We start from the raw sequence: 72,089 nt of genomic DNA on the forward strand, positions 1-72,089 counted from the left end.
ACAAAGATGGCAACTTTAAAGAAATGTTTGATGTGGGAAATGAAATAAATATGGTGTCTTTAGTGGGAAACAAACAAAAAAAGTGGCGACTTAAATATTTAGTGTGGGAAACAAAATAAGTATGGCAGTTTAACAAGGGTTTCGGAATAATAATGTCAATTCAAATGAACATTATGACCTAAGAATAGTGAAATGTCGAAATTAATTCCAAAAAGAAATATATTATCTATCCTTTTAGCTGGAAAACTAAACAATAATGATGGCTATTTCAAGAAATGAAACAACTTACAACCACCTGCTCAACCAAATACAAAATAGATGCAGCAAGCCACTTACTCAAAATGGCCTCTGCACACCACACTCAACCAAGTACAAAATGGCCTCAACAAGCCGCTTACTCAAAATGGCCACTGCACACCACACACAAAACCCAGAATGGCCACTTCCCGGCCCACTGCACATGAAAATCAAAATGGCCGCTTCCTGGCCCAACGCACATGAAAACCAAAATGGCCACTTCCCGGCCCACCGCATAGAAAACTCAAAATGGCCGCTTCTCAGCTCGTCTCACCGGAAACTCAAAATGGCCACTTCTCGGCTGGCCACACAGAAAACTCAAAAACTCCTAGGGAGTGGTCAAAGGACTTTGGCCTGCTCTCACCTCCAAACCTCACTCCTTAGGGGCCCCAACTCTTAACATACAAAAAAAGAGAAAAATTCTCCCTAACGTAAGCCGGTTCTAACCTCCACTTCAGCCCTAGTGACTGAAAGGGCCCTTCCACAGCTGGCAGCCCACTTCCCCCCTGCGGGTCACCGTCCCTGAGAAGTGTATTTTCAGCTACCCCTATGACCCCCTTTAGCTGGGATCCTAGGTCAGGGTAAGCCTACTTCCCCTCTATAACCCCCTTCCCACTGGGGTCCTAGTTCGAGGAGACCATACTCCCCTTGGATTGGGCACCCTCCCCTTCGCTGGCTTCAGAAAAGGGGCACTCCCCTACACGGTGGCCACTTTGTTCAGTGGTCTCCTTATAGGTATTATATCTATATATCTTATATAGATATAATACCTATAAGGAATACCTTATATCTCCTTATAGTATTTTCTCCCACCCCCAAGGTCCTAGTTCCTCCAGTCTATCTCTGAGGAACAGCCCTCCAGCTGGTTTGAGCTAGGGGTCGGAGCTCTACCCCTCACTGGGCAAGTCCACCCCACTAACCCCCCTCGAGTACCCTATGACCCCCCAATGGGATCCTAGTTCGGGATACCGAGTGTGTCCCCCTCTATGACCCCCCAACGGGATCCTAGTTCGAGGGGTACAACTTGGACCAAGGGCTCAAACCACCCCTAGGAGCCTCCAATCACCGGAGGAACGGAAGCCTGAGCGGGTAAGGGTGGCTATAGGTGGGTACTCCCCGTTTCCCCTACTCCCAGGGGTCCATAGGGGTACACGCACTCCACGACAACACTCACTTCCCTCTGTTCCCAGCCGACCCCTCCGCAGGAGTCCGGAATCATGGTACTGGGAGGACTGCACTTGCTTCGGGGGTCTGTACTCACAGCCCCCCTCTCATTCACTCACCTGCACTTCGCACCCGGTATTACCTTTAACCCCACTCATGTTACTCTGAGGCAATGTGAGCCCCGCTCCCTCTTGGAGGACTCTCACCTTTTGGGGCGCTGTCTTCCCTGCAGCCTTGGTGTAGGCGCAATTCCTTCTGCAGTCTGACATAGTCCAATCTCTGGCAGCCAAAAAGGTGGCTGGATGCATCTCCCAGGTCCTGGGCTACCCCAGACTGTTTCAGGGCATGGCCTATCCCGGACATTCTCCCAGAAAGATGTTGTGAATATGAACGAGGCCAAACCTTCTCTGGAGAAAGAGGTTCTCGTTTATTAAAATAGTTGCAAGGAACAGAGTACCCAGCATAAGCCCAAGCACCCACACAGCGAGCCAAAACCAGAACAGTGCGCTACCCTCAGGTGCACTGGGTTCTCCCCAGAAAACAAGTTTCCAAAAAGAAGAACCCTGACCCAACCAAACTCCCCCCATTTATAGCCCCCTTCGAGTCCAGGATTGGTCCATTTTGGATCCGCATGGTGATTGGTCCATTTCCAGGCTTCTCGTTGGTCTTTAATGCCGTTCATTCTGGACCACTCATTTCTGCAGGGCTTTGAATGATTGGTCAGATCTTCCATCCAATCCCTCTTCGACCTCGCCTTGCCCCCGCCAGACCACCCTTCCACCAAATCCTGGACCCTTCTCCTAGAACATAATAACCCCCCCCCAACTCTTAACATAATGCAATTATTATAACATAATTAATACAATATAATTGAACTATACCCTAACTGAACATAACTTAACTTTTACTTAAAACAGTAGCCGTGCCTACTGGTCCAGAAATGGCTAAAGGAAAGAAAATGATGTCACCGTGAATAATTGCAAAACCAAAGAAAACCCAGGAAGAAAATATTAAATGAATGATTGTCACAGTTTTGGAGACAGAAAAACAAACAAACTTTGTGCTCATGCAGCAACAGCCAGTGTTTATTGAAGGGCAGCCCTTTTTATAGGGGCTTCAACCTTCCTACTCATACTGAGTTGATTGGACAAAGGTTTCAACTCCACCCAGCTTACTGGCCAATGATGTGGGTGCATCCCTGGCTTAAAGGAATTGGCTGGGGTCCCCATGTTTGAGCTTGAATTCAGCCAATCACTTTCATACTTGGGGACTTCTGTACTTCAATAAGCTAAGGAGCTAGCTGGTTGAGTAAGTGACTGTCAAGGCTGAATTGCTTGTGTAGGTGTATACCAGCTATAGCTGTCACAAATTATAATTAAGGTTTGCAAAGAGAATTATTGAGAAAATTAAAAGAGGAGGGATTGAAATGAGTAAGATGAATGTGTCTTTATAAACAGACCATGTAAATTGGCTTGTAGATAGGGCCAGGAACTTACAGATAAGGAAGTAACAGAAGAAAGAAACTATCAGTTCTAAAAAATTTTACTAATTGACATGGACTGATGCTCAACCAAGGCTGTGTTAAATTCCTGAACTTAGAGAAAAAGAACAGAGACATAATGAAATTATGGATAGTGTTTTGTAACAAAATTTAAAAAAGGGGGGGGTGCATATTAGAAGGGGTCACAGAGTAGGCAATTCAGGGTGTCTCTACCTTCCAAGTACCTCAGCCAATGGGGAAAGGAAGATGGTGATGTGCCTGAGAACTTCCGATAATAAAGGAGTTGCTTTCCCCAACAATTTTAAAGACTCCAGGGGAAATGCCCCATGGCCTCTCCCTTTATTTGAATAAAGTTACAGGACTCCTATGTCTTCTCCTTGGACATAAACTCTGGTATTTTGAAATTTTCCACACAGTTTCCTCTTTAAGATTATGTGACTATGAAATCTTCTGAAGCTCTTTTATGGTTACAAGAAATGTACTTTTAAATGTCTGCATGAACAGGCTTACGTAAAAACATATTGATTTCTATAAACTTGCTAGCAATTGTCAGTAATGCCAAAGAATACAGCACTTTTGAAATATTTTAATATGGTTGACTTCTTTTCTCAGAGCACTGTTAATGTTCAACTATTTTTTAATGTTAAATATGTAATAATTAATCATAATTTGTATTAATTTTCAGCTTTGTGAATAGTAAAATTTTCATGCTTCCTACAGTCTGTGTATTTCTCTCGAGCCTAATTCAAATGCAAAATATGTATGTTAGCTGTAGTTTGAGCTCCAGAATATAGCAACCTTCTTTCAGTTAATGCCAAAACTAAAACTTAGAGAACTAGATGGTTGGCACTTTCCAGACTCTGAAGTGAGCCCACCAAAAGAGCAGATTCTAAAATAATAACTACAGCACAAATATAAATGTATAATCATGGCTATTTCTGATGTACTTTATTGATTGAAATGAATATTTCAGGTAGAGTTTACAACATTATAAACAGAGACAAGAGCGACAAAAAGAACAAAGCATCACACAGTCTTTAGACTGTCTAAAGACCTTTAGAACTGAAGTTCCAGTTGGTAGATAAAAGAAAGTGAATGTTTCATCATGTGTTTGGATAACACCATGATAGTCTTGCCAGACTCTTAGTGGGCATGAACAAGGGCAAAGCAAAGAGCAAAGGAGAGTATTTCCAGCAATGGACTGATCCTTATTACATGCCAGAGTGGTCTTGTGGGGCTTGTTAACCTGTGCCTGACCTTTTCTAATAATTTCTCCTGACAGCAACAAGGATGTCAGCTTGTCTGTGTCAGCCTGAATCAATTGGGGGCTGCACTTGGTGGCACAGGCAGAGTCTATGCACGCATAAAGGTGTGGGAAATGAAGGTCTGTACTTACAGGTCTGTACCTACAAAAGGGATTTAGTACCCCAAAAACATATGAGGGGCTGGCACATCCCCCCATCTGGCAGCCCCTGAGTCTCCCCAGGAAAAGCTGGGTGAGGTAGCAAGTGACATTGGAACTCCCTGTGGAGGGGCAGAGGTTCCCTCCTACCATGCTATCTGGCCTGGGTCAGGATAAAGGAGATGTGCTGCTTTACAGGGGCACTGTGGGGAGGCTGATAAGTCTTCTCTAGTTCCTGGCCAACTTGAGAACCAGCCATACCTTAAGGTGAGGTGACTTTTGCTTTGATCCCCAATTAAGCAAAGGAATTAGGTTCTAGACATATCTGAAAGTGATATTAAAACACAAATGAGATTAGATGTTTGGATTCAAAGTGATAACTCACTTATTTTTTCATGAAGGAAGGATAGAAAGGAAATAGAAAAATAGGAAATTTCCAAGAATAATGATGAAAACCACAGGAAAGAGATTACCAGGGGTCCAGCACTGGCTTATAGAGTGCATGGGGAATATCTTCATTGGGCATGATGGGTCTTTCCCTGGTGGAGCTCCTCTGAGAGCTGGCCAGCAATCCAGCAAGGGAGCTGAGCCAGGCAGCCAGACCAGCAGAGGGATGCGGCAGGGGTGGAGGGAGGAGGAGGGGAAGGACAAATGGCTTTGTGGGAGCAGCCAGAACAGTGAAGGACAGCAAAGACAGCAAAGACTCCATCCGTTTGATAAGTTTTTAGACATGGGGGCAGGTTGGCCACATCCATCATAACTTTATTTGCTCCCTTGAGGTTGGCTGGTTCATTGGTGTTCAGAAGAAGTTCGCCTGATGTTTCAAAGCTTATTACTTACTCTGCTGATGTACCAAGTACAAGCCCTTCTAATGACTTGAAACAGGATGCCTCATTTTCTAAAATAAAGCAGTTTCTAAAGTTTTTGTTAGAGGCAGTTGAACAGTTCAACTTTCAAACCTTAATTTTCTAAGAGGCAATTGAGAAACATTCCTTACTTTTTACTCATTCCCTATACCAGGGGAGACCTGGAGCAAAGCAAGAATGAGTGTGAGGCTCTGCAAGTGAGGACTGGGGTGCCAGGGCCCAGTGGTGCCCTGCCCTTTCACTTGCCAGTGAAAGCAGGAGCTTGAGGAGGAGTAGATAGATGTGATAGGTGCAGGTCAACAACCCCTGTTGCAGCTGGTCTTGATTAAAACTTCAGCTTTTATGACCACAGGGCCATTTTGAAAGATGAAGGATGGGTAGTTGGTCCAACATGACTATGACAAAACAGCTTCTCATGTCTGTCAAGTCTGGGCAAGCTAGTGAGAAGAGTTTTGAACTAGAAACAGCAAGTGATGATCCACCATGTAAGAGATAAAATGATGTTTTGCTTCAGCCATAAGAATGTATACTTATGTCTTTTAGGCAAAGATGTGGCTAGCATGAGCCTAGGCTGCTTGAGTGTGGGGTGGGGTGGGGTAGGAAAAGGGGAGTTAACCAGTGCTTGGTACTTAGAGGTATAGAAAGTGGGGGGAGAAGGGAGGTATCAGCTTGAGCACTGTGGGCATTCAGAAAGAATGTGAGAAATGTGAGTTCCTGATACCCAGCCAATGCGATAATGGGACAGGGAGAACAGCGGTTGAGGAAGGGTATAAAAGTTTGTGCATTTTAGAGAGATGTATGCCTCCTCAGTGAGATGCACCTGACTCAGATGACTTGTTATCAGTAAGTAAGTGATGCTTTGATGACTTTGTTCTCTTTCAACTTGTTATAGATGGATAGTGAGATGATTGGCTCTCACAATTGAGGGATGAATACTGTGTGAATATTATAAGAAGCTTTATTGATGTATAGTTATATTATTGTAGTTTAGATGTCCTCTGTTCTCCCCATAGTTCCCTTTCCTCCTCTCCCCCTCTGTATTGTTGCCATCAGGCAGCCTGGGTTGTCTAGAACAGGTAGAAAGAAGGTGGGCACATGTGCCCCTTCCATGGGGCAGTTGGGAATGGAAAAGCTTGTTTCTAAGGGGCATGACAACACATGACCCTCCAATCAAATGACAAGAAAGCAGTCTCCACCAATAAACGGCAAAGAAGAGTTGACTGACAGACCCAGGGGAGGGGCCAGGGTTCGCTGATGCAATCCCCCAGGGGTGTAAAACACTGAGCATCCATCTTGAAGATGAACCAGCCACGTGGTAGGCAGCCATGAAGGCAGTTCCCAGCGCTGCAATTTTTTCTTTATTTAGTCCTTTTGTTGTATTTTTGTTAAGGTTTAATAAACTTTTTAAAATTTTTAAAGTAAGCAGTTGTCTCTCACAAACTTTATCAGCAAGAGAGTATTCCTCACAAGCATCAAGAGAGAAAGTTGTGATCTGGACTGAGGTGCAAAGGGCTTGTGCCAGTAAAACAGGGCAGAAGGGGGCCCAGCTCACAGGAACAAGGATGTGCAAAGACCACTTTGTGCATTATGGTGAAAGTTACCACACTTTAGAAAGTTACCACCTTTTACACAGGATCATCATAACTGCGTGCATCTCTACATGCATGGAACAGATAGTCATTATAGACTTTACCTGACAACCACGGCTTTTCAAATACAAAGGATGAGAATGTTGAGATGCAGCTCACTAGGTCCTAGGATTTTTGGATATTCAAAATTAAAGCTCATCTGCAAAAACTGGAGTTTGTTAATTTGCAGGGATAACAGGCTTTTGCAAGGCTATTCTTGACATAATCCCAGAAATGGGTTTACCCATGTGTAGAAGGTTATGTTGTGGATTTTTTGTCTAGATAAAAAATCAATATGAGAAGAAAAGTGAGAACACAAGGCTCTGTTAACTTCACACGTGAAATTTCTCTTGTAGGATGCTTATTTGCTTGTTAAAATTACAGTTGTGGGTGCAGACTGCTGGATACTAGAGATGAAATGGTAACTTCAACTCGGCTGCTCCTTGGTAGCATAAGACAATCAGTGTAAGGAAGTGACAAGCATTGTTTTGTCCCTTTGTAGAAAAATGCAGCTAACAGTGAGTGCTATGAGTTTGAAAAAAAGCTTTGGAAGTTACATGCAGGGGAAAGAGTCTGTCTGAGATTCTAGGATGCAGTGCTTTAACCAAAGGTGATACACAATAATCCCTATATTTGAAGTTATGTGTAAGGGTGAAAGAAATTAATAATGGAAGAATTGTATTCCCTCTTTAGGAATGCTGACTCTATACTTAAGCAACAGAGGTGAAAAGGCAAGATGGAGAAATTCCTAATTGTCTTAGTCTCTAAACTACCAAATATTTTGGCATAAAAGAAAACTGGTTCTGGAATCTAAAAATCAAGGAGACTCTGTATACATAGTGGTCCACACACATATAATAAAGAACCCCACTAAGGCATGCTGTGGTGTGTTAAGTTGGTATGTCCTGTTCCCCCCTGTTTTGTAATGGTTCTGCCCTGGTTCTCCTCCCCTCCCGGTTTCTGTCAGTCTTCCTAGCTCCTCCCCAGTTACCCTGACAGCGAATGTATCCTCTCCTGAACCCCTCCCCAGTCTCCCTGGAGACCAATGTATCTTCTTCCAAACTCCACCCCAGTTGCCTGCCAGTCACTCTGCACCCCCACCTTTTTCTCTGGAACATTCTAGCTAGGGCATTGAGTGATTGGTTCAGGGGCTGGGGCCCCTCCCTTAGTTGGTCACTATTGGTATTTCTTCTACGTCAATCCCTTGTACCCCACTCCCCCCTGGATTCCCATTTGTTCCTGAACGGTTCCCACCCCTACCTCCCACACCCTTTATAACCTGATGTAATACCTCCCCCTGTCCTCTTCAGTTCCTGGCCTTCCCTGGATTTACAATAAATCCAGACTAGCCACCACTGAAGAGTGCTCTCTTCTTCCTGGGGGCTGAAGCTTTAACGCAGCCATATCCTCACTCAAGGTGGCACTGCTACTATAATGTAGGGTGCTGACCTTAGGTGCTGTGCCTGACATCAGTGTCAGGGGAGTGCCCCCCTTGGCTGCAAGCAGTGCTGGGCTGCTTGCTGGGACGTCTCTAACTGATGCCGCTTCAGTTCTGGTGCCCAACGTGAGGCCTGAGAGCAGCTCCTGGCATCGCCTCACCTGAGCACATCACCTGAGGGCGTCTACAGACCCTGCGGACAGGACTCACGGAAGTCTCACTGGCCACCGAACTACACCCAGTGGGAGCAGACCCAGTTCTAATGGGTGGCGCTTCTGGGGGACTGGGAATGGCAGTTCCTCGTGCCCAGGGAGTCCTTCCCACCGCAGGACCCCTTGCTCTGGATTTCTTTTGGCCCCCTTCGGATTTGTAAGTGCTTTTTCTTTTCTGCCTTGTCCTTTTAGTCCTTTTTATCCTTTTGCACTGTGGGTGGTGTCAAAGGTTTTTTTCTCTCTCTCTCTTTTGCTGCGCAGCTTTATACTACTGACAGGGGCCGGTGTGGGGCTCTTCCTTATTTTCTTTGCAATTTTTCTGGAACGGGGGGTGGTTTGGGTTGCAGCATTTAAGATCTTTCATCATGGGTGCTAGACTTTCTGCAACCCAAAAGAGACCTTATACCCAGGTTTTGGGAATCCTTGCGGGGGGAAGTCTTAAAGTTCAAAAAAGGGAGTTACATAAGTTGATTAAATGGCCATATTCTCAATTTCCTGAAGTTTCCCCTGAACAAATACATGAGCCTGATTTTTGGCATGGTGTAAATGTTAAATTACAAAATTCAGTTAAGTCAGGGGACTCCTTGTTAACAAAAATAATTTATTTGGTTTCTCAAATTAGATTCATAATAAAATCAAGTTCAAAATTGGGAAGACAGCCTTCGTTCTCTAGTTTGTGCCCCAGTTCTACCTCTACCCCTGCTCCTAGCCCTTTTCCCTCCCTTGTCTGTCCTAAAGCTGGGATTTTGAGGGGGACAGCTCACTCTAGCCAGGTGCAGGGAGTCCACCATTCCCCTGGCTCCCCTCAAAGCTCTCAATCCCCCTGCCCTAGGGGTCCTGGCCAGACTCTTAGGGATCCGTTTCCTTCCCCCTCTTTCCCAGTTCACAAGCCCCCCGTTAGGAAACCCTTGGTTCATTTCTGTCTCCCTCCACAAGATGGCTCCCATGGAGTCCAAGATGGAGGGAGCCACATGGCTAAGGCAGGAAAAATCCCTTCTTCTCCCCACAATCCCTTTCAGTCTAGGAACAACCCCTTCCTGTCCCCAGACTTCTCTCAATTTCCCTCCGCTTCTCCTTTCTTGTCAGCCCCTCCCATTTCTCCTCCCCCACCTTCTTATGAAGCTCTGCACCCTGTCTCCTCCCTAGGGGTGGAGACTTTAACATCTGATGTCTCCACCCAGTTCTCCAGCTGCTCCCCTTCCTCCCACTCTTCCGGTTCCCACACTCCCCCTTCGGGTTCCCACACTTTGGTGTCTTGGGGGGGAGGGGGGTGCACGGAGGGACCCGGGAACTGGGGCCAGTTTCTATTCCATTTGTGGCTCTGGTCACATACCACCCAGAGAGGGAGGGGAGAGCCCAGGCCCAGTGGGTCCCCTTTCCCCACCACCAGATGAAAGAGCTATGCAAGGCCCAAAAGGACTTCTCCCGGGAGAGTGAATACTTCCGGGGGATCCTGAGGGCCACATTGTTGGAATTGGAGGTCACCCCCTTCGATCTCTGACACCTTTTTTCATGCCTCCTCAACCCCACAGAATTTGTGATGTGGGAGACAGCATAGAGAAAGGAGGCGGTGGGGATCCTTCCATCCCTGTGGGACGACCCCCGCACAGGACACGATACAGACAGCGAGGCCATCTCCATTGACCACCTGTGTGGGAGGGGGAACTAGGCAGATGCTCCCTCCCAGGCCAGAGCTGTCCCTCAGGAGGTGTTAAGGGAAAATGCAAAGGCAGCTGAAAGGGCCTTCTTGGGGCTGCGGAAGGCCGCCCCTCAAATTACATATTCTAAGATTTTTCAAGGTGCAGAGCAACCATTTATTGAGTTTGTGGAGCGACTTCGCAGATCAATCAAAGGTGCAGGTGCAGAGTGAGTATGCCAGAATGGAAATTTTGAAAGAGGTGGCATCTGCAAATGCCAACTCCGCCTGCAGGGATGCCATTCTCAGCCTACCACTGGACCCTCCTCCCACTCCGCGCCTAGTGCTGGAAGTCTGTGCTCGAAAGGTCTCATTGCCATCAAGGGACTCCAATCGAAGGGGCAAGCCACCATCTTGCCATGTTGCTGCTGCTGGTTCTGCGGCCATGGACATTGCGTCTGCGGAGCAACGCACTCCCTCATTAGGCCACCCACATCATCCTAACACTCCAGGACCGGCCCAGAAAAGGACTTCCCCATGCCACCTGTGTGGGAAGGTGGGGCGCTGAATGCCCGACTGTCCCTTGAGAAGGGAGTTCTGTGAATATAAAAAGGGGCAAGGGCTTTGGGCGAATCCTCCACCCCAAAACTAAGATCAGAGCGCAGTCCCCCCCTGCGCTATGACAAAAATAAGGTGGGTTTAGTTCTATCTAGTGGGGAGGGGAAAACAGGAGAACCACCTGTTGCCACGACTGACTTAGACTATTACAGACCGGACTTGTCGTGTTTATTATGCCTCCGATCTATGCCTGTACTAACTACCTCCTCCAAAACCGTACATTTCAGGTTGCAGCTGACGGAACCTCTCCACCTAAAGGACTCCAACTTCCATCTGGTGACCGTGTGTCCGGAGTGTCCAGGTAACTGGGGACGGATCAGCTGTAAGTATGCAGTTGTCGGAGACATAAAGTTTACCCCACTTGAGATAAACATTGTCCCAGGTCTCTTAACATCGGACCCGGGGCAGTTCTCTATGGGGCTGTACTGTGTCTGCTCCCCCCCTTCCCGCCCAAGGGCCAAATTATTGCGCAAGCTATTCCTGTGCCTGAGTTGACTGGGTTTCAGGACTGCCTTCCACACCATCTCAAAACACACATCCTAGAGTAGCCTGGGCTCAGGTTCTAGGGCAGGAGAAGCCCAGAATAATGCGCCAGCTCTCGAGGGGGGAAGACAGAAACCTCTTAAGGGTCTATTGGATACAGGTGCAGATGCGATGATCGTTTCTTCTCGGGAATGGCCATCACATTGGGAATTGCAGGACGTGTCGGGTCACATCTGAGGTGTTGGGGGTTTACAATTGGCGAGACAATCAAAAAGCACCATGCAAACTAAGGGGCCGGATGGGCAATAGGCATCTATACGCCCATTCGCTTTGGACTACACGGAACCCCTGTGGGGGAGAGACCTCCTTGCCCAGTGGGGAACCTGAATTGACTTTCTAGTGGCTCCCTAGGTTTTTCGGGCAGTGGTCACTGAGGGGCGCCCTATCTGGAAACTGAATTGCAAATCGGATAAACCAATACAGGTAGTGCAGTGGCCACTCAACAAGCAAAAATTAAAGGTGCTCAACAAGCTCGTCAAGGAGCAGTTACTCAAAGGCAACCTGGTAGAGACCATGTCAGAGTGGAACTCCCCAGTGTTTGTCATCAAGAAACCAAATAAAGAGAAGTGGCGGCTCCTTCATGACTTCCGCCAAATGAACAGCATTGTAGATATGGGTCTTCTCCAACCAGGGATGCCGTCCCCAACGATGCTCCCCCAAGATTGGAAGTTGGCTGTAATAGGCATAAAAGATTGTTTTTTCCAAATTTCTCTTCACCCTGATGATGCTCCATGTTTTGCCTTCGCGGTTCCTGCCATCAACTGTGGAGCCCCAAGTAAGCACTACCATTGGCGTGTTCTTCGGCAGGGAATGAAGAACAGCCCTGTGATTTGCCAATGGTATGTCGCTTCCTTGCTGTCCCCAATACGTACAGCTGCCAAGGATGCCATCATTTACCATTACACGGATGACATCTTCATTTGTGCTCCGACCAACGACATACTTACCCATGTGCTTGACCTGACAATCAATGCATTGGTTGCTACAGGGTTCGAGCTTCAACAGGACAAAATTCAGCGGATGCCACCTTGGAAGTACCTGGGTCTGGAGATAACTAGGTGGACCATTGTTCCGCAAAAATTGGCTATCAGAACTAACATTAAGAACTTGGTGGATGTCCACCAGCTGTGTGGATCTTTGGATTGGGTAAGGTCTTGGCTAGGAATACCAACTGATGACCTAATTCCCCTTTTCAATTTATTGAAAGGGGGAGAAGAGCTCAGTTCTCCTAGGTCACTTACCCCAGAGGCACAGGCAGCACCGGAGAAAATCCAAGGATCCATTTCGGCCAGGCAGGCCCACAGATACCAACTGGGCCTGCCGTTCAGGTTTGTAATTTTGGGAAAGTTGCCACACCTCCATGGGGTGATTTTTCAATGGGACAATTCTATCAAGGGCAAGGACCAAGGCTCAGGGGACCCTCTCTTGATCATAGAGTGGGTCTTCCTGAGCCATCATAGGTCCAAAAGAATGACACAGCCATCAGAGCTGGTGGCAGAACTGATCCGAAACGCAAGATCATGGATCAGGGAGCTGGTTGGTTGTGACTTTGACTGCATTCACATCCCTATTAAATTGGAATTGCGCCAATTCAAAAACAGAGCTTTTGATGAACTGCTTGAAATTAATGAGATGTTACAGTTTGTTCTGGACAGTTAGGCCGGCCAAATGGCTGTTGATCGGCCGGCCCATAAATTGTTTAATTAAGATGTTCAATTCTCCTTGTCATCAAAAATAATTTGGAATCGGACCCCTTTGGAAGCGCTGACTGTGTTTACTGACGCGTCTGGAGCATCCCACAAGTCTGTTATGACTTGGAAGGATCCTCAGACTCAGTGGTGGGAGGCTGATGTTGTCAAGGTGGAGGGATCACTTCAGGTATCTGAGTTGGACGCAGTTGTCAGGGCTTTCGAGAGGTTCTCTGAACCATTCAATTTGGTAACAGATTCGGCTTATGTCGCAGGTGTAGTGTCCAGGGCGGAAAATGCAGTTCTACAAGAGGTGTCTAACATCCCTCTGTTTAATTTGCTCTCAAAGTTGGTCACTCTGGTCTCCCACCAAGAACCATTTTTTGTGATGCATGTCAGGTCACACACTGACCTGCCGGGGTTCATTGCGGAGGGCAATTGTAGAGCCGACGCCCTTGCCGCTCCTGTCCAAATGGCCCCACTTCCTGATCTGTTCGGTCAGGCGAAGATCAGCCACCAGCAATTCCATCAGAATGCCCCTGCCCTTGTTGGCAGTTCCAACTTACTTGAGAACAGGCCAAGGCGATTGTGGCTACATGTCCCTAGTGCCAGTCCCACCAGCTCCCATCACTCAGCTCCGGAGCTAACCCCAGAGGCCTTTCCAGTTGTGAGGTGTGGCAAATGGACGTAACGCACATCCTGTCTTTTGGCCGGTTGAGCTATATACATGTTTCTGTGGACTCTTTCTCCGGTGCTGTTTATGCTTCTGCCCACACACGTGAAAGGGCAGTTGACACAGAAAGGCATATTTTACAGGCTTCGCTGTCCTGGGCATCCCCAAAGTCATCAAAACCGATAACGGCCCAGCGTATAAGTCCAGGGAACTGAGAAGTTTCCTGCAGCAATGGGGAATAGAGCACAAGACTGGCATCCCTTATTCCCCGACAGGCCAAGCCATGGTGGAGAGGACCCACCAGAGTCTAAAGAGGGTTTTAGAGCAACAACACACAGCTGTGAAGGTCGAGTCCCCCCATGTCTGTCTCGCAAAGGCAATCTTTACAATCAATTTTTTAAATTGTTCCTTTGAGAACCTGAACCCTCCTATAGTGCAATGCTTCGGACAACATGGACAGCTGCAGCCAAAGGCCAGGCTTCTGGTCCTAGTTAAGGACCTGGAGACCTGGAAGACGGAAGGGCCATTTGACCTAGTCACCTGGGGGAGGGGATACACTTGCGTGTCCACTCCCTCAGGGCTGAAATGGGTTCCATCTAAATGGGTCAGGCCCTTCCTCCAAAGAAGGTACCCAAGGTTGGAAATGTGGCACAGGTTGAGGAGGCTTGCTGGAGGAGGAGGCGAAAGCCCTTTACCCTAGACTTTGACCTCCTCTAAGCATCCCCTCAGGGCAGAACCAAAGTTTTGAGTTTATCTCCTTATTTCTTTATTGTTTCAGTGACCCTCACCCAGATGGCCTGGTTTCCAACCAACATCCTCTTGCTGGTGACAGCATTTGGGTCCCTCGTTCCATCTTCGGATTCCTGGATCATCCCTCAGCCAGAAGCCAACGTCTGGTGGACTCTTCCCAAAGTTCTCAACCAAGAACATATATGCCTTAACACCGTATCAGCAGAGGACCCAATGTCGTCATGCTTTGTGGGGATCCCTTTCCATCCAAATGATATTCCTGCCTGTCTTGCCACCTCTTTCACCCCTTTAACTTCAAAGAGGGCCGCCAGTCCATTTGGCTTTCACCCTGGGGTGGCTTGGAGGAATGGGGTCAAAGGGCTGGTCCCTTTAGATACTAACCCCTATGAATTCGAACTACTTGGCTCCGCCAATGCCTCCCTTTGTTTTCAGTTCCTTCCACTCTTCACCCCAGCCCCCACAGGTAACAGCTTCCAGGTGGTGCGGCAGTTTAAAAAGGAGTATTCCACTGACCAGTGGTGCAGATCTGTCACCAAATTAAATGTACTGTCCACACCTGGACGCAAACCCTTGGCTTTACCCCGGGGTGTGTTTTTAATTTGCGGAGACTGAGCATGGGCAGGCATCCCCTTTCACCTTATTGGAGGTCCCTGCACCATCGGATGGTTGATGCTGTTTACGCCCAATGTAACCCAAATTAATAAGTGGAAAGCGAAAAATGTCACACTTAATTTGGCCTGCTCTAAAAGAGATCTTAAAGATCTCGACCTGGAGTGTGACTCTGAAATTATTCATTGGTCAAAGCCAAAAGGGGTTGCGATCACCATATTTTTGCCCTGGGTATCCATAGCCAAGGCTCTAGGTGAATTGGCCCACCTAGAGTGTTGGGTAGCTAAACAAGCCAACCTTACATCAGCCGCACTATGGGACCTCCTATCGGACAAGGAAATAACAAGGAAGGTGACTTTCCAAAATAGAGAGGCCATGGACTTTGTTCTTCTGCTCCATAACCACCAGTGCGAGGAGTTCGAGGGCCTCTGCTGCCTCAATCTATCGTCAAAGGCTGAGGACGCCAGGACAGCTATCAACAAAATGCGAGACATGGTCCATGACATTAAGAAGGAGATGTCAGACTGGCTGGGGGACATCTTTTCAGGATGGGGCCTTTTGGGTTGGATGGGGTCAATTTTAAAGACCGTACTTTTAGTTCTTCACATCTTATTTGTAGTTTTGGTTGTGTGCTCAATTATTTGGAGGTTGATCAAGAGGTTACTGAGTAGGATTGTTCCTACTCTGGACATTAACCAGGTGGTGGCCTCTGAGGATGGACAGTCAGAGGAAGCAGAAGCCCTGTAGGAAGATCAGTGGGCTTCTGCCCCTCTAAGCCACCCCTGGTTTGGAGACTTATATCTGGACTCTGAGCACAATAACCAAGATCAGTTCACTTCTTTTTAGGCAGTTCATTAATTTTCTTTTTCTTTTTTAAACAAAAAAGGGGGAGATGTTGTGGTGTGTTAAGTTGGTATGTCCTGTTCCCCCCTGTTTTGTAATGGTTCTGCCCTGGTTCTCCTCCCCTCCCGGTTTCTGTCAGTCTTCCTAGCTCCTCCCCAGTTACCCTGACAGCGAATATATCCTCTCCTGAACCCCTCCCCAGTCTCCCTGGAGACCAATGTATCTTCTTCCAAACCCCACCCCGGTTGCCTGCCAGTCACTCTGCACCCCCACCTTTTTCTCTGGAACATTCTAGCTAGGGCATTGAGTGATTGGTTCAGGGGCTGGGGCCCTTCCCTTAGTTGGTCACTATTGGTATTTCTTCTACGTCAATCCCTTGTACCCCACTCCCCCCTGGATTCCCATTTGTTCCTGAACGGTTCCCACCCCTACCTCCCACACCCTTTATAACCTGATGTAATACCTCCCCCTGTCCTCTTCAGTTCCTGGCCTTCCCTGGATTTACAATAAACCCAGACTAGCCACCACTGAAGAGTGCTCTCTTCTTCCTGGGGGCTGAAGCTTTAATGCAGCCATATCCTCACTCAAGGCGGCACTGCTACTATAATGTAGGGTGCTGACCTTAGGCGCTGTGCCTGACATCAAAGTCAGGATAGTGCCCCCCTTGGCTGCAAGCAGTGCTGGGCTGCTTTCCGGGACATCTCTAGCTGATGCCGCTTCAAAGGCAAAATTAGTGGTAAAAAATCCTGCTTAAATTGTTACCTTGGGAAACTTCATTAATGACTGTCAATGTAATGTAATGTAATATAATACAATCCTATTGTGCACAATTACACTGCAGTTAATAGCCCTTAATTTAAAGCCTCCACCGGAGGCCAATATATTGCCATTTAACTACTGGCACTTTACTCAGAGGATATTTTTACTGGCTAGTTAAAGTTGAAATTGGGAAGGCTTTTTTGGTCATTAGACTAATGAACTGCTTTTAGATTGCAGGGTTCTGGTTGTTATTTTTTTATCCAGAGATATTACATAGAATATTGATTTTAAAGGTTTGCATTATAATTACCAGACAACTGACCTTTTCTTAATATTGAAAGAGCTGGTGAGATTTTCACTTTTGAAGAGAACCTCCTTATTTCATCCTCCCTCTTACCCTGATTTTGATTCACATCTCTGACTGGATGAAATGGATCCTTCCTGGTAGAACTAAATGGAAAGAAATGTTTAGAAGATTATGTAATGCACTCCAGCTGCTGACAGCTGTTTGCTTTGTTTGAGCTAGCGTAGAAGAAACTTAGAGCAAAATTGCCTCAACTGTGCAGAACTAAAGATTTCCCCGCACATTTTGCTCTCAGCAGACAATGTAAGAGCAGCATCTTAACACATTTATGAAAAGAGCTTTATTTGGCTTCATTTTTATTATTGTGAAATTTGGATTTTTATGAGTCTAAACCCTAAAGTAGAAAGTGTTTCCACTTTCAAGGGCCTTCTATTTCTGTCCACAAAACAGCAACATCAGGATTGTCAGATTTTATGATCAGAGTAAAACAATACAAAAAATACATCCAGAGGAAGTCAAAAAGTAATCCACTGTCTTAAAAGAGTTATCTGATGGTCTGCTGAGACAGAAGAAACTCTCAGCATTTCTGTCAATGACTGGTCTGATTCTGGAAAGCTCTCAAGGACTCAAACACAGAGGGTCATCTTTGCAGGATTTAATATTTTTTAGCCAAGAAGCCTAGACTAGTTGCAGAGAGAGGGCAGAAGACTGTGATTGCCATAGACACAGGCACATCTGAAATTATTTTTTACCAATTATTGTTATTATAGAGAAGTATCTGTGGTTTCCCAATGGGACTATTTATTGATCTCTTTAACATACATAAAGCTCAGCTCATTTGCAAGAAGGTGAGACTTTGACTTTTTTACATGCACATTTAAAAAAAAATCACTCTAAAATGGTAGCATTCCAAAGAATCCCAAACACTACTGTGCAAAGCACAATTTAATGATTAGGGCCTTTTTACAGGGTTTGTAATTGCTAAAGTATAGTGTCCCATGAACTCCCCCCCCCCCCCCCCCCCCCCGCCAATTCCCAAGGGCATTGTACCATAGAGATTATTTCTCCTGTTAGGAAAGACAACACTCCCCCATGAACCTCTGCGGTTGCGCTGGTTAGATGGTGGAGAAAGGGTGCCCGGCAAGCTTACCAGCCCAGCCCGCAGTGGAAGGGCGCTTGCCGAACTCAAAGTCCAGTCCGCGCCTTGGTGGGTCCACAGACGCCTCTCGAACACAATCACGAACCACACAAAGAATGAAGGGAGGACTCCAAAGGAAGGGTAGAAGCTCAGCTGGTTTATTGACCAGTAACAGAACAGGGGTAGGAAGTGAAGGGGAGGGAACCTTCGGAGACAAGGAAAATCTGAAGGGAGCAAGTTTATAAATGCAGGGGGTGGGTATGGGTGGTGACATACAAGAACCAATTGAAACGAAGCAAGGGTGGAGTCACTTTTGGATGACAAGTAGATCCAACAAATGAAACGAACTTAGGGGAGGGGCCCCTGTCCTCTGACCAACCACCCAGCACCCTGGAAAGAAGTTTCTAGAGATATGGGATGGGTCACCAGGTGAAGGGCAGGGAGCTCGGGGCGGAGAAAACCTAGATACATTAGAGTAACTATGGAAACAGGGGAAGGATCAGGAGACTGGCATATAACAAACTAGGGTGGGGGATTTCCAGACCGAACCACAGACCAAGGAATGGGGAGGAAACTGGGGTAAACCAAAAACAAGACACCACAAACCTCTGTCTCACTGATCCCTATATTTCACAACCTCCCCTGGTTTCTCCTTTCTCTATTTCCACATTGGTTGGGCGCCCCTGGGGGCTGCCCCCTCTCTCCTGGAGATCAATCCCCTTTGCCCTGCCCTTAGCTCCGCCCCCAATCCCTTCCCCTTCTTAAGCCGTCCAGCCCACGTGCTCTTCCTGTTTTGCCTGGGTTTCTTTCAGCCTCTGATATAAACCTCTGCTGGAATATACCCTCAAGCGAGCCTTCTGCCTCTCTCGCTGAGCCAGCTGTGGTGAGTGTTGTGTTGTGGATCTGATTGCATTGCCTGAATGTTAACCCAACCTGCTTTTCTACAGGAGAGGTTTGTGGGGCAAGAAGGTGAGAGTTTGACTTTTTTACATGCACATTAAAAAAAAAATCACTCCGAAATGGTAGCATTCCAAAGAATCCCAAACACTACTGCGCAAGGCACAATTTAATGATTAGGGCCTTTTTACAAGATTTATAATTGCTAAAGCATTGTAATTTTTTCCCCCCCAAAAAAGCCTGTTCTGGTAACAGTTCTCTATTATGGCTGAGTATCAGTTTACTTATTTTTACAGAGAATTTGTTCATGGTGTTTTAGGCAAGCTAGTGAGTGATGACTGGCAGCACCTGAAGGAAGAACTAGATAAAGGCAGGTCATGCCAAACCGCTGGCACTACAAAGGTCAGAAGTAAGGGATTAGAGATGGCATGACAGATGGTGATGAACGTGATTTTTTAACCTGACCAGCCCACAAGGGTTTGCCACTGCTGAGATGTCTCTACAGACAGTGTTAGAGAAAGTTATTCCTGTGACATACCCCACCTATAGAAAGTGGGAGTAGTTTCAATCCAACATACTCTTTGAATGCAGGTCTCATACAATTCCAAGCAGAACATTTTTCCTGAGAGAGGACAGCAACTTGCTCTTTTATCATGGTCAGATAAAAATGGTAAGCCTAGTAGGAGAACTATTGCAGTCACCCAAGCAGGCAAAAAACCTTTGTTTACACATCTCCTTCACAAAATTTGGAGTGGGGATTCAAACAAACACCTCTTACTTTCTAGTCAAATACATTAATAATATGGCTGCAGGGTATGTAAGGGTTTTGCCAGCCTCAGCTGTTGAAACTGTTTTGCTTTCTGTAAAACACTTGTATAGTAATGGCAGCAAGGACACATCCAAGTAGAGCCAAAAAGATAAAATTCTCTAATTAGAAAATGTAGCCCTTGTTTCTCGGCAGACTTGCTATATACTGTACATAATTCACTAGAAAATGTAAACAGTTTGGGATTTAAACACCGCTAAGATCTTACCCACATGGTCCACTCTCCTCTTTACCCTCTGACTTCAGCTTCTTCGTTTCTCTTTTCCACCCTTCCCCTGACCCACAGAGTGCTTTGGGAGAATGGGCCAGTACAACAAGCATGGGGTGGCCTTGTTGCCTTCTTCAATTCTACTTTCAAGATAATCAAACATTGAAAGTTTGAGACTAGAGGCAAGACCTAGGTCTGGTGTGAGACTTTTGCAGGCCAAGGTGTCTCCCTCAGCCAGGTCTGGAAGACAAGGACCTGTGCAGGAAGTGCTGGATCAGGTGGCTTGTCTCTAGTGAACTTAGGCTGTCCCTGGGTGTGAAGCTAGGCTGAAATTTAAAATGTACCCATCAGAACTGGACTAGTTTCACTTGACTTCAGCTACTTAAAATAGCTGTTTCCTCCTCTCCTGGACAATAGCAATAGGCATTTCCAGAAGATAATTTGATCCATCTAAAATGTTGCCATTCGCTCCACCAAACACAGAAGTAGCTTACAAGTTTAGTTTGCTGAATTTAGGTGAATTACCTCTCAAGTGCTGAAGTATGCCTCCATCTCTTTTGAGGCACCTAGGACCTCTGGACCTAAGTCTGGATAAAGCTATCCCCCTGTAATACCACAAAATTGTATTTATTCAGTAATAGCTCTGAGCTATTACTCACAAGATGTGAAAGACCAAGGCAGAAGAGGAATTTCAACTTGCCTCTCCCAAACTCCAGTAGAATGCTCATCACCTCTATACTCTAAACAACTCCACCATCATCTGCCAAACACAAGTGAGCAAGTTAAAAGGTCCTGCCCAAAAGGTCCTGCAAGTAAACCAGGCAAATGACCAACATCTGACTCTGGCTGGGGTAGGTAGGTACAACTCTGAAGACTGCTTTCATTTTCTCTGCTCAACAGCAAAACACAGATTCTTTAAGGGGGCTCACTGGACTAAGAAAAGAATTAGAGAGCCCAGAGGAACATCTGGGTTCAAGATGAAAAGGCTTTACTGTGTGTCTCAGTTTTGGATTTTGATACTTCACACACTAACTAGATATACAGAACTTCTGTAGATCCAGCCCTCAGCACATGCTAAATCAATGACATGTACATATTTTGTGTACATAAATAAATATTCTTCTATTGTTACAGTGTAGACAGACATGTACATTAAGCTTTAAAATAATTGTAAAATAATGTAATAATGTAACTGTAAAATAAGTGTAAAATAATTCCTATAAATAAGGTATTGGCACACCTCATATGACATGCTTTTTTTATATGTAGTTAATGAGTTCTTATATATACCCCTCCACAAAGACTGTAATCAATCTTACTGTTCACAGTTAATTTAGTAATAGCAGCTTTTAATGTCAATAAAGTTCAATTACAAACATAAAGAATTCTGAATCAGATCAGATGCAGTTGTTTTACATCATCACAAATTTACCTGCATACTTGTGCTCAATCTGTAGCTATGTTGCTCTTGGTAACAAGGTAATTAATGAGAACTATAAAATCTAATGGACAACACTGATCCCCACAATCCCTGTTTGTTTTGAATACAATTGAAGAGAAGTAGCAGCACAATACAGAGAATACTTACCTTGTAAAAAACACAGAATACCTGCTAAAAAAAGGGAATTGTTACTTGGCTATTGTATAGCTGGAACAGGGAAAGACACAAAAGAATTTATATCAGTCAAGACATAGATGGGCATTAAATAACCAGAGCATGAAAATTTCAGTCTAAAAGACAAGCTGTACCTACATGAAGAAAATGAATGCAAGATTTTAAACTGTGCTCTGTGTCTCTTCTCAGAAGGGAAGAAAGCCATAATGCTCCTAGACTTTTTTTCAAAACATGTCCAGTAATGAAACTCTCATTAGGCAGTACAAAGCTTGCAGAATTGCTTGCTTCACTTAGGAGTATATATAAGTAAACAGACACTGGCACAGCCTCAAAACTCATAGAACAAAGGCATAGTAGTCATAATGCTAAAGCAGGAGAATGTAAATAATTGTATCCTATTTTCTGGCAGTACAGCAGTAGTTTGAAAGGATATGCAATACTGAAGGTCTGTAACTTGACCAATAAGAACAAAAGGTTGTACTCTCCAGTTGTATTCCACTTAACAGATGCTCTATGCACATTTTTCTTCCAGATAGGTTTTCCAGGAAGAAAAAAATAATCTTTGGTTTGACAGGCAATTGAGCCTACTGTTTCTTTTTATAATACCCTTGTTTAGGAGCCTTCTGTACACACAAAATAAAGGATTAGGCATACAGTCTCTGCCAGTCCTGCAACATGCTTACTAAGGAAGTTGTCAGACTCCACAACTACAAAGAACTATCATCACCTGTTGTTAGAAGCTCTGTTAGCATATGATTAGGAAAGTTCTAGAAGATACTCAAAAACCCTTTTGAGTGATAATATCCAAGGGTAGCTTAAGACAACGACCAGCAAACAGATAGCATCAGTAATGGCTGACTGGTTGTTGCATTAAAATACCAATGGATGATCACATTACATAGCCTTCTCCAGAGCTTGTGGTGTTAGACTGACACCTGTGAGAAAGCTCTTACAGATAGGACAGTTGCCTTCTGTGTACAGTAAACATATACATATTTAAAGCTCCTTTTGCCTTCTATGGCAATTTCCACAACTCGTTTGACTCATTCATCTTCCAGATAAGATTATTTCTCACACACCTCAACTTCCAGTTGTAATACAATCTTAGTGAAGCAACATTCACAGTTGTGATTAGGTTTATTAGGTCTGTATTTCTTTGTATGTATCTGACATAACTTCTTTCAAGTTTTGGCACTTTCAATTTACCTTTACACTGTGTGATTAGCCTTGCAGCTGAAATACTCCATATATATTTAACAGATGTTAGACTAAGTTCTGTAATCTTGTTGACTTTATAATTTATTCAAATTTCCTTACCTCTTCTTCAGTTTTACAGAAAATAATTTTCTGTTCTGGGGTTCTTCTGGTCTGAGAGTTCTCCAATAACTTGGAAAGAGGATTTTTATAATGTCTCTCAGGAGGGATGGAGAAGTAACACAGATCCCTGTGTTAAAATTCTTGTAAGTATCTCTGCAAATACTACAAAGGAACTGTACAACTGGAAGTTGTAGATCTTGAGGGAATGGTTCCTCATCTTAGCTTCCTCATCTCTTTCAATAAACTCATCTTTTTCAATAAACTGGCCTGTTTTGCAGCTGCTGGTCATAAATTTACATATCTTATATAGAAGAGGGAAACAAGCATCTGCAAGAAGTATAACAACTGTATTCGGCACATAGCTATCCAGTATCCTATCCATCCTGTTTGGCTAGGAGACAAACTGAGAATTTGTTTATAGATTACCTGCCCAGTATGTGGTCTATATATCCAATTTCTGTGCACCCCACCATGGGTCACTTATACCACCTTACTGACATTCCTCAGCAGGGGGAGGGATGGGACACGACAACTGTTCTTCTATTATAATAATTTAAAATATTTACACACTGCACAGCCACTCTATATTACACACGCACAAATACTTACTGGTATACTAATGAATCACACCTACAACATTTTGCAAAGATCGATACATTGTGGGGTTTCCAAGCATGAAAAAACCATAATCTGTAGCCTCCTAGAATACAGACAACTGGAGGGCCTGTGGAGAGAAAAAAAAAAAAAAGGTGTTCCCTCTTAAGTTTAAGCTCTCTCCAGAGACCATTCACTAACTTCAAAAGATACATGTTTGGCATTAACTAAAGGTCTCTTGGGAAAACAGTTTAAAAAAATGTGTTAAACCAAGTAGTACTTAGTTACTACTTGGTAACCAAGACAAAAGAGAGCACTGCGTAACACATAGTTACTGAGGTACACACTTATATATTTAATGCGTGAAAAATAAAGTGCTTTTTTCAGGTCTCCATGCAGGGACACTATAGAACTTTTCAACAACTATAAAACAAATAGATACATAGAATACTGAATCAAACATACAGTGAACATCCTATCTGATTGATGCTGCAAGACAAAACATTCCTTCATATACATGGTATATACAAATATATTCCTCTTTACTCAATATATTATGACAATATGTATTTCAAAATTTTGTTAGAGTCTAAAAAAAATCATACAAATATGGAACAAGGATCAAGCGTAGAAGTCCAAGACTGACAAAGAATTTGCTATCCCTGCCCACACCATCATCTCCACTCCTGGGAAAGATATGCCAGTGCTCTTTGCTGGGGTGCAGTGCCTCCACATCCTGCAAGGCACTGTGAGCAGCAGCTGTGAAGTTGTCATCACCAGTGGTGAGTAGATCAAATAAACATGAGTAAAAATATATGTCCTTCACAAGCATCTTCTCATGGCATTTGGTGGTGGCTGTTTCCAGTGTGTACCCTGATCGGGGATGAGATGCAGCACCCCAGGGAAGCAGCTTTCCCATCACAGGCAATGGCAAGTAGCCACTCTGATCAATACGTTCACTGGAAGGGCAGCCATTCAGACACAGCTGCAGATCCTGGCTCTCCTCAAAGGTCATGACCAACTCCTGGGGCATGCGAATGGCCAGGGTCAGGTAGTGCCCAAGCTGGCGGATATACACTGTGGTTCCGATGTACCTTGCATGCATCTCAATATATTTGCCACTGACTTTCTCCACAATGTGCAAACTCCTGGTGTTCTCATCTCCTCCACTTGTTGTACCATCAACAAAAGCTGCAGGCAAGTCATCAGTCATTGCTTGATATACTTTCTGATCTGTACAGTCTTGGTATGATTTGAAGATTATAGTTATCTGTGGGGGAAGGGGAAAAAAAAGGGCAAATTTAGTGGAAAGAAATCATCATCTCAATCCCTTTTCCATTTTTTAACTGAATATGTCTGGAACTGCCCACTACCTTAAAACCTGACAGTTGTCCACAACTCTTGCCTAAGGAAAGCAGCCTGTACACATGCTTAAAGCAGTATTTTACTGGATGGCAAATGTTAGATTTGTTTTTTTGTTGGTCTGGAAGTAAGACTATTAGCACATGGCAACAGCCTCGAGGTCAGGAAAGGAAAACACTTTGTATTTAATTAAGCGTAACAACTACCTCCTGCCTCACACTTCATTAACACTTTGGAATACATCCTGCAATGACAGAGAAGCATAAGGACTGAGTAATTCCCACAGTGCTGGCAACTATGGCAAAACCAGAATGAGACCATGCAAAATCAGAGAAAGGTATAATCAGGACCAAGAACAACAACTAGTCAAATAACAGCTTAGGGATCCTGAATACATTAGTCCTAGGAAATGGGAGATTTGACATTTGAGCCCACTGTTCTAGAAAATGTGCCCACAAGAGAAACAATGCAAGACTGAAAGACACCCAAAGATGTGTCTTTGAAGAGTGAGTGACGTTCAGCTTCAAAATCATTAGCATGAAGCAATTAATTATTTTTTTTTAAGATTAGAACTAGCCTTTTAAACCTTCCTATTTATTGGAGTAGGTCACAACAAAAGAAAAAGCAGGTCCTCCAGTCCTGCTTGAAGGGAATAACTAGGCTATATGGCAGACCAAGTTTGGAGTATCTAGCAGCTTTCTTGAAACAAAAATTAGAATTAGAATTCACATCCAAGTATTACAAACAGATATGCTACTCCCTTTAGAGGAAGAATGACTAGAGGGGAATGACTTCTTGAAAAGCTCAAAAGACATTTTGCACCAAGAATAGATATTTTAATAATTATTTTCATCATTGATTGATTATATCAAATGATTTACAGTCTATGATTTAAGTAGTCTGCCATGAGACTCACATTACTTCAAAACATATCAGAAGGGATTTTTAAACTAAGGTTAAATTTAAAATCTGTTCCACAGCACCCTCATATTTTAATTTCAATTAACCATCACACTTCTGCACAACTTTTATTTCTGTCTCTCTGTTTTAAAGTAAGAGCAAGAGGTTAAATCAAGAGCCAGTCACAATTTGAATAAAACCTCTGCCCTCATTAGCCTCACCTCTCTACACCACTTGTATAAGACACAAGTCTTCCCACCTCCCTCCTTCCATTGCAACAACTTCTTCTTCGGAGTATGCAGACGTATCCTAAGCAATTTATTTTCATTTATTTTTCATTTATTTTCAATATTTGGTTCATCTCAGGTGGTTGATGCTTTGTCAGTGTTTGTCTCACAGCATGGACACTACTTACTATTTTGACTTCATATATTCTCACTAGTGCTGATTGGATTTTTCCAATGGTTCTTCCTTGCATTAATCAATTGTACAGTATAAGATGTATCAGCTATATACCTTGAGACCATCTGTAGTCAAGTAATTTGGTAAAGTGATGATTGTGAACCATAGCTGAGCTGGAATGCTTACGCCCAAAATCCAGAAAACACACAAGTGCCCCTCTTGCTGTAAAGATTATCTCACAGCTTTGTTCTTAGTAAAGTAAGCTCAGTAACCTACAGAAGAGAAACTTGAGGTCTCTCAAATGATTAATATTTCTACATATAATCCAGGCCATAATGCAGTAAAAGGCCTTTTATTTTGTGTAACACAGTTTGAATGAAAGAGACTTCAATCTCAGCCTGCTCAGACAAAGAAGCATTGCTGTTTCCTTGAGCACATTTGCATTGTTCTGCCAGAAAAGAATAATTTACAAACCTACAGAAGTAAAGCTCTAAGTCTCCTTAGCCTGGAGCCAAAAAGAAGTCTCATTGTTTTAATGAGATACTGAACTGGCTGTTTGATTAAATATTTAAGTAAGGCACCTGGCAAAATTTATCAGGAAGCAGCTATCAAATTGCTCTCTCCAGAACTCCCTCATTTAAAAGTATGAAATGCACACAATTTCAGAACACAGAGAAGGAACAAGAAGCCTTCATCCTAATTTAAGATTAGCAATAACAATGGATGCTGAATGACAGCTGAAATACTATTATATGAATAAAGGCCTCCATGTCCATTGCAAGGACTCTCTAAACAGAGACTCAACAGAGACCATTAAGATTTTCCAAGGACATAATTGTATTTAAACATTGCAGCTCAAGACACTGATTTTTAATATTCTACTGTCTATTGGGTGGCATCCATCTAATCCATAGGCCAGATCAGTAAAACCAGAGTGCTGCATGGGCTTTGCCTTATCACACATTCCTATCTCAGTATCATGCCCTGGTACTGATAGATACTTCAGAACCTGTTGCAAAGGGAGATGAAGCAAAATAACCTTGGGAATTTAGAGAGAAAGCTCTGCAATGAATCAGAGAGCATTAAAAAGTGAGAATCTACCTACAGTACTTTTCATATTCTGTCTGGTTCCCAAGAACACCTTCACAAAGCTGCTTATGCAGTACTGTTTACAGACTAGATTAGCTGCCCTTTCTAAACTTAGGATGGAAAAATCGAAATGCCAAAATCTTCACATGAAGAAAGATCTTTGAAACTATCAGTGTATCAACCTTGTTCTTTGGGCACATACAGAGGTCTTCTGCAGTGAGGCACCCTAAAAGATGAAAGTAAAGGTTTCCAGAGGCTTATCTGAGGATACAATAAACAAACATCAGCTATAGTAAGATTAAACCGAAGAAATCCCACACATAAAATTTACACATTTCACTTTGGACTTCATCCTCCCACTCCTACTGATGCCAGTACTGATGAGTACACTGCTCAAAAAGCTTTCTTAAATTCCACTGCACATACAAAACCTTTCATAGATGGTGTTACTGAGCTGTAAAACTACCATTTCTAGAGAAGACCCTACTGCATTTGTAGAAGGTTTAAGGCTTGCATGCCTTAAACAAAACCAACACTTTCAACTCTTGAGTTCTTGTACTTATCTTCCTGTGGGAATCAGACATGGAAGGGTTTGCTCTGCAGCCTTAGAAGCTTAGATTGATGAAAAAATACAATACACAGATACTAAGCAGAAAAATCATAAACTTGTATTTCCACAGTTGTAGGTGAGAATATGCCTTAAGTAAGTGAGAAACTGTACTGGTAAGATGGTGAAGGGTTTATAATGTAGGGGTGTGGTTGTATGGAATAAGCTAAGAGTTTAGAAGTTATAATAGAAGCATATGTGTGCCTGTGAGTTAGAAGACCATTAGATGAAAGTATCCACAGTGCAGCAGAAGTAAGTAAAGGTGATAGGTAAGAAAAGTAAAATAAATCCTGTGGCAACTGTCTATTGGTTTAGAAAGTTATATATTGACTTGTAACGAAGAAACTTGTGACTACTTTGTGCTACAGCCGACTGCCTGCTCCTCTAAAATCTCACGGCCTCTGAGACTGATGAGCAATAAATTGTTCCTAGACTGATGGTAGTCCCATCCCTACATTTCTAGTGGCAACAGTGATATCTTCCCTAGTGTCACAATTCAATTACAATGACGAAGGTATCACTATGTTGTTATTTTACTATGCATTTCACAGAATTCTAGAGTTGTTTGGGTAGAAAAAGATCTCTAACATCATTAACTTCATTATAACACTGCCAAGCTTGGGGAGGAGTGAGTGAAAAAGTGCCTAGTGGAAAAGGACCTAGGGATGCTGGTTGTTCAGCTGGCTGAATGAGTCAGAGTGGGCCTAGGGAGCCAAGAAGACCAAGGACATCCTGCCTTGGGTGCCAAAGTGCAGCCATATGGACCAGGGCAGGACTGTACCTGGTACTCAACACTGCTAAGGTGACACCTCAAAAGCTATGTTGAGTTTTGCACCTCTCATAACCGGAAAGACATTGAGGCGCTGGAGCAAGTCCAGAGGAGGGAAAAAGAGCTGGGAAGGATCTGAAGCACAAGCCTGATGAATAGAGGCTGAGGGCACTGGGGCTGTTCAGCCTGGAGAAAAGGAAGCTCAAGGGAGACCTCACTGCTCTCTACAAGTCTCTGGAAAGAGGTTGTAGCCAGGTAAGAGTCAGTCTCTCCTTTCAAATACCAAGTGACAAGATGAGAAGAAATGGCCTTAAGCTGTGCTGTGAAGATTTAGATTGAATATTAGAGAAAATTTCTTCACTGAAAGAGTTGTCAAGCACTGGAGCAGGCTTCTAAACCTCTTGAGTCATTATTTTTAAGGCCTGTTTTAAAGGCATGCAGACCTTTAAAAAAGATCACATTTAGCGGTGGAATAGACAGTTTGCAACTGGACTCAATGATCTTAAAGGTATTTTCCAACCTAAAAGATTCTATTGCAGCCTCCAATGAAACTGTAGTATAAAGCTACTTCTATGTAATAAGACAAATTAATCTCTGCCTTAAGCAAAATGTCCATAAAGATGAAAAGAATAATGATGTGACAAGTTACCTGATTCTTCTACTTCTTAAAACATTTAGAACATTTATCTTCCAATTACCTTTTAGTTATTTTTCTATTACACTGTGCTCACTCTGCAATAATTTCCTGCAAAAATGAAACCACGCTACAAAAGAGATATTTAAAGTTTTTTGACTCTGGGTAAAAGAACATTTATCTCCAAAATTCCTTTACCCTGCTGATAGCACCAATTCCCAGGTTCCATGGTTTATACCCAAGAAATCACTACAGTGAAAAGCTCTGTAGTTTTTTTCCTTCTCTGTGTGCTTAAATTCACTCTCTCACCCTCAAGCTATCTATTATAAAACACCTGGACAGGAAAACCCTCATTTCCAATTAATGCAAACAAGAAGACACCTCCAAACAAGAAAGAAAGCTTTCCATTGGCAAGCCTAAGCATCCCTGCCTCAGTTCCTATTCAGGGACAATTACTTTAGTGATATCCAGAATACCTGTCACAGGTGCAAAAGGCTATAAAGACTTTGTACTCCTCCAAATAAAGCACACAATAAATAAAAATTTAAAAACCTCAACGTACTATTTCATGCACTATACAATACCCTTCCCTACATGCTCCCTGTAATAGACATTTATTCTCAGGGAATTCAAAACTCCTTCCAAGACAGGGAAGCTCTTTATCTACAGCTGCAGAAATCACACATGAATAATGCCAGTGACCTACTCAAAACACGTGCAGGAAGTCCATCAGAAAAAAAAAGAAAAGAAAGAAGAGCCTAAACTTAAACTCAGTTTCCCAGTTATCTGCTGATGATCTTCCTTTTCCATCTGAAAGTCCCTAGGATCCTATGCCAAGGGGCATAAGCACATCAGGCAAGCTCAAAAAACTGGAGTTTCAAAGTTTCAGCTAGACCACAGAACATAAAATAGCTCTGCTCATGGTGAAAGACATATGTTACTATGAGTAACACAAATGTGCAAAAGATCTACAAACAAATTGTCAAGAGCATTTTTGTAAGTACACAACTCTCACAAGATGTGCTCTTCCAATTAAGGGATTCAATGGAAATTTTTCCTGCTTTTCGTACTTTCATGACAGATGCAAGTTGATGGGTAGGGGAGAGACAACATGTGTTTATTCCTCACATTCTTACTTGAAGTGTCCTCCTGGCATTCTCTTATCCTTTATGAACTTACCGGATAGTCCTCAGGCTGCTAGGGTTCCCATAGCCTCTTAGGTTTTGGAGAGAGAAGAAAACTTCACATATAAAGTTGCCTTCATTGTCAACTCCCTCAAAGATTGGTACAGCAGAAAGCTAGGATAAAAGTGAAAAGTAACTCCCTACAAGGGCAAGGGCAAGTTTGCACCTTTCAAAAGGACAACGGGCTGAAGATTAACCATTCTGTTTCTATGGCTTCTTAAACCACTTCCCTGAAAAATGCATTCAGGAAAAATTAAATCTTCTACTCTTGTTGTACTTCCTTTCATTAGACCTCTTTAGACAGGACTAATTAAGTTAGTATTGGCTTGGGCTTCTGTACAATTTAAGCTCAGCATATACCTTTGTTTTTATTTCCCATTAAACATCTATTTCAAATACATGCAATTTAAAAACAGCCAAACTAACAAAAAGGAATAGTCTGAAAACTTTTCATATGGTGAAGGTAGGTGACCTATTGGATGCTCTCAGGTAGGGATTACTCTATGTAGATAAATGTCAATGAAGTGTAGCTCTTTAGAGCTACCCGGTGGCCAAAATAATTTAAGTACATCCAACAGCAGATAGTCAACCACAGTTAAAATGGAATACTTGCAGAGGAAAATGTTACTGGAGTGAATGAAGCAGTGGTAGTGTAGCTTAACAGGCCTTTTCTATTTCATTATAGTAGTCTGCTCCTACTAGAAATAACAGAGTCAAGAGCATGTACTACAGATATTAAAGCTTATCTTCTAAGTCACTTGTACATTCAAACAACTTTCCTTGCCTACAACAGGTGTGGTAAATTCTGTTATCTGTCAAAAAAAAGGAAAAATATTCAAGGACTAGGCAACTGTGGTGGTTTTCAGCTTTATTGCTTTTAGTTCTGTGCTGCAACATGTTTGTAATGTCCTGTTCCATGTACCCCTACATTATTCCCTAGCTGGTTTCACCCTACATTGTACCAACCATCTCTATCAATCACCCTTGCTCCTGCCTCTTTTTCCAGACACTTTGATGTCAATCCCTGTAATCCTGCCCCTACACCTGTCAATCTTGGTAATCCTCGCCCCTTTGTCTAGATTCTTCCATGTCAATTATGTAATTTTCCTCCTCTTACTAGTCGGTTACATCTGCTCTCCTCCCCTCTCCTATTCCATTGGTTATATGATAATTTAGTCCCTCTTATGCCCCTCCCCACTTGTTAACTACTGGTTGTTAGGCTGACTCCTCCCCACAGTCAGCTCCCCTTTATAAGTTAATGTATCTGCATACTCCTTGCTCCTCTGTGTTGTCTGCCTGCTGGTTTGCTTCTTTGTAACCATCTGCGGTCTCCTCTCCGGGAAGGAATAAAAACAACTTGGAAACTGCAGCCAGAGAATCCCTCTCTTTCTCCTTAACCACTCCCGCTCGACGAGGACTCCTTCGGTCACCTGCTCGGCCAGGTCACGAGAAGGGGTTCCTACCAGTGGCCAAACTGCTACCTTCGGCCCTCGCCTGTGGCTCAAGGTGGGGAGCGGCCACTTGGAGGCACATGCCGAGGAAGGGGGTTGAAGCTAGCTAGCAACCAGCATCACCCCCTCTCCCGAGATCAGGGGTGCAGCATCATGCAACATGTAAGATATATCAGCATTAGAAATATTTCTAGTATTGTAAATAACAGATCTTGTTTTATTTGATTGCTTCTGCACACTTAGCTGCACTTGGGCAAATGACAGGGATTACCGGAAGGAAAAAAATACCCAAATCAAAGAAAAAGAAAAAAAAACCCTCTTATCGAGAATAAATAAAGACAGAAGGCACACTTTTTAAAATCATACTTTTCCTCAGTATGTGCATATATTTATTCCTGGTGTTCTCCTCTTTATCTCTTTGAAAAGACATATATGTTCTAGCATAATGTGCTACCATAATCAATAATTTTCAGAATGGGGCTAAACTTATGATCACCTATCTACTACAACCACACCCTAGCCATCCATACAATTTGCACACAAGAATCTCAACTTTTTCCTCTACTACTATCAGAAACAAGGAAATGAAGAAAATTCAGGGAGAGTTTAGTAAAACTGAGCATAAAAGCTTACTGCAGATTATGAAATGCAGCTTTTTCTTCCACTTTAAAAAAAGCCACTGGAGGAGACTGCAGGAGATATAAGTCTCTTTTGCAAAGCACACTCATATTACTCTCATTGCTTATTTTATACACCTTCAGAACTCATTCACAATGAAGAGTGGTTTTGAAACTGGTATAACTTAAGAAAGTGTAATTCTGAACTTTGGTCCAATCTCTGTTCATTCATCCAAGCATTGCCATTACTTCAATACTTCAGAACCCAGGCCAAACTTAATAGTAAAACTGATTTTTCTATATTAATACTACTGCCCAGCCAACTCCACAGACAATGCTCTACCCTACTGTGACAGACAATTCCTGCTTCTGAGTCCAGTAATTAACAAAACCTACTTCTAGGTTCAACAATACAGTGAAAATTCTCTAGTGTAATTGTCTTGAGGCTGTGTACACATAGCCTGATACAGCTTGACAATACAAGAGCTATGCTACCACAATTTTTAAAAAAGCCCTTTCCCTGCAAAAGAGATATGTGACAATATCAGCTTCAAATGCATGATTAAGTAATTGATGGACACACTTGCTACCCACATCCAGCAGGAAGAAACAAGGACTCCTCTTAAGTTAAAGAAATAGCATCAGTTATTAAATACTAGCGGATGTATTCCTACTCAAGACTCCTCAAAGTATCTGAGAGGCATATAATCCTAAATTTTGCCTGTCTCAACAAGGGTTTAATATTCTTGGCACAATTTTAGGGCCACTGCTTGTTTAGTAAAGCTGAGGTACTAAGTCCTTATCACAAACATTTAGCTTGCTACCTCCTTCAGTCCTTTTGTTTTGGCTCTGAATCATCAGTGTTTTGGTAACCTGTTTTGTTTTAGCTCTGAAGTTTAGAAAATTAATAAAAAGCAGACACATATATTCTTTCCATCTTTAAATTCCCCTCCAACCCAAAGCATTGTATGATTTTTTTAAACTTCTAGTTAGTGCAGAGGCAGTCACAGACGTAAAATAATCAATAACTGTTTAAAGTGTTACATCAGTATCATTACAGGCTTGTGTGGTGATACGCACAGATTTTCTTGTCTTAAGAAGGAGCAGAGGGAAGGAAAAAACCTGTTTTGTTTGCTCACTAAAGAAGATGCTAAGAGTTTTACTTTTTTATTTACTACTACATAGAAGATTCTGAAGCTAATACACTTCTTCACTCTTAAGAGCTAAATGACTTACTTAAGTGTCTTGGCCTTTTACTTCTGCATGCATGCACAGTGCACAAAAATAATCTGTACCTTGTTTGTAGCAGTAGCGCTGGATCCTGGGACTACAGGCACATTGGTCACTTGCACTGATAAGTATTTATTGTCTATGAGGGGCCAAGCGCCTTCCACTTTGCATGTCTGGAAGTGATCTTTAAAAGTCCTCAGATGAGGATCCCCAAACAAACCACAAAACAGGTAAGTAGGAGGAGGTGTCTTCTCTCCCCCCTGACGTTCTCTCGCTTCTGTGTGGCCACTGTAATTGCAGAGATCATGGGTCATTTCAGAGTTGGTGGAGGACGTAGGTCCATTTTTCGTACAGTTTCTCTGGTTCATGAGATCACCAATCCCAAGCACTGCAGAATGGTAGACTAGGTTTCCACGGCATACTTTGGAATTGCGATAGGTACACACAGAGTATGCCCGCAGGGCCTTGCAGAATTCCAAATCAAAGTCCTCAAGAGCTGTGTTTAGATGTGAGGTAAAGGATACAAAATCAGTGGTGCACTTCTGGATTCCACAAGATGTGTGCAGCTCACAGTCACCTAAGCATGAAATAGACAGCAGAAAGACATAAAGCAAACCTCCTCTATGGCAATACCCCTTTCCACTCCCACAAGTACCTTAAAAAAGAAACTTAAAAGTGCTCACCCATTAGGGAAACATTGCATTTTGGAAAAAAAAAAGGTTGAAAGATAGAAAGATAACAACAGAGACTATCTCAGATGACAGGACTCGTGATGTCTTAATCCATTACTTCATATTGTCCAGACGAAAATTAAGAGCACTAAGTCCTGCAAAGTACAAGCCAAACATTTCTTTCTAGATACCAAGATGATGATGCAGTTCTGTGTTCAAGTCAATAAGAAAGTCTCCATTTAGTCTTTAAGTGCTTTACACAATTCACTGAATTTTTATATAGAATTCTGCCCCTCCGAAGAATGTGGTAAAGGCAACAAAAAAACGTTGTTTAGACGTTAGACATCAAATGTCTAAAAATGTTTAGACAAAAACGAGACTGAATAAAACAAAAACCAAGTTCTCTTTCAGAAACTGGGGGGGGGGGGGGGAAGAATGAGTAGGTAAGCGGACAAGCAGTTTGCTTTATTTCCCTGGCACTGCCATAGCTAAAGCTTCACTGCTCATTTTTTGGGGACTAAAGCGGGAAAAAACCCAGCTGTCTGAAGTGCAAATTTTCAGCTAACCCACCTATACATTGCAGTTCCTGTTCTTTTCAGAGCACAATTCAGTAATAAGACAGGGGGGAGAGAAACTCTCTGCCCACAAAAGCTTGAAGTAATTATCAGATGTATACAACTCCTACGTAGTTCAGTTTACATGAACAAACCAGACAGATTTTATCTGATTACCTGATTTCCATAAAAAAGCAGTTAACATCCTTGCAAGCAAATCGAAGTTTTACAGTTTTCTCCTCCACAGTTCTCACACGTATGATCTGAAATCCTTCCAGATTCTCATGGCAGTTAACAACAGCTTTCTGAAGGTAACTTTTACCAAAGAACTTACTAGGGGCAAAAATTAAATGAACAAGACACACTAAGGGCAACAGAACCCCACTTTTCGCACAGGTTAAAACCAGGAGGACCCTAATCTAGGAGAGATCACATTTCCTGCCATCCAAAGAGAAAGTGGACCTTCATAAAGAATAGGTGCACAGCTTCATGCAACAGCTGTTCAAGCCTGCAAAACTATCTACTAAAATTCATCTGTGGGAACATTTAACTGAAATTTTCCACTGTCATAAAGCAGGTTTGGAATGAGAGACACAGAGACACATAGAAAAGTTAAAAAAAAAAGGGAAAACAAAACGCATGAGAAACTCCTGAGCCATGTGAAGTAGAAAATAGCCTGAATAACAACATTTTTCATTTTTAAATAGCTGTTTTCGGCAATGCACCCAGTGATAAGAGGATATCAGCAATTTCTTTACCTGCCCCTTAGCTGACCTTCCTGAGTCAGTATTCTGGTGACTTACTCTGAATACCTAAACCATGAATTTATAAGAGCACTGTTTTGCCAGTGATGCATAGCTAACACAAATTTGTCAAAATCCCAAGACAACGCGAAGCTGAATGAGGAATCCCCCACCTATAGCTAAGTATGACCATGACTCGTGTAGGTAAGCTAAAAATTTCTTTGTGCAAGCCATACATACCTCTACAGAATACGGGAAAAAAACCCGAATAATCAACTTCTGTGTTTTCAGATACACAAAAAAGACCCACACCAAGCAAAATGACAGACGGAATACTGGGTTTAGAGCCAGACTTTCAAAGCATCAAAACTTTTATTTCCCTTTAGTTGTATTCATAATTTTTTAATCACAAATAAATCAGGCTAGCTGAGCAAGTCTGTTAAGTTATCAAGCAGTCCAATAAACCACAGAATGACAGAATTTTTAGGGCTGGAAGGGTCCTCTGGGGATCATCTAGTCCAACCCCCCTGCCAAGGCAGGATCACTTGGACCAGGTGACACAGGAACGTGTCCAGGTAGGGTTTGAATGTCGCGAGAGAGGGAAACTCCATGACCTCCCTGCCAGCCTGTTCCAGTGCTCTACTACCCTTGATGCAAAGAAGTTCTTCCTAATGTTGAGGTAAAGCTTTTTGTATTTCAGTTTACAGCCATTGTTCCTCTTCCTGTCGCTCGGTACCAATGAAGAAATCTGGCACCATCCTCTCGGATGGAGATATTTATACTGCACTAACGAGATCCCCTCTCAGTCGTCTCTCCTCTGGACTACACAGGCCCAGCTCGCGAATCCTTCCTTCATGAAAGGCTCTACCGGAAGGGAAAGGACCCGCTAGCTCCTCGCCTCTCCGCGCACACGGCTGCGCCCCTGTCCCTCCCAGCCCCACACTACCGGTACCTGCGCCCAGCAGCAGCAGCCCCAGTGTGGCGAGCAGCCGCCACAGAGCGGCGAGCGGCGCCTCAGCCCTGGGGGCGCGGGAGGGCACAGCGCTCCCCATGCCCGGCCATGCAGATTCCTGGGCTGGCGGAAGGACGGCGCCACGGCATGAGGCGGCGGAGGCGCGGGCGGGCGGACGACGTTTTCCACGGTGCTTCGCCGCCGCCGCCGCCGCCGCCGCCGCCGCCGCCGCCGCCGCCGCCGCCTCCGCCTCCGCCTCCGCCTCCGCCTCCGCCTCCGCCTCCGCCTCCGCCTCCGCCTCCGCCTCCGCCTCTTCCCGCGGCGAGACAGCAACCACAGCAGCGGGGCGTGACGCGACGCGCACAAATAGACCCCCGATGGGGGCGGGGGAGGGGGGGGAGCGGTGGCGGCGCCTGCGCCGCCTTCTATTGGCTACCTGAGCTGTCCGTCACGGCTGGACCCGGCGCCCGACGCCCCCTGGCGGCAACGACACGCCCACTGCGCGTCCCGCCGCCGCTGCCGTGTCACTAACGGTCGAGTGCGTGCGCACAACGAGCCGCATCCCTGAGGCGGGACGGGTCGCGAGAGGCCGCCAGGGGGCATTGCCGGGACAAGGCAGGGAACAGCGCCGGGATAGGAAAGGAAACACCCCAGGATGGGGTGGGGAACACCACCAGGAAGAAGAGAGGGCGCCCCGCCGGAATAGGTTAGGAACACCGCTGGGATAAGAAAGAGGGCACCGGCAGGATAGGGCAGGGACACCTCAGGGATGGGACGGGGAAAACCTCCGGCGCAGACAGGAGACATGGCCGGAGAGGGCAAATGCTGGGTGCACTGCTGGGAACAGGGCAGAGGGTACCAGTGGAACAGAGAAGATGGCACCACAGGGACAAGGGTGGGTGACAGAACACCGAGACAGAGCAGGGGACATCGCCGAGGTGAGAATTAGGAAAAGAATCTGGAGGAGAAGATAAATGCCATCATGTCAGGATATTTTTTGAGCATCCAAAGGTAAATTTCTCTTTGAATATTTCATTAAGAAACTAACAGGAGGAACTACAGCACATCTCAGGTGTAAGTAAAAATACTGCTTTCAGGCTGTTTGTTTTTTCAATCTGTTTCTCCTTTCTAGCAAACATATTTCATACTGCTAAGACTAGACTGGCTGCGGCAAATTGGTCGAGGTTCAGTGAGGCCAGGTGCTGGGTCCTGCCATTGAGTTACAATGCCTGGAGTGCTACTGGCTGGGGCAGTGGCTGGAAGGCTGCATGGGGAAAAGGGCGTGGGCATTCTGGCTGGCAGAGCTGAACATCAGCCAGCATGGACCCAGGAGGCCAAGAAGGCCAATGGCATCCTGGTTTGGGTCAGCAAGAGTGTGGCCAGCAGGACTGTCCCCTCACAGCTGGTGAGGTCACACTTCAAATCTTTTGTTTAGTTTTTGCACTGCTCATATCCAGAAAGACATTGAAGTGCTGGAGGGAATCCAGAGGAGAGAAACAGACTGTGGGGAAGGGTCTGAATCAGAAGTCCTCTGAGAAGCGGCTGAGGGACCTGGGGGTGTTCAGCCTGCAGGAAAGGAAGATGACTTTCTTGCCCTTTACAACTCACTGAGAGGAGGTTGTAGCCAGGTGGGGATGGGTCTCCTGCTATATCTCAAATGAAAGGACAACTGAAAATGGTGTTTAGTTGCATCAAGGAGCCAGCACTGGTGATTCTGTGATATGGTTCTTCGGGAAAAGCATGGACAATGTATAAAATAAGAAAACCACAAATACAAATCAGACAAACTGATTCCCTTGAATTTCTCTTTATTAGAAAATTTCTGGAAAATAAATATCCAAAAAATTAACTGTTCATTTTATCAACCATGTCTGAAAAATACCAAACCAACCAACCAACCAAAATCCCCCAACCCCAAAAATCTGGGCTTCAATAGCCATTAAAACTAAGGTAAATTGCCACAACCTAGAAAGAAGCCCTTTGGCTTCTTCTGTAGGTCACATAGTATTCATTAATCTAGCTGGGGCTTTGAGAACTATCATCTATGGTTTCTTTTTTCTTCAATGTTCTTAGAGAAATATTTCTGCTGTTCACCTCTACTAAGAGACAACAGTCTTCCTTTTAATTTCATACTGCTCATAGAAAAATTTAATTTTTATAATGTAGTTACAGCTACTTGCATTCCTTGAAGCTGTCTTTGACTGTGACACTGTCACAACAAGGGTACATGTACATGCTTCTTTTGGAGGCTCATAGAGGCTCACCCTGTCTGTTCTCCCTCTGTTCCAGAAGTCAAGTAGCTGTATTAGTGCAGTTGACTTCCTGTCTATCTTCTGTCTCAGAGGGGTTTATCCTACAAGATCCATGCCACAGCAATACCCCTGGCCACAGGCTTTGTTTGGATTCTGGCCAGATCTAAGCAGAGGCAGAATCTTCTCATGCTGAACTACATTGTATATAAAGTTCTACAGCCTTAGATGTTCATGATCCTGGTCTTACCACTTCGCTCTATAAATAGCTTACCTAAGAAAATACTTCATTACAGGTCCTATGGCATATTTCTTTTCTCTTAGGATTGAATATTGTTACACTGCTATGGACTTTTTTTACCGGAGCAAAAAGTACAAAGAAAACAAGGTAATTGACAGCATGATATATATATAATTATGTTCCCTTAACTAATGCAAATTCATTCTACAAGCATAGCTATTGATTTCTGTAACCAGATTATGTTATCCTATATCATGCTGGTTTATGTAAATCAGAACTAAAACTGAGTGCTTTTACCTATATCAAGAAATTTTTCTCATGATATATAATAGTCCTAAAGATTTTTAAAGTATTCAAACACCCAGCTAATGCAGTAAAAATTCCCTAGGAGTAGGAGGATAGATAGCTTGTAAGGGGTTTTAGAAGCTTACGCAAATCTCTGTCTTCCTTGTCTGAAACTGCCTGAAAAGTGTTAAGGGCCATATTTTAAAAAAAATTTATCAGAGTACACAAATCAACAAATACATTGTGGATCTCATTGTGGATCTCTCGCACAAAGGATCTCTTGGATTACTCCAAAGTAATAACAGGTATAAATATACCTGAAGAGTTGTTACACTGTATGTGGGGTTGATGTATGTTCATCTGCTTGTTGCGTGAGAAAGTAGTGGTGGCCTGAAAGAAATAAATTGTCCTCTTGAATTGGGGGTTTCTTTCCCTTTCTCAAAGTTACACTTGGAATTGTAGCTTTCCTTAGCAGGGCCTTGCAGTGAGTTTTCCCTGAATGTGTGGCTCCACTGCCTATCCAAACCCTACAGTTTCTTTCCCTGCCTTTTTGCAACTGGGGGATCTGTGAGGCATGCCTGCATATTTTCCCCCAGTCACTATCATGACCCATTGCCAAAATCCTCCTGGATCCTAAGGTGGACATCTGCTAATAGCTTCAAATATCACAATTCAATACCCTATTCAGTTTAAAAGTTTCATTGATTATACAATATTTGCAACCGCGGTACTTATATACAATTACCAATTTCACTTAAAAGCTTACTACACATTGGTACAAATGTACTGACCATATATAAAGATACAAATATCACTTTCAGTTCACACAATCAAATTTATTACAGGTTATAAAGTAATGCCTACACACATATATATACAAAGAGACAAACATCAATTGAACTATCTAAATATCCACAAAGCAATAACTAAACTATCAGAATGAATCATATGAGACTCTGTAGTAGTTTGAATTTATTTTATTGATTCCTTGTTAAGTAGTTACTTCTGCTGTACCCTCACGTTCTCCCTGAGTTGGTTTATCCTTGGGTTTTACCCTCGCTCAGAGCTGTCCCTCATGCCATTCCCTGCCTCTTGTTCCAGCTCTTTCCCTGCCTGTCAAGGCAACCCAGCCCTTGATTCCCGAACCATCTCTGCCACTTAAACCTTGGGCCAATCCCTGTATGCAACACCACTTTGAAATTCTCCTTGAAGCCTCATTGGCCCATGTGACCCATCCCCTCCACCACCCTACCCCAACTGGCCCTAGACGCTCGTTCCTCCTCTGAGGATTCCCTATTGGTTAGCTGTTTGTATCCACCCTCTGACACAAAACCCCTTGGAAATACAGCTTGGGGCTTTTTATCTTCTCCTTTCGCCTGGATTAAATGCTTCTTGTGGAACCTCAAGACGGGGAGCCTCTTCCTTTCTCCTATGCCTGGTCTCTGTTGTGGCTTTTGTCTGGCACTTTAGAGCAAGTGGCTCTAAATGTTCTGCCTCTGGTATATCCTCATACTGAGGCAGTTCCCATTCCTGGCGCCGGAGTTCTAAGAGCTAGCCCAGGTTCCAGCAGCCACCTCAAGTCTCCATTTTTTTAAATGTAGGAAAAAAGCCCATTCTTCATTCACACAACACATTTTTATACTGTTTTTACAGACCTTGTGTGCATTAGCTTTATTAGGTTAATAGCTTTCTTGACAATTACTGTACTGGTTAGTAAAAGGTATTTTACTTGTCCATCAAGTCTCTCTATTTTTAAATTGTTTACATATTTTCTTCATTAACTCTTTGGGATAGACTTAATGCAGGTGCTAGTTGTTTTTTCACCCAGGAATAGATTGTTATTGAACTATTCACCCAGGAATAGATTGTTAATGAACTATTCATACCAAGATTATTTTCGCATGGGAACTTGCAAAGTACTAGGTGCGCTTAGAAGAAATGACAGGCCAGCCATCGATCTAGCAGAGCAGGCCTGATTTTATGAGGCTTTTCTTCATAATTTTTCTACCTGACTTCAACACTAAACTGTACAACTCTACACAGCTTTACATAGAACTCCATATGTATATAAGCATAACAATTTACGGTATATAAATATATTGACATCTGTGTAAATGTAACAGTTTACATGGTGAGCTTGTATATAAATATGCAAATATTAAAGTACCTAAATTTCTGTATACTGTAACTAAGTAAGTATAATGGTATATAATTTGAAATACAACTCTTGACATATAGAAACATAAGTATATATAGACAGAAACAGAGATGAATATAGACATGGAGAGAACAAGATATAGACAGAACCCAGCTGGCGCATTTCCCCATGATTCCCCTCAGTTGCTTTCTCTTGTCCAGAACAGTCCTTCTGGAAACAGAGCAGACAGAGATTTAGGAAGCAAAGGAAATACTGAGTCATCTCCACCATGCCCTTAGCCTCACCAAAGTCTCAGCACACATGCAGTTCTCCCAATCCCTTCAGACCCTCCAAGCCCATCCGCCCCCACAGTGCTGCCATCCCCCTCAGTGTCCCCAGTGCCCTGAGCCCCACAACCCCTCTCAGCCCATGCCATTTCTTCTCAGTCCCTGCCATCACCATCAGCTCTCCTAGACCCCGCAGTTTCACTGCTTCCTCTCAGCCCCCACAGCCATACCATGCTCTCAGTGCCACCATCACCACCCACAGCAGCACCATGCCTTCAGTGGTGCTGTCCCCTGTGACAACCTCGTTATCCTTAGCTGTACTGGCCTTTAGCAGCTCCCTGTGGCTTGAGCCCAGATACTCCCCAGGGGGTCAGTGCCTGGTGCCTCTGGTGGTTCCTTCCACTCCTGTCACATATGGGCAGCAGGGATCTGGGGCTGAAACTGCTGCTTAGCCCGGCCCGCCTGCCAGCCGAGACCCCAGCATAAGAGGGGACAGAGGCAGCAGCGTGGGGAAAGAGGTAAAAAATCAGCATATAACTCTACAAATATCAATACCTAAATATCTGTAGACATAGAACTCTAGAAATACAGGCCTTTAGAATTATAACTTCACCTTTCAGAGTCCTGATGTGACGTGTACATCAGATGGGGTTGTACTCTGCCACAGATTGCTACATAGCATATAGCTCACATGCTGTCAACTTTCTGGAAAATGGCTTCTGTTGTGGGTCTTTGCTGGTGCAGGATAGCCAGCAGCTCCTGCAGGAGACACAGGATGCAGGGACTTGTCTGAGGAGCTGCATTCAAACAGCAATGACCCTCAGGTGTCTCTGAGTCCTCTGAGAATTCCCTTCCACAATGTGCAGAAACATCCAGGTGCTCATGCCTCCAGTTGGAGGGGGGAGGAAGTGCATGGTTTTAGTGGTAGTACAAAACTGGGGACTATCACTGCTAAACCATGAAAGTCAGAAGAGAAATGGATTAATGAATGCACTGAAAAGCCTCTGATGTTCTTTTACTGCAGAAAGAAAAGCTATTCATAGCCGAAGTCTACATCTTATGTCCATATGTGTACATCTTATGTACACAATTAGTAAGGAGAAGAATTTCAGAGTTGTATTGTGTTACACAAATCTGTTGTGCTGTTTGGCAGCCCCACACTGTCTCAAGGACTCACCTACCTGGAAAATTCCCTGGCTTCCAGACACACAACAGGACTACCTCTATCCAGGGTCTGAAATCTTGTGATTTACCTGCTGCCTTCTCCTCTCACCTGCGGCACTGCCATCAGTTTGTTCTTTTCAGTAGCACTTTATTTTGACATCTAGAATTTAATAACAAAGAAAAATTCCATACAAAACTGCACTTTATACCAACAGTGCATCCCTCTTTTGCTCCTTGCAAATGTCTACTGTAAAAATGGAAGTTGTGATCTCAGAAGTTTACTCACCTTCTGTGGGCTGGATTTTAGAGTCCAGCAAATAATTTTAAATGTGCTGCCATCCAGCACATATCCATCATGGATGGGACAGAGCTTTAAAAGCAATCTACTGAGGGATCTGATGCTGCAGATTCCCACAAGCCAAAGGGAATCTTCTTTTTGCAAAGGCACCAGGAGTCCAATGCTGGACAGGATTGGGGAAGATGAAACAGAAAAGCCTTAAAATATGATTGCCTGGCAAAAGATTTTGAGAATATGGAAACTGTAAGTGAAATTGAAATGAAAGCAAGCTTTGAGATACCAAGCCTTAGTTATTGAACAACTGGAAAACAATGGTATGGCTGGCTGAAGGTAGTCCCCTTTTGATTAAACAATACTTTCTGCTTGCAGACAGGTCCAAGGCTCATAGCAGACCCTACTAGCTTGGCAGAAGGGGTCCAAAGAGTAGTTTTTACGGTTTAAAATGTAACAGAGTATGGTATTGTAATGATTCTTATAGGCTGTATGTAGATGCTATAGGATTTGTATATTGTACTACATTGATTAGTGAAAATTAGAATATTCAGTAGAGAAGAAGATTTATTGTACTGTAATGGGAACTTCACTCTTTTGCTCTCTTTTGTCCGCTCTTATTCCTTTCTTTCATCCTCTCTTTTCCTCTTGCTGTCCCTTATACACTCTCTCTCTTTCGGGCTCCTCTTTGGAGCTACTCTTTTGGGCCTGCTGCGAGCTGCAGCTGGCAGCTCCAAGCAGGGCCCCTTCACCCACACCCTTTGCAATAAACCACAAGTTCCAAGACCTGGCTTCAGACATCTCTTGTCTCTGTCTGTCCCGACCGTCCGACCCACCCTTTCTCCTACAGACAGGGAACTTATTTTTGAGAAAGTCTGGCTTTTGAGACTGTAGGAAAAATGGTCAAAGTGGGGAGAATGGGCAGATACACCTACAGGTGAATCCACATTCTGATGGCTGCTTCAAGGACACCCCCTGCCATGCACAGGACACAGGCGCTTAGAGGATGTGTCCCTGAGGTGTTGACAACACAAAAGCTATTCAATTGTCAAGCTATGCAAACACATATGAGATGAATGTCTCCCTAGCCTCTACACTTGTCATGGGGACACTCAAGCTTTAGGCATCCAAAATTCATAATTCATGAAAAAAAAAGGGAAAAGACAAGCAAGAAACCTGCTGCACATGCCAAACAAGAAACCTGCTCTTGCTGTGGTATATCTCCAATAAATATCTGTGGCCTGTGAAAATGTCTGAGTTTTCCTGGGCAAATCCGTGAGCCCCAGAGATCTACCTGTAATGAACAGAAGGAAGGAAGAAAGTTTGGAAGCATCTTTCACCCTCCCATCACTTTTAAGCCAGTTTTTCTCTCCCTCATAAAAGGACAATACCGAGGAGCAATGTACCTGAGGAACCGAGAAGCTGTTCCTCTGGTGCTGTGCTACAGACAGATTCAGAAGCATCACTTCACATGGATATCCACAAAGTGACCAAAAGTCACTGCATTTGTGCCCCTAAAATATCAGAGGATCCACACAGAAGAGACTTGCATGGTACCTGTTTGCTCTATTGACCCACTTCTGTCCAGCACAGCTTTTCATGACAAAGAATAATAACAAGGGGCAGCTCCCTGTCACCATGCAACTGAGGGACCCCTCTGGCCTCAAGACTCAGGGCACTATAGGCACCCACTTTGTAAACAACTACTTCTGCTCTCATGGCAGCCAACCACCAAAATCCGTGCTGACTTCAGTGGGAGTAGCAGCAGTTCCCATACCTTATGCCTGGGACAAGTGACAGAATCACAGAATTAACTAGGTTGGAAAAGACCTTTAAGATCATGTAGTCCTACCTTGTATTGCACTAAATAGTTAATTTAGTAGTTCTTTTTACTGGGTATTTGGTAACTTGCAATGGTCTGTCCCATTTCCCCCCAAAAGCCCTGGTGGTAATGGTTTGTCCCAGGTTTACTTTTCCCCTCGCCCCTTTGTACCCCATTGGCTGTGGTCCTCTTCCTCCGCCCCCCATTCCCCTGGGTTTAAAAGTCTCCCACTATGAGGCATTCACCCTCTTTTTCCCCTGGGACACTGCTCTCTTCCCTATCACGGACCCCCTGGAGTAATTCCACAATAAAGCTGTGGGATTTTTTAGCCCAGAGGAGAAGAGCACCTCACGTCTTTTACTTTTGTCCTTGTAAAGGCTGCAAGGGGCCAAAGCTGGATCGGACCCAAGTGCCCCAGGAGAGATCAGCAATTTACACTACCTAACACCTCCTCATCAACTAAAACATGGCACTGAATGCCACGTAAAATCTTTTTTTAAACGGTGACTCCACCACCTCCCTGGGCAGATGATTCTAGTGCACAATCACTCTTTCAGTGAAGAATTTTTTTCTAATGTCTAATCTAAACTTCCCTTGGCACAGTTTAAGACTGTGCCCTCTCGTTCTGTCAGTTGTTTCCTGGGAGAAGATCCCCACCTGACTATAACCACCTCCCAGGTAGTTGTAGAGAGTGATAAGGTCACCCCTGAGTCTCCTGTTTTCCAGGCTAAACAACCCTACCATCCTCAGCCATTCTTCAGAGGGCTTGTGTTCCAAGACCTTCACCAGCCTTGTTGCCCTCCTCTGGACATGTTTGAGTATCTCAACATCCTTCCTAAACTGAGGGGCCCAGAACTGGATACAGTACTCAAGGTACTGCCTCGCCAGTGCTGAGTACAGAGGAAGAATTACTTCTGTGGTCTTGATACAGACCAGGATGCCATTGGCCTTTTTGGCTACCTGGCACACTGCTAGCTTATATTCACTTGGCTGTTGACCAGTACCCCCAGGTCCCTTCCTACCTGGGCACAGTCCACCCTCTCTGTCCCCAGCCTGTAGCATTGCAGGGGTGTTGCAGTGGCAGGACTTGGCAGCTGAACTTGTTAAACTTCATGTTATTGGACTCAGCCTATCTATCCAGCCTGTCCAGGTTGCTTTGCAGAGCCCTCCTACCCTCCAACATGATTGACACATGCTCCCCCCAGCTTGGTGTCACCAGCAAATTTATTGATGGAATCAATAAATTCAATCCCCTCATCCAGATCATCAGTGAAGATATTAAACAGGACTGGCTCCAGTACTTACCCCTGGGGGACCCCAACTGTGACTGGCCATGAAGTAGATGCAGCTCCGTTCACCCCCACTCTCTGAGCCTGGCCATCTAGCCAGTTCTTAACCCAGCAAAGAGTGCACCTGCCCAAGCTGTGGGCTGCCATCTTTTCCAGGAGTGTGCTGTGGGAGACAGTGTCAAAAGCTTTCCTGAAGTCCAGATAGACAACATCCACAGCCTTTCCTGCATCCACCAGGTAGATCACCTACTCATAAAAGGAGACCAGGTTGGCCAAGCATGACCTACTCCTCCTAAACCCATGCTGGCTGGGTCGGATACCCTCACCATCCTGTGGGTGCCATGTGATGGCACTCAAGATGACATGTTCCATAACCTTGCCAGGTACTGAGGTCAGGTTCACTGGCCTGAAGTTTCCTGAATCCTCCTTCTGGCCCTTCTTGTGGATGGGCAGCACATTGGCCATCTTCCAGTCATCACCTCCCCAGTGAGCTGGGGCTGATGGTAAATGATGGAGAGTAGCTTTGCAAGCTCATCTGCCAGCTCCCTCATCATCCTAGGATGGATCCCATCTCATGGTCCCATAGATTTATGAGGATCTAAGTGGTTCAGCAGGTCTGTGATTGCTTCCTCCTGGGTAATAGGCAGGCTGTTCTGCTCCCTGACACCATCTCCCAGCCCAGGAGGACAGTTGTCCTGAGGACAACCTGTCTTTCTGTTGAAAACTGAGGCAAAGAAGGTGTTCAGTACCTCTGCTTTTTCCTCATCTTTAGTTACTAAATTTCCTCCCACATCTAATAGAGAATAGAGGTTGTCTTTACCCTTCCTTTTTCTATTATTATATATATAAAAATATTTTTATTGTCCACAGAAGTTGCCAGTTTGAGTTCTAACTGTGCTTTTGCCTCTCTAATTTTTTTTCCTACATGCCCTAGCAACCCCCTAAATATTTCCTGAGATATCTGACTCTCCTTCCAAAGGTGATACACCCTCTTTTCTTTCCTTAGCTCCTTCAAGAGCTCCTTGCCCATCCAGGCTGATCGTTTTCCTCTTCAACTCATCTTTTGACACATAGGGACAGTCTGTTCCTGTGCCTTCAAGATTTCAGTTTTGAATCACACCCATCCTTCTGGGACTCCTTTGTTCTTAAGGGCTGCTTCCCAAGGAACTCTCCAAATAAGTCTCTTGAATAGGCCTATGTCTACCTTCCAGAAGTCCAGTGTGTCAGTTTTATTGGTGTCCCTCCTTGTTTCACCAAATATTGAAATGATCACTGTGCCCTAGATGGCCTCCAACCACCACATCTCCTATCAGCCCATCTCTGTTTGCAAACAGCAGGGCTAATGTAGTCCCTCCCCTGGTAGACTCACAAGCTGTGACAAGAAGTTGCTCTCCACACACTCTAAGAACCTCCCAGACTGTCTCTTCTCTGCTGTGTTGAGTTCCCAGCAGATGTCTGGTAGGTTAAAATCACCTACATGAACAAGGGACAGTGATTTTGAAACATCCTCCAGCTGCTTGTAGAATCAATTATCCACCTCTTCTTCCTGGCTGGGTGGTCTATAACAGACTCCCACCAGGATGTTAGCCTTATTAGCCTTCCCCCTGATTCTTACCAATAGGGACTTGAATTTATTGTCGTTAGTTTCAATTTCATGGTGTCAAGAACGTCCTTATATTATAGTCACCCAACCACCTCTTTTCTCTCTCCTGTTTCTGTGCTGCAAGAGCTTGTAGCCATCCATTGCAGCACTCCAGTTATGTGTGTTGTCTGGCCACGTTTCTATGATGATGTACCATGCTGTACCATGGCTTCCAATTCCTCTTGTTTGTTACCCATGCTGTCTGCATTAGTGTACATGCACTTCAACTGGGCTGCTAGTTTTACCTGTGACTCTGGCTTACCACCCTTGGGCTTGTTTCTGGAGAGCCTAGTTGCATCCCCTTCCCCCTACAAACCTAGTTTAAGGCCCTCTTAATGAGTTTTGCCAATTCGTGGGCTAGAATCCCCTTGACCTAACAGATAGATGGAGCCCATCTGGCTCTAGCAGGCCAGGTGCCCTGAAAGTTGCCTCATGATCAAAAAACCCAAAATTCTGCCGATGACACCAGCCTTTAAGCCACTTGCTGATAACGTGGGTTCTCCTGTTCCTTTCATCATATGTCTCTTGTCACTGAAGGGACTGAGCAGAGCACCACCTGTGCTCCTGCCCCATCAACCCATTGACCTAGAGCCCTGAAGTCTCTTTTAATTGCCCTGGTGCTCTGTTTTTCAATCTTATCACTGCCAGCCTGGAGTATCAGCTGTGGGTAATAATCAGAGGATTGACTCAGCCCAGGGAGTCTCCTGGTAACATGCATTACCCAGGCCCCAGGGAGGGTGCAGACCTCCCTGGGGGATGGGTTCAATTGACATACAGGCCCCTCTGTTCCCCTCAAAGGGGAGTCACCTACTACGAGTACCCTTCTTTTCTTTCTAATGCTAGAGGCAGTGATCCATTTGACAAATGTGTAATTTGGAGGTTCTTGAGGCAGATAATTTTCTTCAATGTCATCTGGCTGACCCTGGATTGAGGGCCCTCTGGATTCAGGGTCTAGGAAGGTGATGGGGGATTGGGAGGAATTTTCATTACCTCCCTGAGGAGGGAGCCATTTCCACTCCCCTTCATTAACTAGGTCTCCTTCTACTGCCTGATGGTAGGAGGCATGGGAGTCCTCTGACGCATGGTGGGCTTCTCTCATGGATGATGGAAGATGGAAGGGTGAAACTCCAGTCCATTTCCCTTTCATTGTCCCTAATACTCCTTAGTCTTTCTACTTCCTCCTTAAGCTCAGCCACCAGACAGAGATCATTCACCTGTTCACACTGCAGGCATGTGTCTTTTCCACCATCCCCTGGTACTGCTCATAGGCTCAAACATACCGTAGAGGACGGGGTCTGGACAATGCATCCTTCTTGGAGTGTTCTGTTTGTCCTGTTTTACTAGCTATAGCTTTTGATCATTTGGAGACCATTGTGAAGAAAAAAAACAACAACAAAAACCAAACAAACCAACTGACCAAACAAAAAACACCAACCAAAATCAAGCTAAATAAAATAAAAATGCCACTAGCGGGAAGATGCCTGCATTTCTGCTTGCTTGCCCTGCCTGTGTGACTAAACTGCCAAGCAAATTGTTGTGCCATGCCCTTAGAACTGTGCCATGCCCCTGTTGACCCGCTCCTGTTATCTGTGTTCTCTAGAGCCTTCTTTTAATTGCACTTCTGATGGCTGGAGGAAGCCTTGCCCTGCACCTGAATGGCTAGAGAGAACATCCCACTCAGCTTTAGTGTCATCCCACCTGCTTTAGTGTCAGAAACTTCTACAGTCAGGGCTTGGTGGCAGAAACCTTTAAGATAGAGGCAGGAGAGATAAGCTGCATCCCCTCTGAAGTTCACAGTGAGTCCCCCATTGACCCCTCCTTCCCACAGCCAATTGTCTGACTGCTTGGCTGGGACTGGTTTCAGTGGCCTCCTTCTGTGTTGTGGAATAAGGACTTCACAATTAATATTGTAAAGCAGGTATGTTTTATTCCAGCTGAGATGCATGAGGGATATTTCCACTATACATGAATACCTAGTCAAGACAGGTTTCAGGTTCAAGTATACATTGATCCCCAAGCCCACAGCTCCCTACCCCACCCATTCCCATCCCATTCTCTGCCTCCTTGTGCTTCATTTTATAATTAGTCTTCTGTGGCCCCATGCCCCCTGAGGGTTGTCGCAGGGGTTCTTCTGATGAAATAAGTCTTCCTCAGGTATTTGCTACTTGACCATGTCTCTGGGCAAGTGCAGCAGATGTTTGCCTAACTCCCAGGTCAGTTAGTTATGGCCAAAACCAGGAGCCCAGTTCTTGCTAGTTGGGTTCTGCTTTGTGGATTTTAACAATACCTAAGTCTTGCTTTACTGAGCTTAGACAATATATTTTTATCGCTTTTACCTAGCAACTAAATTCCTATGTGTTCTCTTACAAATTGTTTCTACCTAACAAATTACATTCCTGTTACAAGCTGTATTCTGTACTTCTGCAAACTTGGTAAATAAGCTATATATTTCTGCTTCTCTCCACCCAGGACATTATGCTTCTAAAATTCTGAATAATCATAAACATACATGTTTCCCATATCACTTAATGTATAGTTTAGGAGAAAACCCTATGGAATTAATGTTTCCTCTAACAAAAAAATGAGGCCCCAACAATCACTCTCTGCCAATGAGAAAATGAATACTAGTGGATGAAAGTGAAAAAAACCCAACCATTTATTGACAAAGTGTCAAAATGGTACAGGGAAAAAAAATTAACTAATGGTGGATGCTGAATTGTCAGAACCTTACCCCCCACCCCCGCCCCAACCTCCTTTCCCCAAATGCACACACAGCCACACTGAAACAAAGAAAAAAAAAAACACCCCAAAATACCAGGGAAAGAAAAAAAACCAATGGCCAAGCACATCGCAAGGAGGAGGGGGAAATAAATGGTGACAGGTTTTGTCTCAGGAAGGAAAAAATAATCAAAAGTTTTACACACCAGTTAAGGAAAAAATCAGACAGGAAACCTGGTGGATCTCTGTTGTTGGTCTCCTCTTCACAGCCACCAGATGAAGCTGGTGGTTTTAGGGTCTTTTCTTTCAGTGGGTCAGCTTTTCCGAGGTCTGGGGCCAGGATGGAGTTGCTGCTTGTGTCCCCTGTAGTCCCCTGCTTATCCCATCAATAGTCTTCTTGACCTCAGACCAAACTGAACAGTTTAGGAAAAAAACAAAGGCTGCCAAAGGATTGTTGTCACAGTCTCCAAGGCCAGGGAAAGGGAAAAAAATTATTTTGCCTAAGCTAACAAAAAACTAAGCTAGCTAAGCAACAAAGAGAGCCCAGTCCACCCATACTATGGACGCCTTTTGAAAAGGCTTTGAAAAGGCCTCCACAAGAGCCCCAAGGTTCCCCCTTGCCCTGGGCCCATCTTAAAGCTACCACAACCATTTCTGGGCATAGAGCAGACGATCATAGGGATAGAAAACCACCCCAAGATGCTCCACCACCATTTCAGTCCTCCTGCCCAACATCATTCTACTTCAGTATTTTTACAACCAGGTAAAACTAAATGGATTCTTAAAGCACAAGACAGGAATGCAGAAGAGATCTGAGGATGGAGCAGCTCTCATCTGAAGAAAGGCCAAGAGAGCTTGTTCAGCCTGCAAAAGAGCAGGCCCTGGGGAGAGCTTATTCCCACCCTTAAAGACAACATTGGACTGTGAGGGAAGCCATCTAGATAAGATAAAGGGGACACTTTTGTTCAATCATCTCAGGTCTAGGGAGAAGCAAACAAGGCAGAGGGAAAGGAATGCATCCACAAGAAAGCCAAGCACAGCAGAAAACCCTCCCTTGACTGGGTTTGAGGTGGGGGAGACTACATCCAACAGAGGCCAGGTTTACACAGTCTCCCCCTGAAATGTGGTGGGGGCAGAGCTTTCAAGTGTGTGGTGTAACCTGTGGTCAGAGGCACTGAACACCCACCCTTCCTTATAGAAACTGGCCCATCTGTGAAGCCCAAACCCTGGGAAGGCCACATCAGTGGGATGTTCACATGGGAGGCAGCTGATGGTGTGTAATAATCCATCAAAGCCTCCCCCCACCTCCTTCCGCAAGTACTCCTCAGACTCATTCCTGAGGCCTTGCACTACAGCACTGCTCATGACGCAGGAGGCAAAGTAATGTGACCAACCCAGAGTCTGCTGCAGGGCAGTGTCAAACTGCCTCCAGGGGAGGTACCTGGGCATTCCCATCTGGCCTGAGCATATATTAATCCATTAGATTCTATGCTTTTCAGGGGACCCTCACCAACAAGAAGACCACCTGGAAAGGATCATGGGGATGCCAGTGAGATCCATGGAGTGGTGATATTTCCTTTAATCTGTCTCTGTCACTCTCTTTCTGTTCGCCCAGCCTCTCTTCTATTTTTCTCTCTCTCTTCCTTTTACTCTCCTTTTCTTGTTCTCTCTCATATTTATTACTAAATAAAACTTATACTATTGATGTTAGCATATGGTTGCATTTGCACGTTAATTCAGGCAGAGGCATTTCTAATAACTTTAAAAACTGGACCATGACACTCTTGTGATGGATGTGAGTTCCAATGGCTTCAGTTTGACCAGGCTGAACAGTTTATAGAACAGCAATTTGGATGAGTTGTTAGTATGAATGAAGATTTCTCTAAAGGTTATGGGCATTCCTGTATGAATTTGAACCTGGATAGTCAGAAAAGTAAGAGAGGCTAAGAACAGAACTCATTACCATAAAGAAATTGTGATGAAATCTGAAAAAGTGAAAAGGTGATAAGTAAGCCATTTCACCATGTTATCCTCCATACCATGGTTAAAGGGTTTTTACTCAGATGAAAACTGGCTATGTCCACTATGACAGTGAATGGTGATTTTTGGTTTCAAGACTTTCAAAACTTGGTGCATTTGTCTATTACAATCTCTTTCAAGCATGTAAAAGCACATTCTGTATGCACCACTATAGATTTTCTGAACTAGAATAGGTGGGAGATTTATTATTAAAGTGGTGGTAGTTTCTTTGTCCTTTCAGAGATGCGGGTGTCTGATGCATTAGGGAATCCATGGACCTCAGCAAACAAAAATTAACAAATTTACTAGGGAAGAGTTTTTCCCATAATGTTCCTATACTTACAGTGCTCTCTATGAAGTAACTTATTTTGCAGATTATGAAAGGTACAGATTATGCCCCCGTCCAGACTGACCAGTCTGTGCTATTCAGACACAGTCAGCTACATATTTTTAGAATAAGATGCCAACACAGCCTGTTTCTGTTAAATGACTCATACAATTTTTATCATGTTAGAGATTGTCTCTAATTTTAATATATAATTACCTCTTCACAGATTAGTATCAGAGAAACTGAAGGAGTGAGCCATTTTTCATTGTAATTTTGCCGTTTAGCAGACGAACATAAGCTTTTCATTCATCTCTATTTAAATAGTTTGTAAGATAAGAATAAGAAAACAAAATACTCTGTAATAGAATATTCAGCATTATAAATGAAATATTAGTAAATTATTTTTTTTCTACCTGGAAAACTATTTTTAACAAATGGTTTGCAGATGGAGATTTTGTCAAAACTTGAGAAGTGGCTGGGCATCAGTTAGTTAGTGGCATGCAATTATTTTTTGTGCATCACTTCTTCATCTTGGGTTTGGTGTTGTCTTGGGTTTTTTCCCCCAGTTATTACTTACCTTAAGCCACAGGATTTTGTACTTTTTGTCCTTCTGATTCTCTTGTCCATCCTTTTGGGTACAGTGATCAAGCTTCTCTGATGTTTATCAACAAAATGCTTTATCAGTGAGAGCTGTGACTACCCATAAGTACTGTATTTAGAAGGTCAATGATCTTCCAAACCATGAAAACAGCAGGGTTGGGCATAGTGAAAAGACATTTTCAGTTGACTGTTGTTATGATTAAAGGTGAGAAATATTAGGGGTTGCTTTTAACATAGGTAATACAGGAATCACTATTCTCTGGAACAGTTGTTCCAGTTGAACATACTGTTGTCTTGTTGCAGACTTAATAATCACAAGTTTGCATACCTAATAGAATGCAATATTTTTTAAAATATAATTTTTTGTTTCTGTATATAATTGCATATGTAGATTTAATCCAGTATCTTCTTCATATATTGGAAAATTTTATTTCCTTTTCAGTGAATTTGTCAGCTTATACCAAAAATACTGCAAAGGTGAAAATTTTGAGGTTTATATGTATAATGAGGTCCTATTTTCAAAACAAAATATAACTCTAATCTAACTTTCTGGCCAGAAAAAAACCCCAAATAATTTTTTCATGTTTCATTTAATTTTACTGTAAACTAAATAATACACAACTGGTACCTTTATACAAAACCTATTCATCAGTTAATGTCTTTCCTTGTTAAGAGACAAGAGCATGATTTAAAAAAAAAAGTGTAAAAATGGGCCCTTTTTGTTTGCCAAAACATGGTGTCATATGAAGTACAACTGTGAGGGGAGTTCCAATTACTGTACTACCTACCACACATTTTAATTTTGAAACAGAATTTTTAATACCTTATCCATACCTCTGGCAATTCACAGACTTTTGATGTAGCAGAATGGGCAGGAAAGCTGAAAAATGGAAATATCATTACAGTTTCCACCACATTAGAGTGGATGAGAGATAGCCAAGTAAGACTAGGGATACCATAGAGACTTCATCCTCAACAATATTTGAAATTGAACAAAGCACTGAGCAGCCTCATTAACTTTGAGGCTTGTGCTGGTATTTGTAAGAGCAAGGCTTGATTAACACTGGAGGTGTTCTCCCACCTCTTCTTGACTCTCACTAAAGCTGCTTGCAAGCACATTGAACACAGAAGAGCAATCTGTAATGAGTTCGTTGGTAAAAATACAAAATTTGAAAGAATGAAAATGGGTTTTAAAACCAAGCTTAAAATATTGATCAGAAACCAAAATAGTCACAAAGGTTTGTTTTTTCTTTTATTCAGGAAGGCTGCAAGTCCAAATGTTTTATTCAGTCAATTATTTAGACAAAATAATTAGTTCTCTTTAGCTGTGAAATAGGAATGACAATAATTTTCCTCTCTTTGGTGAAACTGATCCATAAGGCAAATCCCAGGCAGAAAACATGAGATTTCTGTTTGTGCACTTAATATGTGAGGTATCCAGTCAGTTGTGGATGGTTGCTTTTGGCTGGCAGGTCTGATTCTGTGCTCTACTCTGACTACATCTCATTTTCTATAAAATGATCTGACCTTTGGTGCTATGGCTTTGTCAGAAGAAATCTGGGTAGATCTCTTACTACCAGCCAGCTTTAGTCCCAAGAGAGGAACACATGTCTGAGGCAGGACATATGAGACAGGAGTTGAGCAGCGAGAGCTAAATGAGCAACCAGGACAGTCACATTAAACTGTTTCCTACAAGTAATTATCTGCATGAGAAATCATTGCTTCACTTCAGTAGAAACAGCCTTTGTTTACTTAGTTCAGTAATTCTTATTTCATTCATCCAGTGTACCACAGAAGACTGAATCTTCCAGTTAAACACTGCCTTTTGATTTAATTTTGATTACAGGAGTTGAAAATGCTTTCTTAAATGTAAGAAGTCAAAATGTCCCAGAGTTGAAGAAAAGCACTGCTTATTGGAAATAACATTTCTTTGTGACAAATGGTATAAATTGAAGCAATGCTTGCAACAGCACCACACTCATTTGGAAGAAATAGGCATGTTCAAAGGAAGATATGCTCTGTGCCAGGAACTTTACCTCACCACTCTGCCTCAGGTAGGATTGTATGGTGCCAAGTACTAGGAGGAAAAAAAAAGAAAAAAGAGAGAGAGTGCTGAATACTAAGAAATAAAGTTTGGAATATATTCTTATGCCTTGCTGTGTGTTACATTGATTATTTTATCCGCAAATTATATAATTAAAAATTCTTAGATGTGTCTATTACATTTAATCCTTTTTTATGTAGAAGGAATTAAATAATTTGAACTTCTACTATTTTTAAATCCTATTCTAACAAGCCAGTTGTTTTAGAAGTCAGACTACAGAGGAGCTATTCTCTAAATGCAGAGGAGTCATTCTTAAAGAAGTATAATAAAACAACCCTGGGAAAGCACTCACTTGCCTGAAAGAGAGTCCTGGTGTGTTCTGGCAAGAAGACGCTGGCTGCATCACTGTGTCATGCTCCACAGACTTCTAACACCTTGTTAGACACTCTTAACACTGTCCTCTCTTACCTTCCTCTCAGAACACCTGTCCAACCTGTCTTTTGTCTCTTATTGTTCATTTCACAGTTTTAAGATATCAACACTAATAATTAGGTTCAGGGTGCTGAATTTTTTAACAGAATGAAAAAATATGAGGAAGAACTCATTCTGATTAGACATAACCAATGTTTATAGTGGGCAATAACAATTATTTATAATATTAGACACAATAATTATTTATAATATGCCATTATTTATCTGGGGTAATCTATGGGCAAGAACAAGACCTTGCTTTCTTTTGAATCTTCTTCTGTATTGCACTTTCTTTTTAAAGTTAGCTCATTCTTTCTTTAATATATAATGTGCAGTTTTCAGCATAGCTGCAGGATTTTGTAGCTCTCACCTGCACTGCTCCACATAATATGATGAGGTTGGGGTGTTGCCCCTAGTCCCACTAAATACTGAAATTTGGCCTTGTAGTGGTCAAGAAAAATGCACAGTTGAATAAATAGTTTCACATATAAAACCAGGTTTATTTGTGAGCTTAATTGGACAATAGTTCTGCAGTTAAGAGCTGTACCTGATACATCACTACAACTGTGCATGCCAAAAACTCCTCCTAATTCTTAGGAATGAAACAAATATGCCAGTGCAGGAGAACTGGGGTGAAACCCAAAGAGCTTTTCCTGAATGATTATTTAATGTATTTGTTTGGCCTTCATATTTTTATATATATCCCATGTTGGCTTGCATCTGAAAACAACCTGAAATAATGTTGCATACTATGAATTGTAGAAATTGTACAATGTACTCTTTCTTTACAATCTTATCCTCATCCTTTATCCATCTTATCCTCTTATCCTCACTTACCTTCCCTGACAGGCTGCTCCAGGATGGAACAATGCCTGCAGTACCTCCCCATATCAAGCACTGTTAGTATGTACTGCCAGGAGACTGTGAAGTTATTGCAAGCACAAAGATTTCAATTGTTTTTTTACCTTAAAATAATTCCTTCTGAAAAATGCTCCTTGCCATGAGAAAACCTTTTCCTAGTGTTTGGAAATTCCTCATTTAGAATCAAAGAATCATAGAATCATTCAAGTTGGAAAAGACCACCAAGATCATAAAGTCCAGTCTTTGACCAAACAACACAATATCAGTTAAATCATAGCACTAAGTGCCACATCCAATCATTTCAAAAACACCTCCAGGTATGGTGATTGATGTGTTCATAGAAAAAAATTGGATCTCTACCACAAGTAACTGAGAAGGAAGAGATTACATGTCCATATATTTTTCTTTTCCTTGGTTTGTTTTTTTTTTTTTGTTCTCTTAAGTATCCAAAATGATATTCAGCTGCTAAAACTGGGGGGAAAGAATGTAAACTGGGTAAGCCACCAATTCAGTTTTTTCCTTAAAAAAAAGGAAATTTAACTGGAACTTTAAATTTCCAGTTATTTCCTTATACCAGATGGTCACTGAGATGGTGGGCCCTGTTGAGCCCAGGCAGACGCTGAGTGAAGCCAGAGCCAGCCGATTCCTTGTCTCACAGCAACACCAGGTGGCTGTGCATCCTCAGTGCGGCTGCAAACACCAGCATCGAGCTTGGGATGAAGGACGGCTCCCGGCTTTCCCATACCAACCAGTTTGTAAAAACAGGGTGTGAATGCTCTTTGATTTATGAAATACATTAAACTGGTGCCCGACTTCTTGCACGTCCTAGCAGGGTGGAGGATTGTCTCTTGCAAGGCTTCTGGCAAATGGCGTCTTCAGTGGCATCAGGTCCCAGGGTAAGCGCTGCTGGAAGCACTGGCTTCTGCATTCTCAAGGCTCAGGAAGGTGCTTGAGTCACCTTGCTGCAATCCAAGTGTCACCTTCATAAGAAAGGTTCTATGTCAAGTGACTGTGAATCAGAGCTTGTGGGATCACCTGGAGGGCACCCTGTTAGATGGCAGGATCTCAATAAATTTAAAATGTGCCAAGCCATGGAACCATGACAAGGTAAGGGCTGATACAGAAGGTGCCTGGGAGACTGGGATCCTGTTCTTTCCTGAGTTTCAGCTCAGAGCGGTGGAGAAAGGACAGCATGTCCTCTAGCAGCTGCTCCCTCATGCAGGAACACAGCAGCTTTGTGGAGAGAAGAAATGATACTATGCAGGTAGGCTTTCCTTGAGTGTTCAGCTGCAGTTGGAAGGAGTGCCCACCGCAGGGATTTAGGGGCACCAGCAGGTGGTAGACAGAGACAGCACAATCCTTACAAGGACATTGTCTTTCCTGTTGTGAGGAGCCCAAAAGAAGCCAGGATTTGAGCTGCAGCCTCACCAAGTGCCCTCTACAGGGGGACAATCACTTCCTTTGTGTTGCTGTTCACACTATTTCTGATACAGGCCTGGATGCCATTGGCCTTTCTGGCCACCTGGGCACATGCTAGCTCATTTTCTGCTGGCTGTTGGCCAGCACCACCAGGTCCTTTTCCACTGGGCAGCCTTCCTGACATATTTCTCCACAACTGGAGCATTGCCTAGGGCTGCTCCAGTTGTGGAGAAATACGTCAGGAAGTTCTGCTGAGTCTGCTATGAGTTGTGGCTGAGCACCTGATAAGGCAGGCAGGGGAACCATGCTTGTCTTTATGTTACTGGTGGTGGGAATGCTGACAAGATGTTAAATGGATTCTGGTCTTCAACATGCTTAGAACATCATGGGTGTCTCAGTAGCTGATAGGGCAGGTACAGGAACCTCAGTTGTGAGGGTACTTGTGATGTCACATGTGGCACAGTTCCTCATAGTGCATACAAGGGGGCTCGTGCTGGTGTTTACGTCACTGGTGGATGAAACATTGATCGGGTACTGAATAGAACTTACTCATGCTGGTGCTTGATGATATCACACTTGGCAGAGGAACTGATGGAGAAAGTGAGGGAACAGCTGCACTTCTTGCCATACTTCACTTTAGGCTCATTAAAGAGCAACAAACATCATGTCCTTATGGTGTACCTGCAAACTGGAAAACCTCATCTCACATTCAAGAGAGTGAAAGTGCCTTGAAAAATAATTTGAAAAGTGATTTTGAAACCCAAAAATGCAAGATAACCAAAGTACAGGACAAGACGAGTACTAAAATGAAATCTGTCTTGCCTGTACTAGTGATTAGCAGCCAACTACTTAATTCTAAAAATATCACCATCAGGACAAGCCCAGTCTGAATTGTCCCCAAACCGCACATGGACTCCACTCTCCACTCCACTCTCCCCTTGAGTTGGAATGCCTTTTGAGTTTAGAAACACTTTACCTGAGATGGAGAGATTGTTCCTTATCCAAGGCAGAAAGATTCTTTACCCTTGACAAATCCTCAATAAGTGACTGATAGCATGTTGGATGCATGTTGGATAACTACTATGAAAAATTACTAATCCATTTAGCTACTCAAAACTATAATGAACTTTGTATGGATAATTTCATCAGGCATAAATCATTGTCCAAATCTGAGACTGATTGCACCTAACTGCACCAAGGTTCCTTAAGGAGTTTAAAAAGCAAGAGGATCCACCATGAGCAAGAAGATCCCTTGTGACTCAATGGGAATTTACTCCTTACTCTTTTTGTCTGTGGTCTCTGTGTGAATAATTCTAGCTCAATTCTAGTGACTGATTTTGAAGTTCCATACATCCTCATTTATTTAGCTAAACAACTTAAAAATCAGGTGCTTTGTCAACCCTCACTGAATTTCCCAACTTTACTTCAATTCATTATTTTTCATTCTGCTCACTCCAGGAATTTTAAAACTTCATCTCTACATTGTCTCAAGGTGTTCCTCTCTGCTTCTGTACTATGATCCCATTTTAGGATGGCCATCTTTGTCTATGCTCCTGGATAGCATAGCCCATATCTGCAGACAACCATTGATTATGTTCCTGGATTCGTATATACATCAGAGCAAGCACTGATTCAAGCAATTGTTGGAAATCTGCCCAAGTTGGATCATGTGGTCTGAGAATACCCCAGAATGTCTACCCCAGAATGGACTACGTTTTTGCAGTCATCTCTGAGCCAAGGATTTGTTGTTGCCATAAAAATAAATCGTTATGGCTAAAAGGTACAGGAACAGTTCTGAAAGTCAGATGTGGGAGCAAACAACACCTTGACACTGTGTGCTCATTGTTCAGCTGTAGCTCAAACAGTGTTGCACTAGTGACACTGGTTTGGTCACAAATCCAAAACTTGGGTTGTGACCCAAAGGGAGGTCCTGCACTTCATCTTAATTGAACCTCATATGATTGACCTCGGCCCATCAATCCAGATCCCTCTGGAGACCCTTCATGCCCTCCAGCAGATCAACACTCCCACCCTTGATGGCATCTGCTAATTTACTGAGGGTGCATGCAATCCTCTCATCCAGGTTGCTGATAAAGATATTAAAAACAGGACTGGCCCACCTACTGAGTGCTGCGGAACACCACTAGTGACTGGCCGCCAACTGGATGTCGCCTCCATTCACCACTAGTTTCTGGGATCAACCATCCAGAGGCAGTGTTTTAATCAGGGAAGAGTGCAGCTACTTGCCATGAACAGCCAGTCTGTCCAGGAGAATGCTGTGGGTAACTGTCAAAATCTTGATTAAACTCCAGATAGAAACATCCACATTTACATTTCCCTTATCCAACAGGCAGGTTACCTTGTCATAGAAAATCACAACCTGCGTTTTCTAAACCCCTGCTGCCTGGAACTGATAGTCCTGTAGGTGCCTTGTGATCACACTCAGGATGTTTAGCTCCATAACCTTACACTGCACTGAGGTCAGGCTGACAGGCCTGTAGTTCCCCAGATTCTCCTTCCAGCCCTCTTGTAGATAGGCATCACGTTTACCCACCTTTGGTCAACTGGAACCTCCATGGGTACCTCCAGATAGTAAATGATGAAAAGGTCCACACAGAGCACTTCTGCCATCTCCTTCACTACTTGATTCCATCAGATCCTATAGACTTGTGTGTTTCTAACTGGTAGAACATCACTGACCATTTCCCCTTGGTTTATAGGGGCTTCAATCTGCTCCCCATCCCTGTCTTCCAGCTCAGGGGGCTGGGTATCCCCAGAACAACGGTCTTATTAGTAAGCATACCTCTGTGTAACTATCATTTGCCAGCTGGGGTTAAACCTCAACAGTCCTCTTTTCCTTTTTGTAGACATCACAGGATTTAAAAGTTTGAGATCCTGACAGATGTGCCTAGAGTGTGTTAAAACTAACTTGTTATAAGCATTCATTGTATTGGTTTAATCATCCCTTTTTATTATGGTGATTGATTTTCTTGTTGGGCTTTGTAGGAAGACAGTTGGTAAAAAAGGTGAAAATGGAGGTTTAGGGATCTGGGGCATTTGCTTAAGTTAGGCGCTGACAATACATACCCACTTCATAAGTACATCAGGTTGTGGAGTCTATTTATCCCACTTCAAAATATCATTTCAAAAGGAGTGAGCTGCCACCACCATAACCCAGCGGGGAACTTTTCTTCTGCTGCTGGGCCCAACATCCCCCTACCCTACCAGGATACCCCACAGATTCCAGCTATTGCTGTGGAGTTTAACTACATTCTCTGCCCTGGAATTTCTGCTCATCCCTGCCGTTCTAGGCTCCTGCTTCTGAGAGAACCGCTAGGGGCAGTGGGATTAGTTGTCCCACGATTTTTGAAGCAAAGCCTCTCTTCCATCCCTCCCCGTCTCGGTAGAGCCGCCATCGCCGCTTCCTCCCTGAGCCCATGCTAGAGCGCCCCCTGCAGCCACGTGGGGATCACAGCACCTGCCCTGCCCACCAGGAGTCTGCCAGCACCCCTGCTGGCTGTGACCGTAATTGCACCAAAGGGGAAAGTGACGCAGCTGAAAAGGCTGCGACTGGGTTCCTGGTTCTTGTTGTTGTCAATGCTGTGAGAAACAACTGCTCACTTTGAAAATTTAAAAAGGTTTATTAAACCTTGATAAAAATACAACAAAAGGACTACATAAGGAAAAAGTTGCAGCGTTGGGAACTTCTCTCGTGAATACTATGTGGCTGGTTCATCTTCAAGATGAATGTTCCCGTCTTTTATACCCCTGGGGGTTGCATCAGCTAACTTTGGACCCTCCCAAAGCCTGTCAGTCAGCCTTCTTTGCTATTTATTGGTGGAGATTGCTTTATTGTAACTTGATTGGAGGTCAGGTGTTGCCATGCTGCACCCCCTTAGCAACAAGCTTTTCCATTCCCAAGTGCCCCAGGTAAGGGACACATGTGCATGCCTTCTTTTTTACCTGTCTTAGATAACCCAGGCTGTCTGATGGCAACAATACAGAGGGGGAAATGGGAACTATGGGAAGAACAGAGGACATCTAAACTATAATAACATAACTATACACCACTAAAGACTTTTTTAATCTTCACACAATAGTCATCCCTTAATTGCAAGAGCCAATAATCTCATTAACCATCTATACCAATGCTGTAGTCATTGTTGTTTGTTTGTTTGTTTTATTATACAGACTAGTAAAGAACTGCTATTCCTGTTCCCATATATATTAATTTCAAAACTCTAATAATATGGAGGGAGGGGGTTTACATTCTCCGTTCCAAAGGATGATTTTCTACCTTTCCCAGCAGACACCTGTCTTGTAAACCAAGACACTTCTGCAGATATTTATCTTCTCTGGATCCTGGCCAAAGTTTGTCATTTGTTGTACCTTAGAGTATTGCCTCATTTCTCCTTGAAGAGACAGATTATCAGAGAGACCCCTTCCCCTTCCCCTTCACTTCGCGTTCCCTTTCAGAAGCCTTCCCGAAGCCTTCCCTTCCCTTCCTGAAACCTTCCCTTCCTAAAAGCTTCCCCTCCCTTCCTCTCTTGAAACTCTCTTCTTTCCTTCCTGAAACCTTCCCTTCCAGGAACCTTGCCTTCCTTTCCCAGAACCTTCGCGGAAGCTTCCCTTCCCGGAACCTTCCCGGAACCTTTCCAGAATCTTGCCTTCCTGGAACCTTCCCTTCCCTTCCCTTCCCTTCCCTTCCCTTCCCTTCCCTTCCCTTCCCTTCCAACTTCTCCTTCCATTCCCAGTGCTTTCTGTGCCAGAACTTCCCATTCCCTTCACTTTTCTGCTCTCCTTCTCCTTCCGTTCCTGCTCCCCTTCCCTTGCCTTCCTCTTGCAGACAGAGGTAGACATCTCTATATTAAAGGTTGTTGAAAACTTTCGTTTTTGAAAAAGTGGGGTTTTTTCCTTCATGTTTTAGTCCCCTTGCTTAAATTTAAGTCTATTTTCTTTTTCTTCTTTCTTTCAGATTACACAGAAAAAAAATCATAGGGTTGCGCTGTATTTTTTTAATTGTAATGTGGTTCTAGTAGTCAGTTTTATAATCCTATTGTATTGTGTAGCGTATTTTATTACTAATGGATTGTTCCTTTCCCCTGTTGTTGTTAATTTTGCCCTAGTTTTCCATCTCCCTAAAGACCTGTCCTTTTGTTCCCTATTCCTCCTCCCACTGAATATCAATCCGTCACCAAGCCTGCTGCTTTCTCTAGAAACTTCCCTAGCCATTTTGTATCCTTTGAAACCCGATTGGGTTGTTGAAGTTGTTCTCCTCCCCTGTAATCCTCTATTGGTTTAAACACTGTATTCCCCACCTCGTGTTCCACCCCCAGTTTCTCCCAACTGGTTAAAGACTGAATTGTCCCCTGGGACCTCCCCCATTTATAAGCTGGTCTTTCTGTCCCTGACCCTCTGGAAAATAAACACCTTTGGAAAACATATTGTTCCTTGTCCCTATCCTCAGTGCAGTTCTATCTCCAACACTGTCCACCTGTGCCATAAAGCAGCTGTGCCCCATAGCTGCACCCCAGATTTGACAGCTTTCTGGGGGCAGCCCACTCTTGCTGTTGGTTTGGGAGCTAGTCGGACTGAAGAAATCCGGCACTGCAGCAACTGGTGTACCGACATGAGGAATGACATCGGGTGCATCAGTGATTAATCCACTTTTTGGTTGGTAGTACTCCCAGGGGAGAAGCAGCAACCCTCTCGTATCCAAGAGGATTGCTTCCTGGGTAGGGGACCTTTCCTGCAGGATTTTGTTCCTGAGACCAACAGAGTGGTGAGTACCCCGACTGACTGAGATTGACCGGATTGGAGGCTGACAATTGAGAAGAAGGGGTTGGTTATGTTTCAAGGGGTTGAGAGCCCTCTATGAATGGATTTTAATCCCAAGAGCAGAGGGCTGTGTTGTCTGTTGTCTGTCTTGCTGGTTGGGAGTCCCCCACTGTATTGTGAGAGCGGGCTGAGGGGGATCTCAGGAACTTCTATTTTTCATTTTACTGCAGGGGAGGGTGGATTATTGCTGTGTCTGACAGGATGGGATGGGTGCTGATCTGTTAGCACAGCAAAGGGAGATCCTTTTCCAAGTTGTGGGTACACTTGAAGCTGGGGGGGAAAGTGAAATTTTTTTATGGGGTTGTTAAAAAAACTAATTAAGTGGCTACTTCTCCATTTTCCCCAAGCACAAGGGAGAGTGGAGAAACAGTCAAATTGGTTTTCCCCAGTTAATACCCAAACCCCTCTTTCCCCGTCTCTCAACCCTTAATCTTTTTTCCCTGCACCAGATGGGTTGGGTGTAGGTACAAGGCTGCCACCATCTCCCTGGCTCCCCACTACCTCCCCAGTACCCTTGCCCTGGCAGTGCTTGCCACACTGTCAGGGATCCTTCCCTAATCCCTCAACCCACTCCCTCATTCCCAGTTAATAACTCCCAAAATAACTTCCAAAGTAGTTTGTTCCCCATTCTCCAAAATAGTTCCCAAGGAGCACAAGATGGCAGTGGTCACATGGCTTGGCCCCTCCCTGTGCTTTCCCTTTCCCTTCTCTCCCTGCCTTTCCCAACCCCTTCCTTTCAGCTCCACCCCTCCCCCCAAAAGCTCCACCCCCAGGGTTGGCAGCCATTCCACCTTAAAAGTTATGCCTCTGTTGGGAAGGCTTGAAATGGAAGCTGCTTACCAGAAACTGCCATTTTGTGTACTCCCCTATCCTGTCCTCATCCCCTTCCCTGCCGGGAACCCAGATAACTTTTCATTGTCACCAAACAATGAAACCTCATGAAACAGACCCTTTAGTTGTCAACTCCCTTGGTGTAATACGGAGTTCAGCAGTCACCATGCAGACTTTTACAAGACTGCTTCAATCTCCAATGAGAACAATGAATATTTTAAAATTACCTGTGTTTAATCCAAAGCTTTTGAAAGGTGCTGGCAAGAGGAGGAAAACTATCATCGTCACCATTCAAAGAGATAACTAAAAGTGACTGTTCAAGTTATCTGAGTTGCTCTAAATATTTTTCAAGTTCCTTCCTTGTTGTCTAGATTATCTTAAGTTTAAATGAATTTCATATCAATAATGTGTTTATTTATTTTCATTATCTTAATTACTTTGAAGCTACTAGATCTTAATTGTAATTTTGTTTTGATACCTTAAAGTGTTACTTTTAAGTAAATTTCTTTAATTATTTAATTTCTATTAATGTAGATATGTGTAAGTAATTATATTTCAAAACTATAAATTAAATGTATTAGTATTTGATATTTTAAGTTATAATTTTCATTAATAGAAAAATGATAGTGACCACTTCAGTTAAAAGTTATGTTACTATGTTAAATCTCATTTCTTTTTCTTAGTTCCCATCTGAATGTTGAGTTTAATTTTTTTATGTATTCTAAATTAATTCATTTCAGTTGTTAGTTTAATTTTAGTAACCTAAGTCCTAAGTTTCACCTTAAACTTTTCTGTTAATTTGATGAGTTCAGTAAGTTATTATGCAGAACTTGAAAAATATTAATTTTATCAGGAGCCTTTTATTTAGGTGAAATTTTAAAATCCCTCCATTTTGATTAGTTTGAAAAATTTTTGCAGATAATAAGTTTTGTTCTGTATGTTTTCAAAATAATTAATTTTATAGTTACTGTTAATCCCAAAAATTTATTTGTGTCTGCAAACACTCTCTCTCTTAAATAAGAAAGGGGGAGATATTGCGGTATGTGTTTGATTGTAATGCAGTTCTAGTAGTCAGTTTTATAATCCTTCCTATTGTATTGTTATAGCATACAGAAGACCTCTCCCTGTTCCTTGTCCCTACCCTCACTTATAAGGTAATGATCCCCCTACCCTGGGACCTCCCCTATTTATAAGTTGATATATGCCTTTAATTTGGAGTCTTTTTGTCCCTGACCCTCCGGAGAATAAACACATTTGCAAAACATATAGAAGACCTCTCCCTGTTCCTTGTCCCTACCCTTGGCACAGTCCTACCCCCAGTGCAATCCACCCATGCTGTAGAGCAGCAGTGCCCTACAGCTGCACCCCGGATTTGACAGCTTTCTAGGCGTGGCCCACTCTTGCTGTTGGTGTCAGGAGCTAGTTGGGCTGAAGAAATCCGGCACCGCAGCACAGAGGAAAACAAAAAGACACGGGAAAAATCTAACAATTTCAATAGTTTATTATAATGATTGTTGTAAGTGGGATTGAAGTCAGTGTTACATTATCTTTGAGTGTCCAAGCCAAGAAATTGCCTGATAGGATGCTCCTAGACACTTTACATAATCCTATATATTTATTTATATTTTTTATTTTTTAAAAACTAATTTCTTATATTCTGTGATCTTACTTTTGATTTGCTTAGACCAGTGGAGCCTCGACATTTTTCCTTTTACCAGAGGGGTAAGGAAAACAGAGCATTTGATTATACCAGATTAAAAAACCTGCAGATTTAGTAAATTTTAAGTATTGTTTCAGGTCTGATCCTGTTCGCATGGAAACCTTCCAATTCCCAATGTACTCCTTAAAATTTACTTACAAGAAAAGTCTCTAACTGAAATAATGATTTCATTTTCTGCTTTTAAGTCAAGATCACTGCTGGTTAGAAAGCAATAGCAGACTTTAATTCTATCCAATTGTATGTTGCTTTGTCAAAAGATGTTTTTTAAGATCTTACCCTGTACTGAACCACCATCCATCCAGCTGACCAATATTTTGGCAGACCTGGAGGAAACTTACCTATCACTTTTCTTCCAAAAATTTGTTCTATATGGCACTTAAAATACATTATGGGACTTTCCTATTTTTAGCAAATAAATAGACGACTTTTATGCTGACATTTAAACTATAGGACATCAGTTTCTATTCCAGCAAGTAACTATGATTTAAAAACAATTTAACTCTGTGTGATGGCAATCTTCTGTTGCTTCTCACTTCAACGGTGTTAGTTTTCACCGTTTTCTGGACTTTGGAGAATAGGATGAATCCTTTGCCTCATTATTAATTAAATATCCTGAAGTCAATACCTGTATCCTTAAAATTATCAAGACTGATTCATTAACTACCAGTGGAAAATTGCCACTAAAATAAAATCATTATCTTGAGTTCAAACAAAGAAATTTTGGTGAAATGACCCCTGACACTTTCCCAACTAATACAAGTGGTAAATTAGAGACAAAATCTTTGATATTTTATTTTAAAAACTATAATTTCTTGTGGAGTGTCAATTTGAGTTCCGGGGTAAGATGGCAGAAGTACTTACTTTCTTCTGAAAATATAATAAAATGTTAGGCTTGCCAACAATAATTTCTTTTGTTGCTTTTGTTTCAGATGTTTCTAGAAGATATTTCAAAAAGAAGTGAGGAGGTGGTATTAGATACTTTGTGCTTAATTAATTAATTATTTTGTGCCTTATTTTGTGCCTTATTTTGTGTTAAAAAAACCAGTTCAAATAAAGAACTTGCATTTTAGAAAAATTCTGCTTTGTAACCATGAAAGCATGATGGTGCTCTATTGTAGAGGTCTTTTTTCTTCTGCAACTTCAAATCTTCACTATTTATGAAATATTTTAGAATTGTCTTTGTAGCTTAGTCTGTAACATGTATTTCAGGAAAGCTTTTTTTAATGTATAGAAGTCAAATATGAGAAACAAAGTACTGGGATTTAACCAAAAAATCATAGAAATTATCCCATTCTACTATACTTTAATGCCTGACCAAAAAGACATAAATTAAGAATGAGTGTTCCTGCTAACCTAACACAAAAGTTACCTAAACATGAGGTATTTATTTATGAGATTTATTAGTATTTATTTATGAGATGCTTAAATTCTTGTTTATGAAACATTGGGCTATTAGGGGAAATTACAGGGATTAAACAGTGTGAGAGAATTATTTCCAGAAGGCTTTTTCTTTCTGCTGCTGTAGCTGCTGGTGCTGGCATTTACACTTTTCCAGTTCAGCTGTTTTCTAGTACCCCCCAGTACAGTTAACAACAGAAATATTTTAAAGGGTTGTAATGCAGGCTAAGATTGAGAATTAGTCACTCAAGCTAAAGGGGAATTTGGTAGGATATATTGGGTGTTTCAATCTCAGAAAGAAATGGGTTGTAGAACTAACATGCAACTAAAATAGGAATTTAAGTGAGAGAATTTTACAAACTGAGCCAGAACCAGCCGGGACACAGAGGAAAGCAATTCTTCAATACAGCATACAATACTTCCCTAATGATGAGGTTAATTTAATTATCTTAAAGCCTTTTTTTATTTGTAACATTTGGCTCTGCCTTTCTTCTTCCTCAGTGGACTTCTTTGCAGACTCAGATGCATCAATGAGTTTTGAATATACTTTCCGACATGAAATCCTTTCATAATGATAAATTTACATTTCCAAGTAGAAGAATAAGGTATGTGTAGCATTTATTAACCATTGCAACATTGCCTACACCAGAAACATCAGAAACCATTATAAAAAATTAAAAAATGAAAAGTAACTGAAAGGCCAGACCCAGCTAGAACAAGAGCTGACATTCAGATGGGTGAGATATGGCAGATCTCAGCTTGTACTGCTGCTGTTCTGTTTAGAAACTGGGGGTAGCCAGTTTCTAAAAGGAAAACTACAGACATAAGCTAATTTCCTGGAATCTCCTACTCTTACTATATACTTTCACCGTAAATATAAAGCCACCAGCTGCCACACATTTAATGTTGATGTCAGATGTGGAATAAAGGGATTTGTTTTACATTATTTCTAAGCAGAAGTCTGTTGAAGCTGTTGGCTCTTCATTTTCTTCCCACATGACATTTTTCTGTCCTTTTTTCCTATCTTTTAGTCTCTGCTAGAAGGCTATAAACAAGTCTGCTAGGAGGATATAAAGAAGTCATCTACTTATCCCTGTTAAAGTTTTTTATCAGGATGTTGAGAAAATAATGCTTTGCCTGATCATCTAGAAAAATCTTAGTTCACTTTTGCATGTCTTACCCATGCCTGATACTTTCAAGATGTACACACCACTTTCTTGCAGTGTTTTCTTGCACACTACTAAAGCTATTTGAAAAAGTAACCCAATGAAGATCTCTTAGATTTTTTTTTTGGGAACACAAAGCAGAAGTCTTCAGAACAAGTGGACTCAGATCTTTAAGGCTGGACAAAAGATATTTTAGCTGAGCTGAAAAGAGTCACATGAGATGAAAACACAAATGGGAATGATAGATCATATATGTTAGACACACTATATAATTTGTCACGAATTGTAAGACTTTAATGTTTAAAGACATTAAGTCTGTAATTTACAGACTAATTTACTAATTTGCTATTAGTAAACCTACTATCTCTCAGGACAGGTCTGTTAACTGGAGAATCAGGGTAGAAATGTTTTTCAAACTAGTCTTCAGAGCTTAAACTGGAATTTATATCACTTCCCTTATCAGCAGAAAAAAATACTACCAGTCGGGCTTTATTTCTACATTTCAGCCATTAACCTTAAATATTCGTCTGTGCAAAAGACTAAATTCTCAATTTAAATGGATTCCATCCCTATTCTTTCCCTATTGTTTCACACTAAACCCGGTGCTGCGTGTTCCGGCGCTACAGCAGCGCGGGCCATGGCAGAGTGTCTGCGGCTTGCGTTTTTGCTGGGAGCGGACATGTTTGGGCAGCGGCGGGACCCAGCAGACGGCGGAGACTGGCACCAGGTGCCCAGGCGGCATCCATGTGGTGCGGGGGGTGCTGGCAGCTGTTGTACGCCATTTTAAAAGCCGCGCGGTCGCTACGCAAGCAGCTTCGTCTTCCCCGGAGAGGAAGCAGTGGGGGGAGGCTGCCCAGATTCTTTCCCGGATTGACTGTGGACTCAGTGCTTTCAGTTTTTGTTTGTACTGGCTGTAAAAAAGGTAGATTTATGTGCTACAGAAAGCAAACATGGGTGCTAAGTTTTCTGCGGCACAGAGAAGCATTTATACCCTAATTTTAGAAACCCTAAGTAGTGGAAACGTTACGGTTTCCAAAGCAGTTTTGAATGGTTTCTTCACTGGATATCTTTTCTTTTCCCTCTGTTTACCCAACAGAATGTTAATTTTGTCTCTGCCTGGGACAAAATTGGGAACCTTGTTAACAGCAAAGGCAGAACAGGGAGATGGGACAGTGTCTCAATTTTTTCCTATGTTCCTAGTGATTCGGAAAGAATTGCTAAAGAGGGATTTGAAAGGACAGGCAGGGGGTGTACCTCTTCCCAGTCTCCACGGGGGTGGGGTGAAGGTGTTTCCCCGCCTGCTTCCCAGTGCAGTGGGGCTGGGGGAGGGGGTGGTCTCCTTCCCGGTTCCCAAGGCAGTGGGGCTGGGGGAGGGGGTGGTCCCCCCTGCCAGGTCCCACGGGGGTGGGGCTGAAGGGAGAAATTCTGGGGTCCAAAACTGGGAGGAAGCAGTTATCCCCTTGGTAGCCCCTGTTCAATACATGGGTGGTAGGACTGGTCCTAGAACCTACCAGCCCTTCTCGTTTCACTCAAAGCGTGAGTTATGTAAAAGTCTATTAGAATTTGGGAGAAACAGTGAAATTTTTAGAAGCATGATGAGAGTTACATTAACATCCCTTGAATTAGTTTCTGCTGACATTGTAGATCTTTTCCGGTGCCTGCTTACCCAGTCAGAGTTTGATATGTGGGAAAGCTCCTGGAAGAGATTTCTCAGGGATCTCGTGGAGGAACTTAAACAAACCCCTCAAGGTGCCAAAGATTTAGAAAATAATAACATAATAATAACACAATAATAACATAATAACATATGAACATCTGTGCGGCGAGGGGGAGTGGGCTAAGCCTGAGGACCAAGCTTGAGTGTTGTCAAAATTCATTCTAGATAACATTTCAAATGCTGCAGATAAGGCTTTTAACCAGCTACCAGCTGCTGAAGCTAGTGGTAGTTTCCTTGACATTAAACAGTCTCCTTCAGAAAGTTTCTTGCAGTTTGTTGACCTGCTCCGTGCACAGGTTGAGAGACAAGTATGGGACCCCAAGACACAGATGGAGATAGTGAAAGAGATAGCTCAGAGGAATGCCAATGAAGTCTTCAGTAGGGTGCTCCTAGGACTGCCTTTCAACCCCCCACCTACAATGGCAGAGATGATGGAAGCCTGTGCTAGGAAGGTGGAACTGTTTGCTGCATGGGAGGTGTGGTCGAGTCTAACAAACCCAGAAACGGTGGCAGCTGTATCTCCAGGAGGCAACAGATGTCACCAGAACAACTTCAACGTGTCATTTGCTTCATATGCAAAAAACCAGGACACTTTGCCCAGGACTGCCCCCAAAGCCAGCAACAAAAAACACCCTTCACACCAAAAAACCCCGATGTCACCACAAACCCACCCCATGCCATGACATAAATACAGCGGGCTTCCCTGAGGGGAAAACCTCCCTCAAATCAGAAAAGAGGGAGGAAGGGAAGCGGGGTGCGGGAACACAAAATAACCATTTACAGGATAAAATCTGGTGGTCTCACAAGCGTTTCAAGCTTGTGACCACCAAAGCTTTTGCTTTCAGGTGTACACAGTGGACGGT

At 43.1% G+C, this 72,089-nt stretch overlaps 1 protein-coding gene across 1 annotated transcript; it reads right to left on the reverse strand.

Annotated features, from left to right (window-relative positions):
• Window positions 1-18,205: 18,205 nt before the first annotated feature.
• Window positions 18,206-36,899, reverse strand: RGMB (repulsive guidance molecule BMP co-receptor b). Its single transcript, XM_066569359.1, has 4 exons — window positions 36,692-36,899; window positions 33,837-34,348; window positions 24,132-24,796; window positions 18,206-23,656 (listed from the first exon to the last, which is right to left on the reverse strand). Exons 1-4 carry the CDS (start codon window positions 36,789-36,791, stop codon window positions 23,563-23,565), a joined length of 1,371 nt encoding a protein of 456 aa, XP_066425456.1. The 5' UTR covers window positions 36,792-36,899; the 3' UTR covers window positions 18,206-23,562.
• Between the last annotated feature and the right edge of the window lie 35,190 nt (window positions 36,900-72,089).

The sequence above is a fragment of the Molothrus aeneus genome, chromosome Z, assembly GCF_037042795.1.
Source record: "Molothrus aeneus isolate 106 chromosome Z, BPBGC_Maene_1.0, whole genome shotgun sequence".
NCBI classification, from domain to species: Eukaryota; Metazoa; Chordata; class Aves; order Passeriformes; family Icteridae; genus Molothrus; species Molothrus aeneus.

Bases quoted from the DNA above. Each gene is read 5' to 3' on its own strand.
- RGMB (XM_066569359.1), bottom strand. From the start codon at position 36,791: ATGGGGAGCGCTGTGCCCTCCCGCGCCCCCAGGGCTGAGGCGCCGCTC. The intron at 34,349-36,691 runs GTACCGGTAGTG...TTTCATGCTTAG, and splicing joins GCTGCTGCTGCTGGGCGCAG to GTGACTGTGAGCTGCACACA. The intron at 24,797-33,836 runs GTACAGATTATT...CTTCCCCCACAG, and splicing joins GCGCTACTGCTACAAACAAG to ATAACTATAATCTTCAAATC.